This window comes from Pelobates fuscus, chromosome 9, assembly GCF_036172605.1.
Source record: "Pelobates fuscus isolate aPelFus1 chromosome 9, aPelFus1.pri, whole genome shotgun sequence".
Classification (NCBI taxonomy): domain Eukaryota; kingdom Metazoa; phylum Chordata; class Amphibia; order Anura; family Pelobatidae; genus Pelobates; species Pelobates fuscus.
Window position 1 is genome coordinate 102,189,703 of NC_086325.1, and position 72,089 is coordinate 102,261,791.

Consider the following 72,089-nt stretch of genomic DNA (forward strand, 5'->3'; position numbering starts at 1 on the left):
CAGACATACACAGCACCCACACACATACACAGCACCCACACACATACACAGCACCCACACACATACACAGCACCCACACACATACACAGCACCCACACACATACACAGCACCCACAGACATACACAGCACCCACAGACATACACAGCACCCACAGACATACACAGCACCCACACACATACAGCACCCACACACATACAGCACCCACACACATACAGCACCCACACACACACAGCACCCACACACACACAGCACCCACACACACACACAGCACCTACCCACATACAGCACCTACCCACATACAGCACCCACACACATACACAGCACCAACACACATTCAGCACCCACAGACATACACAGCACCAACACACATACAGCACCCACAGACATACACAGCACCTACACACATACAGCACCCACACACATACAGCACCCACACACATACAGCACCCACACACATACAGCACCCACACACATACAGCACCCACACACATACAGCACCCAAACACATACACAGCACATACACACATACAGCACCCACAGACATACACAGCACCCACACACATACACAGCACCCACACACATACACAGCACCCACACACATACACAGCACCCACACACATACACAGCACCAACACACATACACAGCACCAACACACATACACAGCACCCACAGACATACACAGCACCCACAGACATACACAGCACCCACACACATACAGCACCCACACACAGTACATTCACATCACCCTCACAAGCACGCACACACAAACACCCTCACCCACATAGTACACTACCAGCACCCTCACACAGCACACACACAGCTTTGTGTCTGTGTGTGTGTGTGTATATATATATATATATATATATATATATATATGCCGCGTGTGCTTGTGCTTTAGGGTGCACACCCACCTAATGCAATAGGCTGCGCACGCCTATGCTTGGAGGTGTGTGGTCCCTTTCTACAATCCACCTCTAGCGGCTGTTACTTGTAATCCTGCAAAGATTGCAGGATATTTAGCATCTCCACACACTGAATGGAGATGCTAAATACTTCCCATACAGATGCATTGACTTATTGCATCGCTATAAGGAGATGCTAATTGGTCGCATGCACATTAGCCTCTAACATGCTTCTCTATTGGGAAGCTTTGGATTGGCTGAAATCATCAATATTCTTGAACATTATCTCAGGCGGGGTAGCTGTAGTAAGACCAACGTACAGGGGAAATAAGATAAGTAAATCTTTTTTTCTCATTTCTTGGGTGGTGGGGATATACCAAATACGTTGTATAACACTATAGTTTTAGGGAATAAACAAAAAAATGTCCAGCATGATGATATCCCTTTATAGGTAAAACAGCACACTGGCTAATAAAGACACTCGAAAACGTCGAAACGTTGCTGTTTTGCCAATAAAGGGATGTCATCTTTTCACAATAAGGAGAGCTGGACCACTTCTTTATTTATTCTTTGATACTTATCCAGGAAGGCAGAGTCTGAGTCATTGCACCTTTAAGAAAAATAAATGTGAGTGCTCTCTCATACAATCTTTAAATTTGGATTCCAATATTGTTGAATAGGTAAGGCAGTGGCTGAGTCACAGGCAACAGAGGGTTGTAGTCATTGGAGTATATTCGAAGCAAGATCTACTTACCAGTGGGGTATATCAGGGATCTGTACTTGGACCCATTCTATTTAATATTTTTATTAGTGATATTGCAGTAAGTTATGTCGTTTTGGTGATTATACAAAAATTTGCAACAGGGTTGATTTTCCAGGAGGGATAAGCCAAATGGCAAATGATTTTGGTAAACTAGACAAAAAGGTCAGAGTTGTGGCAACTGACATTTAATGTGGATAAGTGCAAGATAATAAGGGCAGATTACAGAATATTTGATAGAGTCCTAACCTCAACATCTGAGGAAAGGGATTTAGGGGTGATTATTTCTGATGACTTAAAGGTAGGAAGACAATGTAATAGAGCAGCAGGAAATGCTAGCAGAATGCTTGGTTGTATAGGGAGAGGTATTAGCAGTAGAAAGAGGGAAGTGCTCATGCCATTGTACAAAACACTGGTGAGACCTCACTTGGAGTATTGTACGCAGTACTGGAGACCGTATCTTCAGAAGGATATTGATACCTTAGAGAGAGTTCAGAGAAGGGCTACTAAACTGGTTCATGGATTGCAGGATAAAACTTACCAGGAAAGGTTAAAGGATCTTAACATGTATAGCTTGGAGGAAAGACGAGACAGGGGGGATATGATAGAAACATTTAAATACATAAAGGGAATCAACACAGTAAAGGAGGAGACTATATTTAAACAAAGAAAAACTACCACAACAAGAGAACATAGTCTTAAATTAGAGAGGCAAATGTTTAAAAATAATTTCAGGAAGTATTCATTTACTGAGGGGGTAGTGGACGCATGGAATAGACTTTCAGCTGAAGTGGTAGAGGTTAACACAGTGAGGAGGTTTAAGCATGCATGGGATAGGCATAAGGCTATCCTAGACTTTAGATAAGGCCAGAGACTAATGAAAGTATTTATAAAATCAGGCAGACTAGATGGGCTAAATGGTTCTTATCTATGTTTCTATGTTAACTATTGAGCTAGGAATACATATTTGTATTCTTAATGCTATAGTCAGGGGCGTACCTAGAGCATTTGGCACCCGGGGCGGATCCTCCTTATGGCACCCCCCTTCCCCCCTTAAAATGTAAACAAACACCCACATTTTTTTACAATGAATGTAGCACTGAGCAGTGTTTGTGCATCTAAATGTAAGCATGCGTTTTTGTATGGAAAATGTGTGAGTGAATGTAGGGGTGTGTAGTGTTGGCGTTTGAATGCAGGCATGCATGTGTGTAGTGTTGGCAGTATAGGGCAGCTGTGTGGTTATATCAAAAACATGGTGATGTTTTAAAGGTGTGTTTGTTTGTAGTGTTGTTTGAATGCAGTGGTGTGCTTGTGTGTAGTGTTGGCAAAATGCTAAGATGTATGCACATATACACATACACAAATATATACACACAATCAGACAACACATTTGCATAGAATTCATACTAGCCACCCAGATTTCCTGTTCTGCGCTGGCTGACACCTCTAAACTTCGATCTTTGTTTAGCAGATAACTCCTCTATTTGATATCCCTATGTGAGATTGCCATATTTAGATCTAAAGAACACCCTAATTTGGCATATTTAAATATGGAAATCTCACATAAGAGAATTAATTTAGGGAATTATCTACTAAACTGCTAAAAGATCAAAATTTAAAAGCCTTTTACTTAATTTTAATCTTTCAGTTGTTTAGTAGATAACTCCCGTATTTGCTATCCTTATGTGGGATTGACATATTTAAGGACACCAAATAAGGGAGCTATCTACTAAACACATACACATTTATATACACACAGACTTGTACATCTGTGGTTGTGTGTGTATATAAATACACACACAATCCCAGACACACACCTAATCACAGACACACAATCACAATAAACACACACTTAACGACAGAGATACACACAATCACAGACACACACAAAAATCACATTCTTACACACATTTAGTAATTAAGATGTCCACCCAGCTTCCCTACCATGCTCTTGGATCTTCCCCATGGTGATTAACGGTTGCTGCTGGGCGCTCTTCCTGCACAGCTCACTTGTGCTCCCAGTAGTGATGACGATGCCATCTTATCCCAGCTGCCGGTTCACTGCAGGGCGCGCACTAACCTCACTGCCTCCCAGAATATATTTGTCCTTGTCCCTTGTGTAAAAAAAATTGTTTGTGACAGCGTATGTATGTGCATTGTGTGTGACTGCATATTTAATTTATGAATGTGAGCCTGTGTGTAATGTGTCTATGTGACAGTAAGGGAACAGTTGTATGTGCCTGGGTGGGTCGGAGTAGATTGGGGTCTGGGACTTTGTGTGTGATATTGCATGGGGGAATAGGGCAGGGAGGGTGAGGGTATAATGGCACGGAGGGTGGGGGATATAGGGCAGGGGGGTGGGGTTATAATGGCAGGGGGGTTATAGGGCGGGGGTATAGTAGTACCTTACCATTTAGGAGGGTGCAGGATCAGCAGGGTCTGTTTCACCATTTGGTGGCTGCTCTGGGGTTATAATGGCAGTGAGGTGGGGTATAGGGCAGGAGGGGTGGGAGTATAATGGCAGGGGGGTTATAATGGCAGTGAGGTGGGAGTATAGGGCAGGGGGTGTGGGAGTATAATGGCGGGGGGTATAGGGCAGGGGATGTTATAATGGCAGGGGGGTTATAATGGCAGGGGGGTTATAATGGCAGGGGGGGTTATAATGGCAGGGGGGATTATAATGGCAGGGAGGGTGGGGGTATAGGGCAGGAAGGGTGGTGGTATAATGGCAGGGGGGGTTATAATGGCAGGGGGGTTTTAATGGCAGGGAGGGTGGGGGTATAATGGCAGTGGGGGGTGGGGTATAGGGCAGGGAGGTTGGTGGTATAATGGCAGGGGGTATAGGGCAGGGGTGGTGGGGTATAGGGCAGGGAGGGTGGTGATATAATGGCAGGGGGTATAGGGCAGGGGGTATAGGGCACGGGGGTGGGGTATAGGGCAGGGAGGGTGGTGGTATTATGGCAGGGGGCATAGGGCAGAGAGGGTGGGGTATAGGGCAGGGGGGTATAGGGCAGGGAGGGTGGTGATATAATGGCAGGGGGGTATAGGGCAGGGAGGGTGGTGGTATTATGGCAGGGGGTACAGGGCAGGGGGGGTGATATAATGGCAGGGGGTACAGGGCAGGGAGGGGGGTTATAATGGCAGGGGGGGTGGTGATATAATGGCAGGGGGGGGTATAGGGCAGGGGGGGTGATATAATGGCAGTGGGGTACAGGGCAGGGAGGGGGGTTGTAATGGCAGGGGGGTGGTGATATAATGGCAGGGGGTAAAGGGCAGGGGGGGTGATATAATGGCAGGGGGGTACAGGGCAGGGAGGGGGGGTTATAATGGCAGGGGTGGTGGTGATATAATGGCAGGGGGGTATAGGGCGGGGGGTGATGTAATGGCAGGGGGGGTATAGGGCAGGGGGGTGATATAATGGCAGGGGGGGTATAGGGCAGGGGGGTGATATAATGGCAGGGGGGTTATAATGGCAATGGGGTATAGGGCAGGGAGGGTGGTGGTATAATGGGGGGAGGGGTATAATAGTTACTTACCATTTAGGAGGGTGCAGGGGCAGCAGCTCCTTCGAGGCAGGCAGCAGGTGCAGGGGATCTGTACAGAGTGACCGCGGGGGAGCAACCTGGCTCTGCGCCCCCTGCTGGTACACTCCGAAATAGCCTCCCTGCAGCTCAGTGTGTGTCAGAGCACAGGCTGGGAATCCCCTCCTTGTGCTCTGACTCACAAACTGAGCGCCAGTCTGCCGGAGCTGCGGGAGAGCAGGAGGTACAGAGCCTGGCACCCCCCTGCTGAGTGGCACCCGGGGCGGACCACCCCCCCCATTAGTACGCCACTGGCTATAGTGTTTCTTTTCATAACTGGCCTTATATGCAAGTCCCCATGCAAGGGGCACTCCCCCTGGACCTGAGAGTAAACCTCAGCAGAAACAAATACACAATTACATTGGCTCTCAGATCCAGGACACTCCCACACATAACTAGGTAAACCCTAATAGGAATTTAGAAGGTCCCGGGTGGTCCCTGGTTCATGCGGTTATTCAGTATTCAAATGTAAAAAAATAAAACAAAAGGGGAATACAATCTACCGAACAAAGAGGCGAAGGGGACAGAATATATATATATATATATATATATATATATATATACATATATATAGTGATATATACGTATATATTTATGTATATAGATATAAATATTATTTTGTTCTACATGTATTTTTATATAAATATATATATATATATATTAATATCACAATACAGTTAGAACGAAATAAAACACATCTATATATTTTTTAATATTTTATTTTTAATTATTTTTTATTTTATCTTTTTACGTATTTACATATTTTTTTAGTTATATATAAATATATATAACAATAATTATATATATATTTAATCAGTATCAGTCTACGTGTAATTTGATATTAATATATATATAATTATATATATATTAATATTAAAATACACCTAGACAGTGTATGTGTGTGTATGTATATGTGTATATATATATATACTTAGATCATATATATATAATATATATATATATGATCTAAGTATATATATATATATATTTTTACACTTATTTTAACTTTTTTTTATTTGATTTCAGCCAGCAAGGGGACTAACTGTCATTACAGTTAGTCCCCCTGCTGGCATTGCTGCAGCCAGCTATCCCGGCCATGTGATTGTGAGGTCCTCGCAAGGACCTCACTCTCACATGGCCCGGGGGGGCTGAAGAGGACGGAGGTGCTGCGGGGGGCTCCCTGGGAGTCTCCCCAACCGCGATCGCCAGCGTGGGTTCGCCGGCGATCGGGTAAGTAAAAAAAAACCGGAGGGCGTACAATTACGCCCGGCGTCGTTTAGAGCCGCTTTAAAAAGGACGTAATTGTACGCCCTCCGGTCTTAAGGGGTTAATGATATCATTGAATATTCTGTTTTTGTAAGAAAACATTGCAGCCTGTTTTTAAAAATATCTATAGAATCTGATAAGACAACCTCTTAGGTAGAGAATTCCAAATCTTTATAGTTTACTTTAAAGAACCCTTTCCTCTGCTGTAAGCAAAAAAGACTTTCTTCCAGTCTCAATGGGTGGCCTATTGTCTGTTGTATATTCCTGCTAATGAACAGGTAAGCATATGATGATTTGTGTTAACTCCTGTATATATTACTATCCAGTGGTGTATCCTGGTTTTGTGCTGCCCTAGGCAGGACAAAACTCAGGCGCCCCCCCCCCCCCCCCGAACCCTTCCACGCGCCACCCCCACCCAACCCTTCCACCCTGCCCCGCATTCTAAATACACACAAACACACATGCACTGACAGAAACACATACTCACTAACAGACACTCATTCACTAACAGGCAAACACACTCACACTCACTAACAGGCACACACTGACAGACAGGCACACACTGACAGACAGACACACACTGACAGACACACACACTGACAGACACACACTAACAGACAGACACACACTAAGAGACAGACACTAAGAGACAGACAGACACTAACAGACAGACACTAACAGACAGACACTAACAGACAGACACTAACAGACACACACTAACAGACACACACTAAGAGACACACACTAACAGACACACACTAACACTAAGAGACAGACACTAAGAGACAGACACTAAGAGACAGACAGTAACAGACACACACTAACACTAACAGACACAGACTAACAGACGCACACTAACAGACGCACACTAAGAGACGCACACTAAGAGACAGACACTAAGAGACAGACTAACAGACAGACACACACACTAAGAGACAGACACTAAGAGACAGTCTAACAGACAGACTAACAGACAGACACACACACTAAGAGACACACACACACTAACAGACACACACACTAGCAGACATACACACTCACTCACATTAACACTCACTTTTTTTATTTTATTTATTTAGCAACCCCCCCCAGCCTCCTTACTTTTATGAATGCTGGGGGGGGGGGTTTCTCCCTCTTCCTGGGGCTGTCGGTCGGGCTGCTGGGCTGGCTGTTAGGCGCGGGCGGCACTGGCGAGGGAGCACTTTCCCCCACTCAGCTCCCTCGCGCGCCGCCCGCAGAGTGAGGCTGGGAGGCGGAGCCAGAATATGACGTCATATTCCGGCTCCCAGCCTCACTCTGCGGGCGGCGCGCGAGGGAGCTGAGCAGAGAGCTCAGGGGAAAGTGCTCCCTCGCCAGTGCCGCCCTCGCCTAACAGCCAGCCCATCCAGCATGTCTGTTAGCCGCAAGGCTAACAAGACATTTGCCCTGGGCGTTTGGGGGCGGCTTTTTGTGCCGCCCCCTGGAAAATGCCGCCCAAGGCAAATGCCTTTTTTGCCTCGCGGCTAATATGCCCCTGGTACTATCACTATAGCTATCGTTGTTGTTGTAAACTAAAGTTTGGCAAAGCACCCAGTGCAAAAGGAACACAGCACCCAGACCACTTCAATTAGATGAAGTGGTTTGGGTGCCTAAAGTGTACCTTTAACAGTAATAATGTTTGCTCTTTTGTATGCTGGAGAACTGGCAGCCAATAAATATATTGAGATGATGGTCCCTGTAACGGATCGCCTGGCACCCCGACTTGGTACCTCCGTTAATGGATGCTCCTAGTGCTTCCTGAGGACTCCAAGCACTCTGGCAGACACCACAATCACCGAACCGATGCAGCATATGAACCTTCTCAAGCATAGGAATGCTGTAGACCATTGAATAGGAACCATACGAATAGGCTTGTACTCCTAGCAGTCAACTGGAACAGCATGCCATAAATCCTTCCCCCCAATAATGAGACGACACATCACTTTGAGGGTAAAACAGGAACTCTCGACTGGCTCATCCAGCCTGGCTTTTATTACACTAATCCACATACAGGCCACACCCAGGGGGAGGCATAAAATAACCAATCACATACATGGTTCAGCCCACACATCCCCTCCCCTCAGATAACATTAAACTCAATTATCCGGTACACTTTTTCAGCCAAGTTCTGGATGTACCCCAAAACCCGGGGGTACACCTTTAAATCCAGCATCGCTGGATAGCCCTTATTCAGGGGGACAACATATCCAAAATTCAAGTCATTCGGATGAACAGTTCGGGAGATATGGGGTTCCAAAGATTTGACCGACCGCATGGGTAAAGTATCCGAAAACAGTTCCATGCATTTTGGCCCTGCGGTCGGTCACAAACAAGGGAATGAAAACAGGCGAATTGCCTGTGTTATAGAGCCTGGAGAGGGTTTGAATGAATTCCCTTGTTTATGGGGTTCTTTCTACCGAACGGCGGGTCATTCGGTAGTTTCCATACGAATTTCTGGAAGTATGGAGGTCTCAGCGGTGTTTGCCTAGTCAAGTGTCCGATTTTAGTTCCAGACACTCGACGGCAAAACACCGCTGTTCGGTAGTTTAAGATGGCCGCCGCCACGTGTTTGTTTCCCGAATGGCGGCCACCCAGAGGACAAAGAATACATTACACTGATTGCCAATTACCCGTTTGCAACATTGTTGCAAACTGTAATTGGAGGCACACTTATTCCTGGGTGGTCTGGTTGTTCGGTAGTTTCACTCAATATAATAAATGGAGTGATTCTACCGAACAATCAGTGAATGCTGCATACATATCCCAGGTTAAACTTAATACACATATAATATTACAGGCAGTACACTAGAATATGTATCACAGTCTTAAAGGGACAGTAGTCCCAAAAGTCCCAATATGTCCATAGATGCTGTTAAAAGGGCCAGTAGCAGCAATATACAGTACAATATGCCCCAAATAACCCAGGGGCCATAGTCAGCAGGTAGGAGGCTAGCAAACAGGCTTCTCCAGGGCCCAGTGGCGAGGTTGGTTTCGCCACATTTCTCCCCTTTTCCAAACAGACTAACAGGGTACCTGACCTCTTGCCGGTCAGTGCCCTTGTTAGTCCAGCAGCCCACCCACAAAACAGAAACAGCAGTACAGCCCACCCACAATAAATGGTTACTACACCTGAGTAAGAGAAAAACTTGTCCAGGTCCAGGTGCCTCACCATGGCTGTGTGGGGGACTGGTAGGCTGTTTTGGTGGGTTGCTGAGTGGGCAGAGACCAGCGGTACTCTGCCCTGGTGCCAGCACTACTACGGGAGTAGTCTGGTTGGAGCCTGGTTGCTGGAGACCGACTGTCTCCCCTTTTGCTGCGCAGCTCTGCTGCTGGAGACCGACTGTCTCCCCTTTAGTTACACAGCTCTGCTGCTGGAGAAAGACTGTCTCCCCTTTGGCTAAACAGCCCTGTTGTGGGGGGGCAGGACCGACCGTCCCTACCCCCTGTGCTGGAAGTGCAGAGACCACGGTCCCATCTGCACAGGTGTGGGGCTTACAGTCTCCCCCTGGTACATTAAGCTGCCGCTGGGGAGAGGTGGTAACCAGCTCCTCTCCCATTAGAACACTCTGCCCATTGATGATCCGCCGCTGGGGAGAGGTGGTAACAATCTCCTCTCCCATGCCTACTTTCAGTCTTTGTGGAGGGAGACCGACTGTCTCTCCTCCCAATTCAGTGTCCTGCTGCTGGGGAATAGAGACTGGGCTCTCTATTCCCAAAAAATCACGCTGCTGCTGGGGGGTAGGACCAACTACCTCTGCCCCCTGTAACTCAGCCTTCCGCTGGGGAGGGAGGACGCTGCTCTCCTCTCCCTGCACTTCACACTGCCTTCCCGGCATATCACTCTGCTGCTGGGGGGTAGGACCAACTACCTCTGCCCCCTGTAACTCAGCCTGCCGCTGGGGAATGGGGACTGGGCTCCCAATTCCCTGCAATTCACACTGCCGCTGGGGAATGGAGACTGGGCTCCCAATTCCCAACAAATCACACTGCTGCTGGGGAGGGAGGACGGCCCCCTCAGCTCCCTGTAGCTTGGGCGCAGAGACCACGGTCCCATCTGCGCTGGTGTGGGGCTTACTGTCTCCCCTTGGTGTGCTAAGCTGCCGCTGGGGAGAGGGGGTAACAAACTCCTCTCCCTTACACACTTTCAGCCGCTGGGGAGCAGGGCTGACCCTCTGTACTCCCTGTAGGCAGGGCGCAGAGACCACGGTCCCATCTGCCCTGGTGAGGGGCTTACTGTCTCCCCTTGGTGAGCTGTGCTGCCGCTGGGGAGAGGGAATAACAAACTCCTCTCCCTTACACACCTTCAACCGTTGGGGAGAGGGGATAACAGGCTCCTCTCCCTGCACCGTAGACTGCCGCTGGGGAGCAAGAACGGCACCTTCAGCTCCCTGTAACGCACACTGCCGCTGGGGATCTGGGCCGACTGCCCAGCATCCCTGTAGGGCCGGTAGAGAAACCGCAGTCCCATCTCCACCTGCCATCTGTGGGTCTTCCCAGGACCAATCCGTGAGGCCCCTCAACATTTGTGAGTAAGGGCCACCTGCTTCCCCACCTGGCAACTCTGGCTGCTGCTGGGGATCTGGGCCGGCTGCCCAGCATCCCGGTGGAGTGACCTTGGTCCCATCTCTACCTGCCTGTTGTGGTTCCTCACAGGACCAGTCTATGAGGACCCCCACTTCGGGTTCCTCCCGCCGCCTCAGGGAAAGACGGCTAACCTCCTCGGATGCAGCCTCTACCCGGCTGCTGTAACGCTCCTGCTGCTGAGCATACTTCCTCTCTTTTGCCAACCGGAATTCTCGGTCCAGCCTTGTGTTTCGCTCGGCCATGACCTGGTTCCAGATCACCCGGCGTGTCTCCATGGGTATATCATCCCCATACTCGGCCACTCGCTGCCTCACCTCGGCCAGCCAATCATCTCCAGAGCCAGAACCTTCCATACTTGTCTGCTCCCAGGGGCGCTGCACGACTGCTAGCGTTGCCCTCAATTTGTAAATCCAAACGAACTGTGTCTCCGAGCTGCTTTACCTCACACTAGGACGCCATCCCACCGCTTGCCACCAATGTAACGGATCGCCTGGCACCCCGACTTGGTACCTCCGTTAATGGATGCTCCTAGTGCTTCCTGAGGACTCCAAGCACTCTGGCAGACACCACAATCACCGAACCGATGCAGCATATGAACCTTCTCAAGCATAGGAATGCTGTAGACCATTGAATAGGAACCATACGAATAGGCTTGTACTCCTAGCAGTCAACTGGAACAGCATGCCATAAATCCTTCCCCCCAATAATGAGACGACACATCACTTTGAGGGTAAAACAGGAACTCTCGACTGGCTCATCCAGCCTGGCTTTTATTACACTAATCCACATACAGGCCACACCCAGGGGGAGGCATAAAATAACCAATCACATACATGGTTCAGCCCACACATCCCCTCCCCTCAGATAACATTAAACTCAATTATCCGGTACACTTTTTCAGCCAAGTTCTGGATGTACCCCAAAACCCGGGGGTACACCTTTAAATCCAGCATCGCTGGATAGCCCTTATTCAGGGGGACAACATATCCAAAATTCAAGTCATTCGGATGAACAGTTCGGGAGATATGGGGTTCCAAAGATTTGACCGACCGCATGGGTAAAGTATCCGAAAACAGTTCCATGCATTTTGGCCCTGCGGTCGGTCACAAACAAGGGAATGAAAACAGGCGAATTGCCTGTGTTATAGAGCCTGGAGAGGGTTTGAATGAATTCCCTTGTTTATGGGGTTCTTTCTACCGAACGGCGGGTCATTCGGTAGTTTCCATACGAATTTCTGGAAGTATGGAGGTCTCAGCGGTGTTTGCCTAGTCAAGTGTCCGATTTTAGTTCCAGACACTCGACGGCAAAACACCGCTGTTCGGTAGTTTAAGATGGCCGCCGCCACGTGTTTGTTTCCCGAATGGCGGCCACCCAGAGGACAAAGAATACATTACACTGATTGCCAATTACCCGTTTGCAACATTGTTGCAAACTGTAATTGGAGGCACACTTATTCCTGGGTGGTCTGGTTGTTCGGTAGTTTCACTCAATATAATAAATGGAGTGATTCTACCGAACAATCAGTGAATGCTGCATACATATCCCAGGTTAAACTTAATACACATATAATATTACAGGCAGTACACTAGAATATGTATCACAGTCTTAAAGGGACAGTAGTCCCAAAAGTCCCAATATGTCCATAGATGCTGTTAAAAGGGCCAGTAGCAGCAATATACAGTACAATATGCCCCAAATAACCCAGGGGCCATAGTCAGCAGGTAGGAGGCTAGCAAACAGGCTTCTCCAGGGCCCAGTGGCGAGGTTGGTTTCGCCACAGTCCCCATGTAGTTATCCTCCATAGTAAGGACCAGAGAAATAGTTTGGTTGCTTGGCAATGCAAAATATTTTTATATAGCAAAATGTCTCTTATTCCCTGTCATGTCTTTTATGGCCCTCTTGCATCTCTTACAACTCTTTTTGTTTCTTACTACCTCTTATTTCCCTCTCTCCTCCTTTGTGATTCTTACTGCATTTTGTGTCTTAATGCCCTTTTTGCGTCTTACCCCTTTTTATGTTCTTACCTCTTTTATACAGGGAGTGCAGAATTATTAGGCAAGTTGTATTTTTGAGGATTAATTTTATTATTGAACAACAACCATGTTCTCAATGAACCCAAAAAACTCATTAATATCAAAGCTGAATATTTTTGGAAGTAGTTTTTAGTTTGTTTTTAGTTATAGCTATTTTAGGGGGATATCTGTGTGTGCAGGTGACTATTACTGTGCATAATTATTAGGCAACTTAACAAAAAACAAATATATACCCATTTCAATTATTTATTTTTACCAGTGAAACCAATATAACATCTCAACATTCACAAATATACATTTCTGACATTCAAAAACATAACAAAAACAAATCAGTGACCAATATAGCCACCTTTCTTTGCAAGGACACTCAAAAGCCTGCCATCCATGGATTCCGTCAGTGTTTTGATCTGTTCACCATCAACATTGCGTGCAGCAGCAACCACAGCCTCCCAGACACTGTTCAGAGAGGTGTACTGTTTTCCCTCCTTGTAAATCTCACATTTGATGATGGACCACAGGTTCTCAATGGGGTTCAGATCAGGTGAACAAGGAGGCCATGTCATTAGATTTTCTTCTTTCATACCATTTCTTGCCAGCCACGCTGTGGAGTACTTGGACGCGTGTGATGGAGCATTGTCCTGCATGAAAATCATGTTTTTCTTGAAGGATGCAGACTTCTTCCTGTACCACTGCTTGAAGAAGGTGTCTTCCAGAAACTGGCAGTAGGACTGGGAGTTGAGCTTGACTCCATCCTCAACCCGAAAAGGCCCCACAAGCTCATCTTTGATGATACCAGCCCAAACCAGTACTCCACCTCCACCTTGCTGGCGTCTGAGTCGGACTGGAGCTCTCTGCCCTTTACCAAACCAGCCACGGGCCCAGTGGCGTACACATGACCCATGGGGCCCCGGTGCGAAAATTGATCCATGGGCCCCCTATCCCCCGTGCTTACTCTGCGCGGGCCGGGGCCGCAACACATGGCGGCGGGCACCTGGTCGCAGTGCTGCGACCCCTGCGACCGCGGTATGTACGCCAGTGCATGCAGCTGCACACACACTTAAAGGACCACTACAGACACCCAGATCACATCAGCTCAATGAAGTGGTCTGGGTGTCAGGTCCATCTAGTTTTAACCCTGCAGCTGAAAACATAGCAGTTTCAGAGAAACTGCTATGTTTCACTGAGGGTTAATCCAGCCTCTAGTGACTGTCTCACTGAGAGCCGCTAGAGGCGCTTCCGCGATTCTAAGACACTGAACGTCCATAGGAAAGCATTGAGTAATGCTTTCCTATGGGCGGTTTGAATGCGTGTGCGGCTCTTGCCGCGCATGCGCATTCGGAGCTGAGAGACGGAGGGATCCCCAGCGCCATGGGAGTCCGGCGCTGGAGAAAGGTAAGTGCTGAAGACACACACACACTCTCACGAACAGACGCATACACACTAGCTAACAGACACACACATTTACTGACAGAGACACACTCAGCAACAGACATACATACACACTCACATAAAAACATACACTCTCACTGATAAACACTCACTAACAGACATCAAACAGACTAACACACACACACAAACACACTCAGTAACAGACACACACAGTAACACACTCACTGACACACACTCAACAGACACACTCACTGACACTCACTAGCAGACACACACTCTAACACACACACCAACACTCACACTAACACTCACACACACTAACACACCCAAACACACACTAACACTCACACACACACTAACACACACTAACACTCACACACACTATCACACTAACACTCACTATCACACAAACACTAACACTCACACACACACAAACACACACACAAACACACTATCACACACACACTAACACACACAAACACACACTATCACACACACACACAAACACTAACACTCACACACACACTATCACACACAAACACACACTATCACACACTAACACTCACACACACACTAACACACACAAACACACTATCACACTCACACACACACTAACACACACTAATACTCACACACACACACACTAACACTCACACATGTTTTTTTTTAAATGTAATCCCCCCAGCCTCCTTACCTTTTGGAGTGCTGAGGGGATTCCCTGGGGTCCAGTGGTGCTGCTGGGCTCCTGGGGGGGGCGGTCACCCGGCGGGCAGGCTGGCTGGCGCGCGAGGGAGCACTCTCCCCTGAGTGCTTCCTCTTCAGCTCCCTCGCGCGCCGCGTAGGGATGCCGGCGCCGGAAGATGACGTCATCTTCCGGCTCCGGTTTCAGTGCGGTGCGCGAGGGAGCTGAAGAGGAAGCACTCAGGGGAGAGTGCGCCATCGCGCTCCCGCAGGATCGGCCGTGGGGTGAAAGCAGGGCCAGCCTCGGGGGGCCCGGAGGTGGCCGGCTCTTGGGCCCCCCAGGAGAAGAGGCTGGCCCAGTGCGTACATACCGGATCGCAGGGGCGGCCGGGCCCCCTGGTGGGCCGGGCCCGGTCGCAGCCGCGACCCCTGCGACCCTGGTATGTACGCCACTGCACGGGCCCATCCATCTGGCCCATCAAGACTCACTCTCATTTCATCAGTCCATAAAACCTTAGAAAAATCAGTCTTGAGATATTTCTTGGCCCAGTCTTGACGTTTCAGCTTGTGTGTCTTGTTCAGTGGTGGTTGTCTTTCAGCCTTTCTTACCTTGGCCATGTCTCTGAGTATTGCACACCTTGTGCTTTTGGGCACTCCAGTGATGTTGCAGCTCTGAAATATGGCCAAACTGGTGGCAAGTGGCATCTTGGCAGCTGCACGCTTGACTTTTCTCAGTTCATGGGCAGTTATTTTGCGCCTTGGTTTCTCCACACGCTTCTTGCAACCCTGTTGACTATTTTGAATGAAACGCTTGATTGTTCGATGATCACGCTTCAGAAGCTTTGCAATTTTAAGAGTGCTGCATCCCTCTGCAAGATATCTCACTATTTTTGACTTTTCTGAGTCTGTCAAGTCCTTCTTTTGACCCATTTTGCCAAAGGAAAGGAAGTTGCCTAATAATTATGCACACCTGATATAGGGTGTTGATGTCATTAGACCACACCCCTTCTCATTACAGAGATGCACATCACCTAATATGCTGAATTGGTAGTAGGCTTTCGAGCCTATACAGCTTGGAGTAAGACAACATGCATAAAGAGGATGATGTGGTCAAAATACTCATTTGCCTAATAATTCTGCACTCCCTGTAGACTACTTACATTGAGGTACACCTGATACCATAACAACTACAGTGCACTGTGGAGATTGTGGTTCTTGTAGTGGTCCTTTAACCTCTTAAAGCGAGTTATAATTGGTCAATTTGCTATTGTATCACTGGGTAGGTACGTGTTTCACATATTTCCAAAATTCACTATGTTCACAGTTTTGGTAAAATAAAAATACGTTTGTTTTAAAATGAATACTAGTGCCTAATTGGAGACTTCAAATAATAATGAGATTAGATAAGCCTAAAAAAGGGAAGCATTTTCAATAAAAAAACAGAGAAGTAGGTGAAAAACAAGGCATTATTTGAAATTGGGGCATAGGTCACTAAGAGATAATGTGAAACAATATTAATTTGCAGTTATGGTCTCCTAATAAAGGTTAACTTACTACTACTTATGGTATGTAGAAAGTTATCCTAAAGAAAAAAAACAACAACAAATAAGCAAAATCAGTATTGGATTTAACAATGTGAAGACCAGATGGGTAGTTAGTACCTGTAATTTCAATCTATATTTTTATAAGATAAATACATGATGTGTCCATTACATAAATGCAGATCAGTGATTTTGAGCAGTTCTTCATCTATTAGCCTATGTTTATGTATAGGACATCCTTGGTAATGTGTAAAGATGAGTTCTCTCTCATTCTAAACAATGTACAGAGTAATGTTATCTATAACACTGCAAGCATTCTGTTCAGCATAGGGCTCTCTAAGGATGCCTAGTTATACATTGCAGTCTTCTCTGTTCTCAGACAGGTTTAACAGCTTTAGTCATACCTGAACCACATGTCATACCTGATTGGTTAGAGATAACAAAACAATATGCTTTCATTGGCCATACTCACCTGTCACTAATCACCTATCCTCCTCCCTAATCTACTCCTCCCCCTTCAGGTACAGGAAGGAGACCCTTCAAGTAGCATATATCCTACATTCTCTAGCGCAGGGTCCCCACTAAGCTTCTGAGGCATTTTTAAGCCCACCGTTCCAAAATAAAGGAAGGCTAGGTAATAGGGTCCAAATATGACCCTACAAGCCAGTCCCAGTGACAGTGCTGTGTACTCCCAGTTAAAACCTGTAAATATGACTGTGGAGGGTGTGGAGGACAGTGCTGTGTTTGAGGATATCAAACCTGCTATAAGGATGCTGGAAACACAAGCAGAGCTCAGTGAGGTAAGAAAATATCTAAAACTGTGGAGCACAATAGTGCATGGGGTGCGGGGGTTTATTTGTTTTTTTCTTTAAATTTGCTTTTTCTTGTAACTTGCTGTCAAAGCAGACGTCTTTGTAAGATTTCCAAGTTATTCCATGTTCTATTGCGTTCAAAGTTTCTATAACTTTTTAGTTTTTACAAATTTGCAAAGTATTTTTCTTTCTTTTTTTTTCCTGTTTTTTGGGTTCATTTAAAGTATTTTACACACAGACATATTTGTTATATTTAACTAGAGGACTGCCTGTTTTCATTTTAGAATATAATTTGAATGATTTATGTGGCCACAAATCATAATTACATCTGACGGAATGTTTCGTGTATTTGTGCAAAGCAGATATGTTTTTTTAATTGTGGAAATGCTAGACTAACACTTACCTGTTTACTGATTCTGGACTAACAAGTTATATCCATCATGATAAAAAGGGATTTACTCTGTCCCTTGAGGGATTAAAGTATTGTTCCCTCAATGGTGCAACAGCACAGCAATGAAACGGTTAAAAGAGGAGTCTTAAAAAGATTTCTCGTACGTTATAGCGGGCAGTTTCAGCTCAAGTGAAGAAAAAAAAATATCTGAATTTAACGATTACTAAACGGCACTTAGTATAGTGATAATTTAAAATTAACATACATATAAATATAAATATATTTCTAGACTAGACAGGTAGCTGTTGAAACAGGCAGGGATACATGGGGCTGAGGTATGTATGCTTAAACATGCCCCGTTTGTCACTGTGTGAACTGATCTATCAGTTTATCTATCTATATATCTGTATACTGTGGCTTTTAGTATCTCTTTATTTTTAAATTAGGCATTTTGGAGCCACAAGTTTCTTACTTTTTAAATATGATGAGTTATTCACTAATTCGTAGTGAATTGAAAGATACAGAAAATCTTAGCTAATTTGTTTTTTAGCTGGTTATATTCTCATGCCAATTAGTCCAACTGACTATTTTAAAAATAGACACATAGATTTATCTAGGTATATATTTTCCTTTACTTTATACATATATATATATATATATATGTCTACCTGTCATGTCATACAAAGCAGAGAGTAATAAAGAATATGGAACTCTTCTCCCAGAACGAAAAATGAGAAAATGTTATAGCCTACAGTTATACAACAGCTTGTGTTTCTGGTTACTAGTCCCTTGTGTACTGCTTGCCAGTTGGTGTTTTATAGATAATATCCCTACACGCACACAACACACATTTTAATATACGTTAACATACAGGTATATACCACAACTGTATTCTTGTACGAACACATACCCATTAAACACGGTTTAGGAGTACTGACATAAAGTAATATGCACTCACATTTATGCAGGGGAGTATAGGTATATGATTGTGTTATACACACTTAAACATGCACATGCTACATCACATATTGTGTCTCTTCAGTCTGCTTAAGGGAGGAATACCAATGTTCAAATTCCTTCTGTACAAGACAAGCCTCGGGACAAGATAAAGCATCTTAAAAGTGAACCAAGATAAAAATAGGCTTCTAAAGCTTACAATCTGACGGTCCTACCTGTTAGACAGGATTCTGAATGCGTACATTAGAGACGTACAACTCTGCCTGGGCATATATTTACTGCTCGGAAGCATACATACAAACACAACTTTCTGCTGTAAAGTGCATGGTAGTGTGACAAAGCTACGAATACACTGATAGAGAGATAACAATTTGCACAATGCATACAAATTGGCAAATTCGTCGACACAACCTAAAGTATCAGGCTACAGTTTACTATTTTCCTTTGCCAGATAAGTTGCCAGGAACTTTATTTTGAGTGTATAGTTATTTGAAACTGAATACCGAGAGACTTAAACATGTAAATATGGGTATTACTGCAAACTATATAGTACACCCCCTGTTAATTCTTACTGCAAACTAGCCAGGTATGGTTTTCATCAGCTAGGCATAAATGAATGCCACATTCAGACCCTTCTAGGCTTTAGTCTGAAAAAAACCCACGTAAATGTGCAAAGTCTGGTGATAATGGTAGGTTTGATGTGTAGACTCACAAGGCAAATCATGGGTTATGTAAGGTATACTTAGCACAACTTAAGGCATGGAAATTGCGTGTTGTGTAATCTTTAATATGCTTAGCCTCACTACTTTCCTTGGTAGTTTTGTTTTCTTTATAAATCAATTAAGTATTTTACGTTAGATAATCTTGTAGCATAGACTCAGCAACGTGGAGGTAGAGAGGCCTTCCAGAATGGCGAGATTATGACTTTAGTGTATCTCGGTTCCTACATGTTAGGCCCACCATAACCTATTGAACAGCTTTGTACATTTTTTATTTTTTATTTTTTTTTAATGGCATATGATAAAACTGTAGCATAATGTTTATTATATCTTCATATTTCAAAGATAGTCAGAAAACATGCTTGAGGCAGCTTATAGTGTGCAGGAGGACACGCACACGGGAGTGGCCAGTTAATCATTAAACCTCTTTCTATTGTAATATCACAATCTTACCTCATTCCATAAACCTGTATATTGAAGATAAAGGTTATTGCAGCAAAGCTAGTTTGAAGTATATATGTATGTTTGTGTCTATATAGGCAGATCTGTCCTCGTCACCTTATAATAAGCACAGGAGAACACATTCACACTTGTATTTGATATATTTTTATAAGAACATATCGTTTGGAACTTTATGAACAAAATGGCTGCAACAAGTCTGATTCGACAGTTAATATTTTTAGATTTTTGTAAAGTTTCAGAATTCTGCACTAAATAATTGGATATATAACATTGCATTCGAAATGTAGTTATTGGGTTTGGCACATGTACCATAGTTGTGTATTGCAATTTCTAAAGTTAGCATTTGTCTTCAGCTGTGTATTTAGCAGACTAGAGTTATTAATTACCTCTTGATAGACGAGTCACGGTGAAAATTATTTGACATGTTTTATGCTTGTAGGTATACTTATAATGGTTGTCAACATAAACACATCAAACATCAAAATGAAAGATTCAAAGAGAAGGTAGAGAACGAAAGGATAATGCATCATAAGGTGTAACAAAAGGAATCTTAAACAATATTACTATGCAGATCCTTTCAAAGACAGTGACAACCAATAACTAATTAGGTATTATGGGTTAGGTGTTTGCACTCAAGAGTTAAACAGTTAGGCAATATGCTAAATGACTAAGCACTATCATCACTGTTAATACATCCTGCTAGCCAGGCTTTCGATGATTACATGAAGACGTTAGTAAGGAAAGCCAGTGTGATTAGCTATAGAGTTAAATAGCCTAAGGGAGCATACCTGAGACATGATGTACTAGTTTCAGAATTGATCAATCTCATTACTGTCAGTTTCTGGAGCCTAATCCGAAAATCCTCTAAAATGTAATACAGAGTTCTACTGAATTCCAGCTATCGAATGTTCTGAATTAAAAGACATATAAGACAATTTAGCAAATTTATACAAACCGTAATATTCAGCACTAAATTTTGTAAGTCAGTGCTGAAATCATAGCATGTGTCCAGTTAGTGAATAAACGACTTAATGTCTACCCATTCATCTAGGAGGTGCTCGCTTATGGATTATCGGTAACACAGCAAGCTAGGGTCCAGGCTCAGACAGCCTGGACCCCTTTCTGAGGCTTGAACTTCGGCTCCAAGTGTGACCCACCCCTCTCCTGAACCAGCAAGGATATAAAAACATGAAATCATTCCCTGATGGTCCTCCAGGTTCTGGCACTATGTGAGGGAGCCAGAGCTCAGGTGCTGGGATTCCCAGCCTGCACTCTTACTTCCTCACAGAGCGCCAGACCTGAAGGCCTTTCTGCTGCACTGAAAGCCCATTGGATCACCAGCGCATCCACTGGACCAGCAGAGGTGTATTATTGACCCCCTTCTTGTACAGGAAGTAGGCAAGAGTGGAACAAATGTAATATAAAAAAATACAAGGCATTAAAATGTGGGGTGACTGTGTTTAACACCCACCATACAGTCACATCCCCACACACACTAAGCCTGCATACATTGTTACCACCTCCCTCAGCCGGCCACTGTCATTCACCATGTAACTTTGTCACACTCACCACCCCTCACCCTGTCACTATCACCCTCACTCTATCACACTCATCCCCAACTTTATAACATTTACAATCCTGCCACATTAACACAATAACAGTCACCCCTCAACTCTGGCCCATTCACACCCCCCAACTCTCACATTCACCCTCCAACTCTGTCACATTCATACCCCCCAACTCTCACACTCACCCTCCAACTCTGTCACATTCATACCCCCAACTCTCACATTCACCCTCCAACTCTGTCAAACTCACAGCCCTCAACTCTCACATCATCCTCCAACACTATCACTCCCACTCCCCAACCCTGCTACACTCACCACTCCAAGCCGGTCACACTCACCCCCTTCACCCTTTCAAACTCACCCCCTTCATCCCATACACTCATCACATAAACCTTGTCAAACTCACCCCTTCTCACCCTATCACATTCACCCCTGCAGATAGTGATCGTCATACAGTCACCCACACATGAAACACAGCCTCACCATAAACACAACACACAAAGACCACAAGCAGCACCCCTTACACACAACCCAAGCAACTACCCCACGCATAAGCTCCAATACACAGAGGTAATATAAAAACATAATAATAAAATGCATTACTGTGTGGGAAGATTGTGTTTAACTCAGTCTCCCCACATATAGTCACATCCACCTCACACACATAGCCCCCATACATGTCCCCCCTCATTCACCCTGCCACAGTCACTCACCATACAATCACCACCCTCACCCTGTAAAAATCACTCACTATCACACTCACCCCTAACCTTGTCACACTCACCACCCCCCACCCTGTCACAATCACTCTATCACACACATCTTTTTTACATTTACCATTCTGCCACATTAACACAGTAACAGTTACCCCTAAACTCTGTCACACTCACACACCCCAACTCCCACACTCATCCCCCAACACTATCACGCCCACCCCCGCACCCTGTCAAAGTCACCCCCCTCACCCTACACGCTCATCACCTAAGCCCTGTCACATTCGCGCCTTTCACCCTATCACATTCACCCCTGTAGATAGTGATTGTCATACACAGTCACCTCCCACACATGATACATAGCCTTTATCATACACACACAGAGACGACAAGCAGCACCCCTTACACACAATGCAAGCAACTACCCCACACATAAGCTCCAATACACAGAGATAATATAAAAAAAAAGGCATTATTGTGTTGGAAGATTGTGTTTAACACAGCCTCCCCACTTACTGTCACATCCACCTCACACACAGTCCCCATACATTTTCCCCCTCATTCATCCTGCCACAGTCACTCACCACCCAACCTTGTCACACTCACCACTCTGCCACACTAACACTGTAAAACTCACCCCTCATACATACTCTTCCAGACACTTAAACACACATTCAAACACAAGGAAACTCGGGCACTTACAAAGGTACACAGGACACAGTCACCGACACACTCAGATTTGCACACACACTTGCAGGCACATACACAGGTACACAATGCCAGGGACACAGACACACTCAGTCAGAAATACACACACACACACACACACACGTACATAATACTAGACATACACACACACACTCAGCCTTTTCATACAGATCACAACCTCCCACACACACACCACTTAGCCACTACACACATTCTCTCACACACACTGCCAGCAACAGAGCCCAGGGCTATAGGAAGGGGTTCCAATCTGTTAACCTTAATCCAGCCCTAATTATGGGTGACCCACTTGCTTCCTTGCTCCTCCCATTCTATAAAATCCATAGGTTTTGCTTAAATGTATGCCTCATTTAATAAAGACTGGGATACTAACTATGTTTCTCCTCATTAAAATCTTGAATAATAACACCAGCAAATGAAGTAAATAGATTTGTTTTACTAGAGATATTTCGTAGCAGCTATGTGTTACTAAGAGTCTGCAGTTGAACAATTACAAAAATGTAACACTGGGCCGTTAACAAATGCTATCTATACATTAGCACTAATATAGTGACGAGTTTGAACAATAGACAAATATCAAAGAACTGGTAAATATCAGGTGGAATAAGACAATCAAGTGCTGAATTCTTGAAAGAAGGGCTTACCTGTTTGTCTGATGGCCCATTTTTGTTAGGGACGATAAAGCTGATATCTGGAAACGAGACAAGCTGAGGCAAAGCCATAAGGCTAAGACAGAAGAAATCAATGAAGGCAATGTCACAATAAAAACGTTATCCTTAGCTCAGTCAGCAAATAATGGCCAAGTCCTGTGAGGTAGATTTACTGAGAAAATAGGCCTCTAGATACTAATTCAGATTCCATGTCATCAAATGTAGGACCTGTGGAGGCTGGAACAGGATTGTGCCATAGAGAAGCAGACTCTGAATCTTAGGTCCATGGAGGGGCTACCCCCATCCAGTGTAGCAAGGGAACCTATGGCTATTTGAACCAAAATAGTATGGTTCCCAGGGCAACTACTTTTTTTGAATCTCAGAGGTTCTCCAGATCAGACGAATGGAGAGTTATAGGAAGGAAGCATCAGCTGTTTCTGCCCACAGGCGACACTAAGTTTCTTGCCTTCCAAGATTGAACACACATTAGACTTGATTTCTGTCACTTCTTATACCATGAGTCCAAGGTTAGTTAAATTAAATGTAATATTGTCAGCCAACATCCCACGAAAGCGATCTTTTACGCTTAACAAAACTAGAAGTAATAGCTTACTCTGAGTACTGCTTACAAAAGCCAGCTTTAGTTGGAAACGTTCTTGGTTTGACAGATTTCTGGCCTTGTGATACAACCACTGAGAATCTGCCCGTCTTAGAACAAGAACAAGATACTTTTCGCAAGGCTCACCAAAAGAGTGCCAGACTTGCGCATGTGTTGACCATATGGGTTGACACTGATAGCCTGGACAGCATACAACATATCCTCCCAGAAAACATAGATGAGGGGCAGGATGAAAGATCAGCAAAAGGACCACAACCCCATCAAAAGATAAGAAATGATATAAGAAGGAAAAAACTAAGAGTTCCCCAATAAGTACATAACTCAGCGTACATTTGGCTTAAATTATGGCTGCTAAGTTTAACATCACCATTACCATATGGATTACAACAGTGTATAAAATATTTTGTATGACAAAGGGTATCCTATCCTAGGGAGTTGTTCTTCCCACGTCTGTGTACTGGGAATTATTAGTAGAGTGAGTCTAAATTATTTTGGGGCTACTAAAAGTGAGCCAAGGCAAGCTAAAACAAAAGCATTAATTTAAGAGTTCTTCTAAAAGAAACAACACTGTCCACCGCCAAAACGACTGGGGGAAAATGTATTAGGGAGGGTATTTATAGTTTTAATTTATTGTCCTAAATAAGCAAATTGGCAGAGCTAATTTTATGGTGATGCTGCCATATATTAGCCAGGTACAGCTTTTTATCATAACATTGACTGCCATTGCACCTAAATGGGTTAAAGGGCCCGCCTGCAACAGGATTAACGTGAATAAATAATACAATTTCTGATTAATGTATTAGTTCCACATGGAAAAAAAAATGTAACATAATGACATATAGGTGTCATTATTTTCAGGTCACTGGCAGCTTGTAAGGACTAGAATGTAAGCTTGGGAAAGAGTTTGTTATCCAACGAAAAACTAATCTAATGCTGTATAATCCAAGTAATATACAACTAGGGAGATATACAAGCAGGTTTATGACTTAAACCTTTTATGATTTCTGCATTTAGCAGGTGACTTGCGATCAAAGTTCATTCAGAGGCTCGTAAAGTGAATGCCAATGAACTAATAAACACATCACAGTACCAGATGATGTTTATCAATCTCCAGAATACCTAAGTCAACAAATGCAGCTGTTTTTAACGTTTAAAGGAAAACTCAACATTTTTTTTATTATTGTTTAAAATGTAAGATGACATAAATTTCTTTGCGTGTATTATTTTGTAAATCTCATGGGTAGATATCCCATTAGTTCTAGTTATACAAAGTGCTGTGGATCATCTCAGTCCTTATTGACTTCTATAAACATGTTTATTTAGTGGGACACTCTAATGCAAAGTGTGCCCTGGTGTCATCACACAGATAATCAAAGCATTTTTGAATGGTTTCACACTTACCCATCTCCTGGGCAACAGTGGTCCTGCAGCCTTTTAACATATCACTACTGCAGAATATTATTTTTCGCATAGGGTGATGATAAATTTTGTCCATGACACTGTTAGCTAAAGGGATACTATTACAAAGAAACTAGTCCTGCGCTCCAACTCCCATTACTCCTGGGCGGCAGCAATGACTTTAGTACACATCAGCCAAAATACATATAGTAAAAACCAAAGGAAAAAAAAAGTTACCTGCGCTCTTTCCACATCCCTATGTATTTTTTAAACAAATGGAGGTTTTTAGTTACCTCCAATGGCCATGAGAGGGTAAGCCCACCTGCCACATCAAGGCAGACGTCTTAGGTGGGTCCTAACTCTAACCATTTGCCTTGCTTCCTTGAGCTTCTGGCAAAAATATCTCTAATGAGACAGAAAGGGGTATTTTTTATATACATTCCTACACGCTATAATATAACGCTGTTTTCCTGTCACTATCGCTCCCACTGCCTCCCCTCTCCCTCAGTAAAGAAAAGGTTAAACACCCTTTATTTACTTACCTTATCCCATCGCTGATGTCCCTCAGTGCTGGGTGGTGGTTCCTCTTCCTCTGACGTCCTGCGACAAGTGGTCGATAAAGCGCATGTGCGGCAAACACCCTGCGCGTGTTAGACCTCCCCAAAGGGAAGCATTGAATCTATGCTTTCCTATGAGGAAAAATCTGATGCGGGAGGTCTTCATGCAGAGCGTGAGGACGTCGAGCATCAGATACAGGACCAATTCAGGAAGCCATCTAGTGGCCCTCTGCTAGACAGCCACTGTGGACAGACTTAGAGCTGCAATGTAAACAGTGCAGTTTCTATGGAACTGCAATATTTAACATTGCAGCACTAGCTGCAAAGGAGACACTGCACCCAGACCACTTCAATTAGCTGAAGTGGTCTGGGTGCTACAGTGTCCCTTAATGAGCAAAATGCGATTGTGATGCATGCTTTCCAAATTCAGCAAAACACATCAGCATTTAACGGTTTATCTCTTTAATACAGCATCAGCAGAGATGTTCGGGTATTCTACCGTGTTCATCTGGTTTTATTGCGTTGATTAACAGAGATTGAGACAATTTACAAGTTCTCTGATATGTTTTACTATACAGTACTATGATCATCACCATAAATTCTTCCTCACATTTATGGACACCTATTGAGAGAACTTTTTTTGGAATTAGATACAGTTTTGCAGATTGATCGTATCCCTCTCTGTTGGTCAATGTCAAAGGTTAATGAACCACAAATCCAGCATATTAAATAGAAAAAATGTACTATTGCTGAATCTTTACATCACTCCCTGTGCAGCAATTCTATTAATTAGCATTGCCTTTATTCTCTTCTTCACTACGGATCTCATCTTAATTAACAGCTATTTCCCAGTGTCTGTGTAAAAATATGTATAATACCTAATTTAATTTGGACAGACGTAGTTTCCAACATTGCCATATGTATTCATATAATTCTTGATTTTTCCAGTGTTAAGAATGCTAGATTTTTACTAATGCTCCCACTAAAACTTTCACTTAGTTATTCACATTTGCACACATAACAAAGAATCTAACAATAAAAAATATACATTTTGTTTGCATTTTTGTGTCTCATTATTTATCCATTCTCTATCATCTCTGTTCTAGTTGTATGTACTATCTTCCCAGAATGAGTTGTTTTGTAGTCTTTGTTTTCAATCATGTCTAGTATTTTACTTTATTTTATCCTGTGAGGTTTATCTATCTATACTTGCGATAAAATACTGATTCTACTATACATCCATTTTTTCTAAACTAACATGTTTGGCAAAGCAAAATGATAAAATAGTATTTTTAGTTTATGTGACCTCTAGTCATCAATAGCAGCTAGGTACAGTGGTAAATTATACAATTTTATCTAAACATGTGAGATGGAACTGGGTATCAGTCTCTGGGTTTCTACATTGCAGTCAGGGTTTTAAGATTAATTTCTTCTATAAATGTTAACTGTTTATCCATTGGTACAAGATTCACAGAATCATTCTTAAAATCATTATCGGGCAATTGGCATACCCGTTGGAGTATTTACAGTTGCTAATATAAATATTCCCCCCAATGTTTCCAAATTTGTTAAACTTTGAAAATAAAATTCAGTATACTGCAATTTTTACCATATGATTTACACAACATACCTACAATTTTAAATAGCAATGCACTGTATACATAGTAGTTTTTTTTTTTTTTTTACAGATTTCATATACCATATTGTAGCAATTTATTACTTTGGAAACAAGCTGACATTCATTTTACGACATTCAATTCCGGTTTGTCTCTCGCTATTATTCCATTACAGATGTGAAAAAAAGATTTATGCTCTCTCGTGTACAAATATCTTAATGCATTTCTCAATACTAACCTAAAACTTCAGGGACATTTCCATGGATTTCCACTGGTGAGAAACCTCACTGTTCATAATGTTTTTTATTTATCTATATTTAGGCATTTTTTGATCATTTACAACAAAAAAAGCAACAAAGGAAAAATATAATCCCACACACTGCCACAGAAGATTAGAAATGAAAATAAATACATTCTGATGTTAGCTTGTAGAAGTCACATATTGTCAGTTAATAAATGTTTTCAAGGTATTCAAGGTCACCCACAACAACTACAGCTTTACTGCAGGCATTTTCATGTAAACACTGCCTTTTCAGAGAAAAGGTAGTGTTTACATTGCTTCCTAGAGACATCTCTAGTGGCAGTCTCTCAGACTGCCCCTAGTGGTGCTTCCTGGGTCAGTGCTGCACAATGTCTCCATGCGCAATGCATCTCTATGAGGAGATGCTGATTGGCCAGTAAGGCCTTTGGCTCCGACACCCTTTTTAAGGTAGGTAAGAGGGGGAGGGAGGGTTAAATCGTGTTTCTAACAATATAGGGTCAGGAATAAATGTTTGTATTCCTGGCCCGATAGTTTTCCTTTAAAATTGTTTGTTTATGGTATTTAATTAAAATGTAACTTTTTTCTAGCCAAAGTTGGGACTTTTATATATGACTTTTTTCCATTTCCAAACAAAACAACATACATTTGCAGAGTTACTCGGTTTAGTTATCAGTTAGGAAAAGGGGGAAAAGGAGGGCAGAAGTGTGAGAAAGGAAAAGAAGGGAAATTTGGAGGGTAGAAGGGACAATGACTTGTGATGCCAGTCACATCACACAAACAATGGGCTATTAAGAGTCATCAACAGTAGCCTCTGCCTTGAGTCAGATAGTCTCATCATATAGTCAAGCCAGGGGCGCCAAGTGTTCACAAATTTGCAGAACAATCTAATAAAGCAGCAGTAAGCTCGTCTATGACTCTAATTTCCTCAATACACGCTAGCCATTGCTTAAAGGCACACTATAATCACCAAAAGAACTTGAGCTTAATGAGCAGTTTTGGTGTATAGATCATGCCCCTGCCGTCTCACTGCCCAGTTTCCTGTGATTTCATTAAGCTAAAGTTGTCTTTACGCCTATATAATCCCTTTAAAAGTCAGAGCTGTGCTTTTTCTCCAAAGGTCAGGGATCAGGGACTTAGCTGCTGTTAAGAGATGCCTAAATACATTATTTGGAAATTCAGACTTTTTTGTTTAAATACCATTTCACTGCGTTTCCTGGTGGATTCAAAACTGTTAAATTGCACTTTAAATTTCCAATGTTAACAAAACAAAATTATTTTTTTTCAGGCAACAAGAGCCGAAATGGACAAATATCTTTTGAGTCAAGTTCCACCTCTGCAGATTCTTTCAGATAAGAAGTACAGACGAGAAAGTGCTTCTGTTGTTGATGAATTCTTTGAATCAGAGAAACCTCTACAGGCCCCATATAGTGTGAACATCAATGTAATTTTGCCAGACACTGCTCATCTTCGTACCGGTCTCTATCGACCCAGCAAGAGTTTCAATGTTCTCCCACAAGTGAAGACAGAACCAGGTTGTGTATTCCTGCCGCCATGCTCTGCCTCTTTAACCCAGACTTTGCCTGACTTCACAAGTGTTTTCAGCATGCCTCACTCAGTGGCTGTAAACAACATTTTTATTAAGCAGGAGGAGCCTCAAGAGATTCCTCTTTCAACTTCCAGTTCCATTACAACTCATCCCTATCACATGTCTCTGCCCAACGATGCTTTAACTGTAGCCCAGTCCAATGGAGCCACCTCTGTAGTCAACTCAATCAGTGGGGTCACAATGACAACGGTCAATGGTGGTTCCTCTGCTTTACCTAACTCCGTAAGGATTAATCAGGTCAAGCAGTTCCAGGGATTAACTCAGGACGGTGTTCAAGTAACTGGACAAGTATATCATTCTCCAGGTGTCAGCCTCCCGCCATCCCCTCCAAATTCTCAGCCAGCAAGTCCTGAAAATCAGCCAGAGATGATTAACACAATATCACCTCCTCCACCGTACGACACAACATTTGGACTGAAACTAGTACAACCTTCACAACTCCACACTTTGTCCAGCCAAATGCTGCCTGTATTACCACAGGGACAAGTGGTCATGACAGTGCAAAAATACAATAGACGGAATAATCCAGAGTTAGAGAAAAGAAGGATTCATCACTGTGATTACCCAGGTAAGCAAAGTTGAACACAATGTATTTGCCTGATATTCCTGTTACTACCTATGGTGATATTGGCCATGCCCCATTGGCTTTTCCCTTGTGGTGGTTCACCTATTCTTAATTTGAAGTGGCACCTTTACGTTTTCCTTTCCTTATGCCTCTTGTATTTTAATGATTATACTCCCCCTTTGCTACTTGTTTTTATATTTATTATCTCTTCATCCTTGTACCCATCTTAATATTCTGGTGCCTCCATATTGTTTTCCTCTGTCCATGATGTCTACAGTTTGCCCTTCTGTGGTATTTTTCTCATTGATGGATTATGTGTAAATCAGTTTAGCAACTGGTGGAACTTTTCTTAAGCTCCATCCATTGCCAAACAATTTACAAAAACGCTGCCCCTCATAAAAGTTATACTTACTTCCTCTTATCTATATCTAAAAAACTAAGGCGAATAAAAAAAAAATAAAAACAAGGGAAAAGAGGGACAAAAAAGGATTCATTAAAAAAAAAAAGTAACAGTACCACTTAAAGCTATTAGTGTGACGAAGGGAGAACATTAATGTCACATGAGAGTAGCCACAAGTATACTTCTATATTTGTATGTACTAGCAGGAGTAATCTATTTTTGGGTTTTGTCTAATATGGGTTGACAGACATGTCCCATTGTTGTGCCCAATTTCATTCAACTGTCCATGCAGTGGTTTTAATAAATTGTGTTGTGAATATGTTCGTATATAAAACATCACTATCGAAATGGTGAGTTTTAAATGTTGGTCTTGGTATGGCAGTAATGTTGATTAACAATGGAGTCATTAAAAACAACAATGCAAAGTGGTGAAGTTAAAAGAGAACTGTCACTTTTCTTAGGATTTTCACGAGTATATTTACTTATCTCTTTATTTAACGCATATGTTTTTGTGAAGTGTGAACAATAAAATTAAATGCTAAAATTCACAGATCTTTATCCTGCAACGGAGTGCCTCCATTTTAGCCCTCTGTCAATCATTGTTATGACCTCTGTCCTTTGCACTTGGCAGTCAGCATATAGATAGCATAGAGAAAAGAGGAAAATAAGCAATGTTTCTATTTCTCCTTTTCATTTGCAAAGTTTGCCCTGGCTTTGCCTTGTCCGAACTGGATTATGATGTAATTTGCTAAATCTTTAATAAAAATGTAAAAGAAAAGGGAACATCTCATGAAAAAAGTAGTTTTTTTTAACAATAGTTAGAGATGATTTTTAGTGGTTTCTTCAGTGGTACAAAATGCAAAAGAGTGATGAGTTATCCTTTAAATTAAGGTAAGGTTAGGGTTGTGTGGGTATGTTAGCTCTGGAGGGGGGTCTGTAGTTTTAGGGGATTATAACAAGGTTTTGGAGTGTCTAGGGTTAAGGGGTTACTTCCTTCGAGATGCTGTTCTGTAACTTTCATGATTCAGCCTACATATCACCTTATTCTAATACTAATCTCCCTAAATACTCCCATACCTGCATCTTGAGGTACACTTCTGTACCTCACATAATTAAAGCACAGGCAACAGCAGTGTAACTAGATTTCTTTTACATTTGTCATTATAAAAAGTGCAGCAATGGAGACACTGCCTTATAATGCACTATCAATATAGGTTACTGTTACTTCCCAGGGTTTTTAATACAATGTTTACCTGTTCCTTATATTTAAAAGTTTGTATTTACTATTACTGTAAAACTGGGTGCCTCTATCTTGGCCTATCAGGCATTGTTGTAAATGCTGTCCTTGTAGGTTATTATAAAAAACGAAATAACTGTTAAACCTACCAGTCAGCATGGAGACCTTCCCATAACTTGCATGGAATATTCAATGACCAGGAGGGAATACCTATTCTGTTTATCCTCCTTTTAAACACTGTACGCACTGGCTGTGCAAGGACTGAACTAGACTGCAATGGCAATTGATAAGTCTTTAATTTTACATGTAATAGAAAGCAGTTTAATATAAAAACGGTTAACACGCGTTTTAGATCATTTTCAATGTTTTAAACCAGTGATATAATTTCCAGAGAAGGGCTTGATTACCTTTAAATTAATCTTTAATTTTTCTTTCCAAATGTTTTTTCTTTTATTGTATCACTTTATTCTCTTTCTTAAATGGACACAATAGTCAGGACAACCTTAGCTTAAAAAAATAGTTTTGGTGTATAGATCATGCCCCTGCAGTCTGACGGCTCAATTCTCTGCTATTCAGGAGTTAAATCACTTTGTTTATACAGCCCTAGTCACACCTCCCTACATGTGACTTACACAGCCTTCCTAAACACTTCCTCTACAGAGTCATTTAATTTTTACACTTCCTTTATTGCAATTTCTGTTTCATTTAGAATTTCTTATATCCTGCTCTGTTAATAGCTTGCCAGACCCTGCAGGAGCCTCCTGTATGTAATGAAAGTTCAATTTACAGAGCAGGAGATAAAAATTGTTACATCTGATTGAAAATTAAACCATTTTGTCTTCATAGAGACTGTTTCAGTCACAGCCAGGGGAGGTGTGGATAGGGCTGTATAAGCAGAAAAAAAGTAATTTATCTCATTAGTGGCAAATTAAGCTGTGAAACTTCGAAATTGAGCTGTGAAACTTTCGAAGACATGATCTATACACAAAAAACGCTTTATTAAGCTAACATTGTTTTGGTAACTATAGTATGCCTTTAACCCCTTAAGGACACATGACGTGTGTGACACGTCATGATTCCCTTTTATTCCAGAAGTTTGGTCCTTAAGGGGTTAAAGTGATTTTACAATTGGAGGGTAGTATATATGTAAGATGTATGTAGTCCATGCAAACCATACATCTATAAAATGTTATAACATACCACTTGCAGTCCTTAAAATATTATACATATGTCTGTGTATAGTACGTTCACTATTCTAAGGAATTGTATTGCATGGTGAATTAATTAGATTAACCTTCTGTTTTGTTATTCTTACTCAGGCTGCATAAAAGTCTACACTAAAAGTTCACATCTCAAGGCACATCAAAGGACACACACAGGTAAAAACATTTTATTCTTAAACTTATAGTCTAGTGATAAGAAAAAACATTGCAATGGGAAAATATTTATCATCTTGCAGAGATACCGATGTGTGAGAGCACCATGTGCCTTCAGTCTGTTGTATAGCAGACGTCCATTACAGTCCATAGGTTCTGAGTGTTCTATAATATTCATACATATGTCTGCTTTACCTTCCTACAACCTCTACTGATACACATGGTATCGGACAAAGTGCTGGATTTGATTGCCTGCAATAAATGTACACCAGTTTTATCTTGCAGACAACAAAGGATCATATATTATAAGCTAGATTTACTAGTGCCGAGAATCAATGTGTAAGTACGTCATTAGTCTGTGTGTGCATCTAGAGGTACACAAGGGGAAGGTTCTGTATTAGTGGTATACAAGGGGAATATTCTGTATTGGTGTTATACAAAGGGCAAGTTCTGTATAAGTGGTATACAAGGGACAAGTTCTGTATTAGTGGTATACAAGGGGCAAGGTCTGTATTAGTGCATGGGTTGGAAGAGACAGAGGCTGATGTGCTAACAGGTGCTGTGAAGACATCTTTGTATTTAAACCATTTGAAAAAAATGGTTTAACCCAGAAGATAAGATAGCACCCCAGAACCTTAAAGCCAATAACTCCATTGACATGAAGTTATTATGGGGCCTGGAGCTGTCCTTTAATTAATTTATAATTTAATGAATAAAACAATCATACCATGCAACTTGCAAGTCAAACAGTCCTAAAATATTAAACAAACTCTCTTTCCCAATGCTAAGAACCTCTTTAATAGAGGTTGCAGTAATTTTGGTGAACCTAAATTTTTATGTTAAGCTAACCCCATACACTAAATAAATAAACTACTTCTATATCACACCCTCACACAGGAAGACATTAGCATCGAAAAAAGTGACACAATAAGATTATACCCGTGTCCAAAGTACTTGTTCAGTCAGACACTGGATGATATTGTTGGACATTGGCGCAGATACAGTGACGGTTAATGTGATGTGAGAATAAATACGTAAGCATAATTGCAAATCTCATCAAGCTTATCAAGTACTGAGCGAGCAGGTTTGAAATCTTAATCTTTTATGAAATACAGTTCTGTAGTGCTAGAGGAGAAGCATACCCATGGCAGTCCGCTTACATAGATAATAAGAATACAGTTTACAGTATTCATAACATGGCTAAACCATGATGAGAGTTGCTTTAATTTCCCTCTCCCTTGCTGTAAAAAAAACCCAACTAAAATGTTTGATTACTGTGACCTACACGTAATCATTAAGCTTCTCAAGCACTAAATTATACTGCTCTGTTCTTGAAATCCTGCGATATAAAGAGATACAGGGGGCAACCAGTCCACATACTAACCTGGTTCTTGTGTATTGTATAAATTGGCCCCCAGCAACACCCCATGTATGCATGTCCAGGTGAGTACAGCCCCCTGGTTTCATATACACATATTATCCTGGACTCTTTTCCTGTATTTCATTGAGCTGTAGGAGTAATATGGAGCAATGATTCACCAACATCTGATTCCCGCTTTATTTTTATGTCATAAGATGCAGACTGTTAAATTAAGATCCTTGTAAATATACTCAGCCCCAGTGTACCCGTGTCATAACAATATTCAATGCAAAAGGATCTGCAAGCTACGTTTACACCTATTGGTCTAATTCCCTTTACTATACCCATCGTACCATGGAAATATTAGTGACCTTGCCTTCTCCAAATGGTCAGTGTCAAGGTTGTGACACTATTGACACTATTAGTGCTTTGTCCTTTCCCTACATGCAATAGCAGGGTGTTTATAATCTACCAGGTATAAAGTCTGATACTTAAAAAATGTACCACTTGGATTTTCTGAGACAATCAACAGCTCATCCTTGAAAATCAGCCGCTGCCAGCCAGCTAGAATCCATTCTTTATTCTTTTTATGGTAGTGACTAGTGATTGGTTGCATAATTGGACCTTTGAAAAAGGTACTGTAAGTTCCTTCCTCTGCAAATAAAACACTGCAGATGTGTAACTGCAAATTATCATGCTTACTTAGTGATGGTAGTGAAATGGGTAGCATTGTGCATCGGAAGGTTGATGCTGGGACTGCTGGCCAAAAAGAGTAAATGTTGCATTCTGCAAATAGGATGCATAAGAAGCAATCGAAAAGTCTTGAGATTGAATGAAAGGTCAGCGAGGAAAAGCTTTATAAAGGTATCATGGTTGACGAGTTGCAATATTAGGGTTAATAACTATCGAGAATACGTAATAATATGAATGAGTAATGCTATGAATATGAAGACTGAAAACAAAATTGGGGTAGATGTGAAATTCTCAAATGTTGTTAAGAAATGGAAGACAGTAAAGGTAGGATGGAAATGGCACAACAAATTAAATTTGTCATGATACATCATATATGTTTAACTGCCATTGTCCTTTCAATTGGTCTTATATATTTTTTGCTCTTTAGCAACTGTCTTTAATAAATCATGGTTGTTTTTTGTGTGTGTTAGACTCTCTTTAGAATATGTAGCGGTAAATGTAATTACATGTGCAGTAGGAACACGTCAGATACATTGAAATCTTAAGTGTTACTATTAAATTTAACATCAAGAATCCAAGATCTACTACCTCACTCGTCAAGTGAAAAGAAATATTTTGGACTGCTTAAAGGGGGTAGACTTGTCTTGGTGCTGTTCATTGTTTGGAGTAGTCCTTCCGTGGTGTTCTGAGTCCTGTGCCAGCTCTCACACAATGGACGCTGTCCCTCCCTTGATTCAATACCCATTGTTTTGAGGCTGGTTCTGACCTCCCTACATGCTGGCAGACAATGGTTTGGCTGCCCCCTCTCTCTTGCATATAATACAAGTAGGGAGGGGAACATTCCTTAATTTTAACCCATAATGAGATTACATTCAAGTTGTGAAAATGAAATGACACATATCTTGAAATGTTCTAAATTTAAAGAAAATCAGTGGGGAAAATGACTGCATATTTTTTTTTTTTTTAATTCTTTATTTTTATTGTGCTTAGAATAACAAAACACGCTCGCATTGCCACAATAGCAAGTACAGGCCGAAGGAATAAACAAGGATATCAATAATCATGGCAATCAGTATCAGCACCTTTTTTTTTTAAACAAGAGGGGTCAGGCTAGGCAGAACAATCTGTAACTTTACAAGGCAAATATTGGTAGCTTAGACTTTCAGTTTGTGAGAGTTGTGTTGCATATTAATTAATTTAACAGTGTTTAAACTAGACTGTGGGCGTCACAGATTATGCACAGACTGCATATTTTTTAAAGCATTTAACAGATAATAAAAAATCTTGCCTTCCAAATTCCAGCATCTGCACAGCTTAGAAAAGCTGACTGCAGTTTCAGGCAACCCCTACCGTGCAAAGATGAACTTCCGCCAACCAGGAGCCTCTCATTCTCGTCTATGTGGTCTGATCTTAGTGTTAGGGTATGCTAAGGATTCATTTTGGGTTATGGTTAACCCCTTAAGGACCAAACTTCTGGAATAAAAGGGAATCATGACATGTCACACATGTCATGTGTCCTAAAGGGGTTAAGGATAGAGTTAAGGTTACGTGAAGGGTTAGGGTGGGTATACGGTTAGTGTAAGTATAGAAGTAGGGCTGGTAAAGCATTAGTGGGGGTTGGTATATGGTTAGCGTTAATTATCAGAAATTAATTTAGAGGCATTTAGCAATCAGGACTGATTGAGTATAAGCTCATTTGACCAGGGCCTTCTCCACCTCTAAAGATCAGCTTTTTATAATTGTAAAACTGTTGCTAAAAATGTTCGCTCTGCATAAATGCTTATAATAACAATCTTATTCCATAAACTCTGTTGTAGTGGACCTTTAATGTTGTCAATGTTTGGTATCTGGCTATGACAGATGGAACGAAAGAACTGGCTACATATAGATTTTAGTATATACTTAAAGGAACACTCTGAGCACCATCGCCACTTAAACAGTTTGACTACTCTGGAAGGGCGCCATCAAACTCTTGGCACCATAATCACTACAGCAAGCTTTAGTGGTTACGTTGCTTGGGATATTCTTTTAAAGGCACATGAATTGCATGCAGACCAATTATACCAAATTAACGGACTGGATGCAGTGGCCCTGTTGACTTAAGATGCAGTATTCTGAAATAAGTATTTTAGGCTACTGTTAACTTTTTTCCATTGTGTATTATTTATTTTGTTTAATGGTGTTGAAGTCCACAGTGTGCTTAAATATAAGTGTACACTGTATAGTTGTATGTGTCTAAATATATACATATGCATAGTACATATATATGCCATTGTTACACTGGGTGTGTCTGCTCAAATATTAGCAGTAATTGATGAATGCTTGAGAAAAAGAAAATCAACTCGGCTGAGGGAATTCTTGCATTTGCTGCACAAATATTTGTTTTTCTTAAGTTGTGGTAGGAGAATGAGTATGTAAGAGTCTGCACGTACACCAAGTCTGAAAAAAGAAAATGTAGGGATTTTCTATACTAATCCATTACCACATTACAACACTAACATATTTATTTCTTTTTTTTTTAACATTGTACTTAATTTGCAATATAAAGATTGCAGAATCGGTCATTGTACCTATAAACTAAACTAACAAAATAAACATATATAGTGGGAGAGATCTTAAAGGAATACTATTGGGTCAGGAATACATGTATTCCTGACCGTATAGTGTTAAAATACTATTTAGCTCGCCGGCCGCCTCTGGCCCCCTTAGGGTGAAAACTCACCTTATTTCTAGCACCACGTGCGTCTGCCGGTGCTGGCCCTGCCCCCAATCCGCCTTCTTGGTTGACATCATCAAAACTAAATTGGAAAAGCATTGGATTAGCTGAGATGTTCAATTCTAATGATCTCAGCCAAGGAGGCGGGTCAGGGGGGGCAGAGCTAAATTTGGCCACTGGCCAATTAGCATCTCTTCTTGTCTGAGTGACTGCCACTGGGGGTGTCCCTTGGCAGTAATGTAAAGTGTTTACATAAAAAGGCCTGCAGGAACAGACTATACTCACCAGAACAACTACCTTAAGCTGTAGTTTTTCTGGCGACTATAGTGTCCCTTTAAGGCACGAGCAGAACATGCTGATGTGTTATTTTAATTAATGAGATACTGATGATTTGAATGTCCATTTAAAAATGAAGTAAAAAAAAAAAGTTAAAATTAAGGCATGAAACACAAACTAGGAAACAAAGAGGCAAAATAAAAGAGAAAGGGTTAGAGTCACCTTTAGGGGTAATGAGGGGAAGCATGGTGATAATGAAAACATGAAACAGAAGTGAAGCTGAGACACTTGGGAATGTATAGTGTTTTCTAGAGCTGAAAGGGTTATGTTTTAGTTTCTATTTTTGTGAAGTCATTCCAGAACATTGTTATTGTTGGAGTAATTACAGTAATTGTATTAATTGTCAACATTTCTTTATTCTGGCAGGCGAGAAGCCATATAAATGTGCCTGGGAGGGCTGTGATTGGCGCTTTGCCCGTTCCGATGAGCTGACAAGGCACTACCGCAAACACACAGGTGCCAAGCCCTTTAAGTGTGGTGCCTGTGGGCGCTGCTTCTCTCGCTCTGACCACCTAGCACTGCACATGAAGAGACACCAAAACTAGGCTTGAAGCCATGGATATTGCCAACAAGGCAGCTTACTGTGCACATGCTCAAAGACTATTCAAGAACCTTTTCCTGTCAAAGGACAATGGTGGCTAAAAGTCAGTGAGGACATAGAAGATGTGTGGGTTCTTCAAAAAAGATTAACATTTCATTATAGATCAAAGAAAGATAAAGGAAACAAGTCCATAACATTTAAATTGTAAATAAATGATTCTCAAATGTTCCATTTTGAAGACTTAGACGATGCCTTTCTTTTATAATAGTTACAATTGTCTTCCATCCATAAACGACTCTTCTTCTGCGTTTGGAACATTAGAAGATTTATTTCAAATTATTTGATCGTTTTTATTTGTATTTTTACAACAAATGAGAACTGTTTAAATTTTTTATTGGGCTTTTTTTCCCCAAAGAACATCAAGCTTTTCTCCAGTGATGTGGATGAAGGGAAAAATTACCGGACGAGTGGAAATGTTTCACTAAAAGTATAATGTTGTAAATAAGGAGTTCCTGGTTGTCTTCCTTCCAAAGGTCTTGCTGGGAATCTAACACACTGTCTTAACATATATTGTAAATAAAGAGAATTTGCTTTCCAATGGGAAAAATATTCTTTAAACATTGAGATTTTTTTTTTTTACAAAGGTTATTATTCAGGATGAGATCAGCTCTAGCTAATATCACAAAATAATATGTGCTACATTTAACATGTACAACCAAGCAAAAAGTAGAAAACACCCAGAATACGTTAAAATATATATAAAAGAAATTAAACAACCTGAAATCAGGTAATGTATCCGTGAATATGATCTGTATGAAAGAATCAAAAAGCTGACATAGCGTAATACAGTATTAAATGGAGTGTATAATAAATGTGGTAATGGATACACTCACAAACAAAAGTGAAATCAGGCTTCTCACCCTCTGAGGGGTAATGTGATGTATGATGAATATGAGCTTGAACTATCATCCAATGGAATATATGTAAATAAAGGAAATCAGATTTAGTGAAGTTTGTTATAAAAATACAAAATCACATTTATTGGTCGCACTTGCACATAAGAATCTTAAGAAGAGCTTGTCTCCATATAACATGGAACTCCTAAACAGCGTAGTTGGAAATCCAAAAGGAATACCAGGAGCAGATATATGAAGGCAGCCAAATACAAATACATAGTAAAATATGGAATAAAACATAAATCAAAAGTCCATATTTGTATTTGGCTGCCTTCATTGTATATTCTTTAGGTGTTTGTGAGGTACACCTGGGATCACTTCCAGTTATACGTTTTTTACTCTATATCTTTAGTGTGTATACTTTTTTCTGTTTGTACATTTGACATATAGTTCACTGGGCAATTGTTGTCTAACAACTGCTGTACAAGATATATATAAATATAAGGAATGTATAGAAAATGTCTCACATAAGCCAAATGTGTCAATTTTATCGTGTACTTGCCGTTATAAAGTATATTTCCGATTATTGTCTGCACAATGAACAAATGATTTCCTTAAGTCAAACTCAGAAGAACAAATGCCATAGTAAGGGAAATCAGCCTCATTATGGTAGATATCAAATGAATCCTGGAATTAGTGTTTATGTGCCAAATTACTCCAATACCAAGAATACTAAGTGCTTTATTTACAGTCACGTTTTGTAAGATTCTGAAGTGACTTCTGAATTTTTATTTAACAGCAAAAATTAAAAGCATAACATATTGAACCTCCACATTTATACTTTTTCTTATTATGGTTTAGAAGTTATTTGCCTATATCAAACAAATAGTCTACATGTATACACATAATGGCCACATATCGCATAGGGATGTAGCAGCCATGATAGATTTGTGATGTTATCAGTTAAATGGCATCATATAGCTTTGGAATGAATACGTCTTACATAACCATAACCTAAAAGTCATAGAGAACTCAAATTCAGGTCCTAGATGTTTCCCGGAATATTTCTTATATCAGCTATATATCCATACCTCGTTTACCACTAATATATGTCTCAGTACATTTGCATACCAGTTTATTGTTTTCTCACACATTTCAAGCCTTTTAAATCTGAAGATTGTCTATGTGCCCCCATTTATCTTTACGGTCACATGTTTACTTTTGCAAAAGCTTGTGGGTTTTCTTTTCACTTGTGCTTCAGCAAAAGTTTGATTTGGGGCAGAAAAATACAAGGCAGCCATTGACCCAACTGTCCAATATAACAACATTAGATTACTTAGATTAATCTATGCCTCAGCACTTAACAAGGTGTCATTTTGATTTATGTTATCCAGTTTGTTGTTATGGGTTTAAAACCACATTGTAGATCTGCAGACTGTATTTGTCCCAATCATTCTGCACTTCCTGGATGACTAATTTCTTTATTTATAACTCTTCACTACACTAATTAAATGTTAGCTCTTTTTAGAGTCACGGTTTAAATTGTTCATAATTTATGCATGTATAATGTATGTATATTCCAAAGTAAGTCATTCAGTAAATATCCAGACCCCACACCTTTCAGTATGTCAATATACTTACACGGGTGATTATGTTCTATCACTGTGTTAATGGCACTTACGGATATGCCATATATGGTCTGACGGCAAAGGCATTTAAATAATTTCTGTACTGTACTTCAAATGATGGAAAGGCTGCAAGTTTAAAACTCATCTTTAAAAATTAAGGATCACTCAGGCCGCACTGTGGACCAGTGCTACCTGCCAAGCTGCTGGTAGTTGCAAAGTACAATTCTCCTATGTTAAACAGCCATGTCATTTAAAATGCTGTAGCTCTATTACTAATGCTTTTATATATAACTCATCCCGTTTGGAATATCCTCCTTCTGTACCATGATGAACACCTAATGTTTTGTGTTTTTGTTTTTTACAGTTATTAAAAGGGATGTTGTACATTTTTATAAGAAAATAAGATTGAATAAATATGTGAATTTTTTTTTCTTTGCGTTATTTATTTTCAGCACTTTTAAAAACTGACAGGTATTAATAATTTTGTCGTTGCATGCCACTCATGAACATTCAAAATCAAATTGCACCCGACTCAAGGAATCTCATAAGGTGTCTGATATGTTTCATCTTGGCACAATGGAAAAATGCTAAGTAAAAGGTACCCTTTAATTGCAAATGGTAGCATGAGGAAAATCGGGAAAACTCTGGATGTCGTGCTGTATAATTCATGGATATTACAATCATGAAATAAAATACATACATTCTTTACTAAGCTGATAGACAGTGGACATTTGTGTCAGTAATGAAAGAGGACTGCTTGATAATCTACGTGAGAACCAGTGCCAATGTCAACTCATTCACAATCACATTTTTCCAATGGTTGCAACAGAATTCATTGTTGTGTTTAAGGCCAGTAAACAAAGATGCTTTAGCTCATGCAATAAACACAAAAACTAGACCTTGAACATGTGAAAAAGCAATTTGGTTTATAGAGTCAAATTTCACTCTGTTGTTGGAGTGCAGTATTAGAATCCACGATCTCCGCTGGTATAACAAGGCAATATCCCCAATCCTCCCAATAACCGGACGAAACACAGTTTGGGAGTCAACTAACTGCTTTATTCACAGACTTCCATATTTATGCAGTTCCCCATACAAGGGGTTTCTGTACAGATGTTACAGGGGTTTTCTCCCATCAGGCAGTATAATTATCCCAACCTGCATTGCTCAAAATCGATATTTTACACATTATTCATAGCTTTTATACGAACGACGGTTCGGTAGATAGCTGGGGGTCTGCGGTCACATTTAGTGAGAATACCGCTCAGATCCCAGCTGAATTAACCGAACGCCGCACAAAATATCTTTAACCATCGAGTTCGGTTTGAAACTACCGAACACCGATGGGGAACGTAATGTGATGAGAGCGGGACTCCTGAACGCTCTGGAAGTCCAGCGGTGTTCGTATCTTCGAGTAGCCGTTTTCAGTTCCAGGCACTCGACGACCGAACACCGCTGCAGAGACAAAGGATCCAAGATGGCCGACCGCCGCATGGTCGGTAGTCGAACGGCGGCCACCTAGGAGAGCCTTTAATTACCGATTGCAACATTGTTCGTTTGACGAACAGCCCGGATAGCCGTTGTTCGCCAAACAAAGTACTTGCATGCTGGTAGCTTATGGCTGCCAACATGCAAACTACCATAGTACATTACACATACGGCAAAATATACATAACACACAATACAGCCTACAGACAACCTTTCTACATATTGTCCAGAAGTGGCTAGGTTTGCCACAATGCTCCCCCAGAACCAAGCCGGCATACACAGTCTGATCCCAACGGATCGGCTTGGGGATGTCCGGGGGAGTACTCACAGATCACTTTTCAAGTTCAGTTTGTCTAGATAACCCGTCGGCGTTACCGTTTTGTTTCCCTGGGCGGTAATGTATGGTAAAGTCGAAGGGCTGTAGCGCCAAACTCCAGCGCAACAGCCTAGCATTGTCCCCCGCCACATGGTTCAGCCACACCAACGGGTTGTGATCTGTGAGTAAGGAAAAAGGTTGTCCATACAAATACGGCTGCAGCTTTTTGAGGGCCCACACCAAGGCCAGGCATTCTTTTTCGATGGCGGCGTAGCTTACTTCACGGGGTAACAACTTTCGGCTCAAGTAAGCTACGGGGTGTTCTCCGCCATCTGCTCCAACTTGGCTCAGCACTGCCCCCAAACATCGAAGCGTCTGTGTGAACAAGAAATCTTTTAGTTGGATCGGGTGCAGCGAGTACAGGAGCGTTAGTTAGAGCAGTCTTTAGCTGTTGAAATGCCCGATCACACTCTGGAGCCCAAGTAACCAGTCGGGGAAGGTTTTTACGTGTCAGGTCGGTCAGGGGTTTGGCTAGGGCACTATAATTGGGCACGAACTTTCGGTAGTACCCTGCTGTCCCTAGAAAGGCCAGTACTTGGGTCTTGGTCCTAGGGGTGGGCCACTTGGCAACAGCTTCAATTTTGGCCGGTTCGGGTTTCTGGTGCCCGCTCCCCACCCGGTGACCTAAATACTGCACCTCTGCCATCCCGATATGGCACTTACTAGGTTTCAGGGTCAGCCCTGCCTCTCCTATACGGTCAATAACTGCTCCTATATGCCGGAGGTGTTCTGACCAGCTCTGGCTATATATGGCAATATCGTCCAGGTATGCGCATGCATACACCTGGAACCCGTCCAGTAGCCGATCTACCATCCTTTGAAAGGTCGCCGGAGCGTTTTTCATCCCGAAAGGCATGACCCGAAATTGGTACAGGCCAAACGGGGTGACAAACGCCGACTTGGGGATGGCGTCATCGGCTAGCGGAATTTGCCAGTATCCCTTACATAAGTCTATGGTCGTAAGATACTGCCCCCTAGCCATTTTATCTAGCAACTCGTCTATCCGGGGCATCGGATAGGCATCAGACACCGTTTTGTCATTTAGCCTCCGGTAGTCAACGCAGAAGCGTGTGGTGCCGTCTTTCTTGGGCACCAAGACTACCGGCGATGCCCAGGGGCTGTCTGATGGTTCGATAACCCCTAGTTGCAACATCTCGTCAATTTCTGCCTTCATATGTGCCTTGACTGCTTCCGGGACACGATATGGGGTCTGCCGCATAGGTAGCTGTCCTGGGGTTTCCACTCGGTGAGTGGCCAGCGGAGTGTACCCGGGTAAGTTGGAGAAGATAGCCCCTTTAGCTATGATCAACTCCTGTACCTGGGCACGCTCTGAAGGGCTTAGCCGCTCCCCCAGTTGAACACCCTTGGAGGGCTCCATCAGGGGCCAATCACATAGGTAGTGTCGCATCGCTGCTCTACTACCTAGTATGGGCCTTGCCAGATGGCCTGCAGCTTGTCTGTGCGGACAGGTTTTAAAATTAAAACTTTCTGCCCCACTTGAAAGCTGCGGTCCCTGGCTCCCCTATCGTACCAGCGGCGCTGGCGTTGTTGGGCCGCCTGGAGGTTGGTGCGTACAGCCTGGGTCAATGCCTCCAGTCGGTCCCTGAACTCCAGCACGTACGATACAATGGGGTTACCATCGGGGCTACTCTCCCCCTCCCAATGTTCTCTAATGAGGTTCAATGGCCCCCGCACCCACCTCCCAAATAACAATTCGAAGGGGGAAAAGCCTGTCGACTCTTGGGATACCTCCCTATAGGCGAAAAGTAGGTGGGGTAGGTAACGCTCCCAGTCCTTATGAGTCTCGCCAAATGTACGGAGCATCTGTTTTAGTGTCCCATTAAATCTCTCACATAACCCATTGGATTGGGGATGGTAAGCTGAGTTAACTATGGGTTTAATACCACATACCCTCCAAAGTTGTTGGGTCACCTCGGCGGTGAACTGGGTGCCCCTATCCGATATTATCTCTTGGGGAAACCCTACCCGGGAAAATATTTTGATTAATGCTTCAGCTACCGTCTCTGCATGGATGTTGGAGAGGGCAATGGCCTCGGGGTACCGAGTGGCGTAGTCCACTACAGTTAAAATGTACCTCTTCCCGGAGGGACTGGGCTTGGGTAGAGGCCCTACGATATCCACAGCTACTCTGCTAAAGGGTTCCTCAATAATGGGTAATGGGCATAGTTTAGCCTTATGTCGGTCACCTCGTTTGCCTACTCGTTGGCATACGTCACAGGAGGTGCAATATTGTCTTACATCCTTAGAGATCCCAGGCCAGAAAAAGGCGTGGGTCAATCTGTAGCGGGTGCGTGTCATTCCCAGGTGACCTTACAGGGGAATGTCATGAGCTATCCTAAGCAGCTCCTGCCTATACTTCTGGGGTACTACTAGCTGCTTAGTGGTCACAGTGACTGCTCCGCCTACCCCCCGCTCTGCTATACGGTACAATAACCCTTTCTCCCAGATGTACCGCTCCCCCTCTAAACCCGCCTGATGAGTGTTAGCCTGATGAGTGTCACTTTATCCCGGTACACCTGCAGCGTGGGGTCAGCTTTTACCTCTGCCTCAAATTGGATGGGGGTGTCCCAGGTCATACATGTCAAGGGTTTGTCATGGTCTCTTACCTGAGCCTCGGTGTGAGCTGGTGGGGCCGTGGTGCGTGCCTGCTGCCGGGTGGTTACTGGGTGGGCCTCCTGATGTGGGGCCTGAGGTACAAAAGCAGATGTCATCTGACCCAAGTCATTTCCCAGTACCACATCCGCTGGTAGGTTTTGCATCAAGCCTACCTCTACCATACCCTCCCCCGCACCCCAATCCAAATGAATCTTAGCAGTGGGTAATCGATATACTGCTCCCCCCGCCACTCGGACTGCCACAGATCCACCAGTGTGTGCTGTATCGGGAACCAAATGGGGAACAATCAGGGTTAAGGTAGCTCCCGAATCCCGAAGTCCCTGGACTTCCTTCACCTCTACGGTCACTAGCTGGCGGTGATGCTGCCGGTTATCCGTGGCTCGGACCGACATCACCTCATGTAGTATCCCCAGGGGTTCCTCGGCTTAGGCACTCAACACTTCCTGAACGGCTGGCTCTATTTGGTAATGGTGAGCAGCCGCCCTTGGGGCCAGGTTCTGTCTGACCTGGTTCCAAGCTTGTCTGCTCCGACTTTGGGTGCACTCACGTGCCATGTGTCCCCACTGCTTGCAGGTGTGGCATTGTATATTCGCCCGTCCATTGTATCGTGAGGGGGGTGTTGTATTCCCTGGTGCAGGGCAAAAGAAGTCGCTGTGGGGTTGGTTGGTTGTAGCGGACTGGGTTGTCCCGTGGGTCGGGCGTACGTTTTATGCAGTAGTCCATGGTGTTTCAAAATGCTGATCTGCTAATCTGGCTGCTTCGGTTAGGGTGAGAGGTTTCCGAGGTTTCCATCAGGAGATAAATAGCCAGCTATGCATCTTCAAGTTCCTCTTCAAGCTCCCTGTGCTGGACCACTGCTCCCCACCTTCCTGACAAAGCTAACCATCAATCCGTTCACTTTAGCTCGGCACCGACCAACCGCAGTGGAGCCAAGGAACTATTTCTGACCAGTCCAGCTGCACTCAGGGACCCTTGCCCTAATACGATTAATATCCTGCTTCATCCGCTTAACCAAGAGACGCTGCGGGATAAGCCCCGAGGTCATTACCTCCTGCGTGTAAGACCAGCAGATCCGTCCTCCTACCCCCCGCTACCATCCTGAACACCTCACTGCCAACCTCTTGCCACACGTAGCCCCTGTAGCTAAACCAGAGAAACCTCATCCGGTCCTCAGGAAGGCCCAGCTTCTGACCTCGAGAATGAGCTGCAGCTCTCCTCTTGTCCCAGAATATGAAGGAATGGCCCACGATCCAAGCCACTTGACCTATGGTAACAAGAGAAACATGTCAGCCTAGGCCAGCTGACCCCCAAGCCAGTCCTCACACCAGTTTGTTAAGACTAACGTAAGACTGGAACCGAACCGATTCTCATCTACCAATCTTTTTTACGAGCTCGCCCCCCAAACCTAACCTCGTTGCCTCTGTTGTGGCCCCTATCCTGAATGAGTGCATCCCAAACCGGCTCGGCTGGAGTCCCAGCCTGTTGAGCCCCATCTAAAAGACCCTGAGAAACTGAAATCGGGAAAGCGAGAAACCGTCAACGTGCACCAAGAACGAGCCGAGACAAGTATCTAGTAGTACTAGCCACCAGGCACAAGGGGGATGCCAGAAAAGCATGTAGCACCACATCGACACCTTTTTCCTTGACATCAGTCTTAGACCGGGTAAGATAGATTACCACCTGCGCGGCCTCCACCCGAACATCCGGGAGCAGTATCCCCTCCGACTCGCCCGGTTAGCGCTGACCATCTTCCGATCTGGAAAGCGCTGAAAAAGGCCAGCAAGAATGCCACTTCAAACAAACATGCTTCGTAACCGTCATAGCAGATGTCCTTTAGGGAAAACACTAACTTCTCAAAAAGTGCAATGGAAACCAGTCTCCTGGGTTTTGTTCCCCTTCCGTAAACCTTTGAGCGCTTGTCTTATCACAAAATGTTTAGTAAAGTCTACCCACCCCCGCAGCTTAAACCAAAATGCCAGCGCAGCAATGTGCCTATCCACCACCGCCGGGGAGGAACCCCTGCTAAGCAATCGGAATGTGTACCAAAGCAAAGCATCCAGCCCAGCACTACCTGCCATGTCCCCATGTCTCCTTCCGAAATCGGGACCACTGCAAATGAGACAGAGCATCAGCCACCACATTCAAATACCCTGGTATGTGTCACGCACAGAATACCACATTGAGGGACATGCAGAGCAAAACAAACTTCCGCAACAGATGCACCACTGGCACCGAAGTGGCTGGCATATTATTTACCACATACACCACAGCCATATTATCCATATAGAACACCACCTTCCTATCGCTCAGGAGTGCACCCCAAAGTGACAAGGCGACCACCAACAGGAACAGTTCCAGGAAAGCCAGATTCCGCGCCAGTGGACAAGCCAGCCAGGCTGCAGGCCAGGGCGCTATGCACCATCGCCCCCCGAAGTACGCTCCGAAACCCATGCTGCCCGAGGCGTCTGTATACAGCTCCAGCTCAGCTGCCAACACCGCCTCCCGCCGAAAGAACACTGTGCCATTGAAGTGCTCCAGGAAAGTGTCCCATACTTCCAGGTCAGCCCTCATGGACGAGGACACCCGCACAAAGTGGTGCAGCAGTCGCACCCCCGCCGTAGCCCTGGAAAGGCTCTGACTGAATATCCACCCCATCGGAACGACTCGACAAGCGAAATTGAGCATTCCCGACAAGTGATTGCAGCTCCTTCAATGTGACCTTCCATGACCGCCGCCACTGCCTCTCGAAGCCCCATGAGTTTTGCTATGGGAAGACGGTACTCCCCCTGCTGGGAGTCAATTTCCAGCCTGAGGAAGCTTAAACATGTGGTCGGGCCCTCTGTTTTTTCCTCTGCCAGCGGTACTTCAAACGTGCTAGCCACCCACTCGATTGTCCTCAGTAAGTAGCTGCAAGTTGGGAAATCCGCCAGGCCCACACAAAGTAAATCGTTCAGATAGTGCACCACCGCCCGACTCCCAGATTCCCGCTTCACCACCCATTTCAGAAATGAGCTGAACTTTTCAAAGTACGAGCAAGAAATGGAACTACACATGACAAAGGTCAACAAAGAACCACCCCTCGAAGAAGCAACCCAGCAGGTGATGGCTCGCCGGGTGAACGGGTAACAACCGAAACACTGCCCCGATATCCACCTTGGCCAACAATGGCCCCCGCTCGGCCCTCTTAACCAACTCGACCGCCTGGTCAAATGATGTGTAAGAGACCGAGCATCGCTCCCTAGCAATGTCATCGTCATCGTTGACGGACACCCCCTTAGGGTGAGATAAGTGATGGGTAAGGCAGTACTTCCCAGCCTCCTTTTAGGGGACCACCCCCAAAGGTGACAGCCACAGGTTGGACAACGGGGTGACATCAAATGGTCCCGAAATCCTACCCAGCTGGACCCCCTTAACCCCTTAAGGACACATGACATGTGTGACATGTCATGATTCCCTTTTATTCCAGAAGTTTGGTCCTTAAGGGGTTAAACAGTTTTTCCTGAACCACGTCCAGAAAACCTCCCACTGACTTCAGATTACAATAATTCCATGTAGCCTTCATGTTCCGGAATGTGATGACGAAACCTTCCCGGAAACCCGCGCTCAGTAACTTTGCATCCTCCCTATTACCATAGAGGCTTAGCCACAACTGCATCGCGGCAAGGATCACTGGGGTTCTGCCCCAGGATAGCGGGTGCTGTCCCAAGCAGGGCTACACCGCTGCCAGACCCCCCCTTTTCCCTTCTGAAAACACCGGTGGACTCTGTTCCCACCCCTGCAGCCAAAGCACTCGGAGCTACAAACTCCATTCCTGTTGAAGTACCTAAAGTAAAAAGTTCAGAGGATGGGCCTTCTGGAATCAAAATACTTACCACCTGCACCCGGATCTTCAAAGACAATGCCGACTCTCCAGCGGTACCAGAAGCTAGTACTATGGGGCTCCTTACCATGAAGGAACCCCTCTCTGGGGACTAACATCGAGGGATGTTATTCCATGGATGGGGACTCTGTCAGTGAGGAATACTACCACAACAAAGAGCCTGTTCACGCCTGGAGGGCATTCTTAAAGGGGGGGTACTATCACGGTTCTCACTGTGAAATCCAGACAGCCAGATGTGCAGGGCCAGTGCAAGGATTTTTGCCGCCCTAGGCAAAAACAAATTTGCTGCCCCCCCCATATGTCCTGCCCACCATGTGACATTACAATGCCCCACCCATATGCTCTGCCATATGGGCCAACGCCAGTCTTCACAAAGGGTCTTTTATCTGAAAAGACAGTGTGTTTACATTAAAAAGCCTACAGGCACAGGCTATAGACACCAGAACCACTACATTATGCTGTAGTGCTTCTGGTGACTATAGTATCCATTTAATTTGAGGTAAATTAGAGATTAGTGCCACTAATAATATATTGGATTGCCTACTTACCACCAGATGAGGACAAGAGGCTGATGATGGGCTCAGTCTGGCTCCACTGGTCTGGTGTAGAAGAGGATCTCTGGAGACTGTTTTTAACAGTGCTCACAAACATTAACGAACAGGAAGCAGCTCCATTTTTTAGGGCCCCTTACACAGCTCAAGGTCTGGGCCCCCAGGGGGCATACGCCTACAATGCCCACCCATAAATCCACCTACATGGCCCATCCATGAGTTGGGGATGTTTTATGTGTGCAATTTGTGTAAGGGATGTAGTGTGTTTATAGGGGATGTAGTGTGTGTTTGCATGTAAGGAATGCATTGTATGTTTCTGTGTGTGTGTGTGTGTAAGGGGTGCAAGGTTTGTTTCTGTGTATGTAATTGAATGCAGTGTGTGTCTGTAAGGGGGGCATTAATTATGTAAGAGAACGTAAGGGATGCATCGTGTGTTTCGGGTGTGTCTGTGTGTGAGTAGGAATGCATTGTATGTTTCTGTGTGTGTGTGGGGGGGATGCATTGTGTATGTGTGTAGTGTAAAAGAGAGGGTTTGTGGGGTAGGATAGGGACTGAGAGGGCTCTTTATTTTTTAAAAAAAATTCATAGTGCTCTCCCCTCCGGTCAATTATTGATTTCCCCTTCCTTTCTGTCTCTCCGTGTTCTCCCCTTCTGTCACTTAGTGCTCTCCCTTGGCCCCCTGTCCCTCTGCAGTCCCCCCTTGGTGGTCTTCTCACTCCCCCTCCCCCCCTTAGTGGTCCTCCCTCTACCAAACCCCTTAGTAGACCTTCCCCTACTCCCCCCACCCCCTTAGTGGTAATCCCCCCCCCCCTTAGTGGTCCTTACCCTCCTCCCCTCTCCTTAGTAGTCCTCCCTCCTTACCCCCTTTTGGTGGTCCTTCCCCCCCTTAGTGGTCCTCCCTCTCCCAAACCCCTAGTGGACCTCCCCTCCTCCTTCCTCAGTGGTCCTTACCTCCCCACCCCCGTTCCCCCTGTGTTCCTTCACCCCCCTCCCCCAGTGGTCCTGACTCACCCCTCCCCAAGTGGTCCTTACCCTCCCCCAGTGGTCCTTATCCCCCCTAGTGGTCCTTATACCCCCCCTTTCCCCCCTAGTGGTCCTTATCCCCCCTCCCTCCCTCCCCTAGTGTTCATTCCTCCCCCCTCCCCTAGTGGTCCTTACCCTCCCCTCCCCTAGTGGTCCTTATCCCCCCTCGTGGTCCTTACCCCCCACCAGTGGTCCTTACCCACCCCCAGTGGTCCTTATCCCCCCCTAGTGGTCCTTATACCCCCCTTTCCCTCCTAGTGGTCCTTATCCCCCCCTCCCTCCCTCCCCTATTGGTCCTTACCCTCCCCTCCTGCCCATGTAGCGTGGCCGGGCGGCGCGGAACGCGGGACAGGAACCTTTGTGAGCACTTCCTGTCAGTCCACCGGCGGCCGGGTACAGGAAGCAGAGGTTCCTGTCCCGCGTTCCATGCCGCCCGGCCACGCTACATGGAGAGACCGGCAGGAGGGAGCGCTCTGCGCTTCCCTCCTGCCGGTCATTCAAACCCGGCCACCCTCCATGCAGCAGTGCTGCGCCGCCTGAGGCTTGTAAAAGCGCTCAGGCGGCGCAGCATGATGAGTCACACCGGGCACATCGATCCGGCGCCCCCTGCTAAGTTGCGCCCTAGGCGTCTGCCTAGGTCGCCTTACAGGTAGCACCGGCTCTGCAGATGTGGTCACCCCAGAAATGCCCAACAGGGGATTTGAGTTCCTGCCTCGGAGACACTTCTGGACTTTAATTATAAACTTATTTTCCTGACATTGCTTGCAGCACTATGGGGCTGGACTTCACCAGTGGCTCCTACCTGTCCATCTAAGTTCACCTGAGGCAGATCACTCATTAGCTGGGCAAAAAACACTGCCTTTTCCTGAGAACATTGTCAGTTCGTTGTTTCATGTTTCTTGTTTCCTGTTGCTTGAAGACTGACTTGGCTTGTGACCCCTGCTTCTGGATCTTCGTTATTGCCTGTTCACTGCCTGCCCTGACCTTTGGAACCGTGTCTGACTACTCTTCTGTATTTGCCCTTGTCTGTTTCCTCGTACCCGATTACTGTTCCTGCCTAAGCCCCCATGCACAGATTCACAGCCCAGGTAGCTTCCTTTCTGGTTACCGTGGGCTGTGTTTACCTGCAAGGGTGAGCACAAATCTCTGCCTTCCAGACTCCGAACTAAGGTAAGCCATGACAGGCAGGTCTATTTGGTCCCATCGCATACCAGGATTAGCCGCAAGTCGCTGATGGAATTTCTCATCGTATTTCCACCATGCCATGCCCCCATATGTCCTATACGCCTCCCAGATCCCATCCAGGTAGCAAAACAAGGAACAGCAAATCCACGTGGACCTTTCACCAATAATGCTGGCGAGGAGACAAAACGCCCACAGCCAATTCCCGAAGGACTTTGGTATCTTGCAATACCTATTCTTCTTCTCCTCCTCCTCCGTATTTGCATCTATTTTGTCCTCTTCCTTGAGGTCAATATAGTACTCCAGAGGCAACAGGGCAAAAACCTCCACAAACTTACCCTTCAATATTCCCTCCTTAATGTCCTGTTTAAAATGCACACCCAGGGGGCTTGCAAACGAGACGTAAGCAATCTGCTGCGCCACATCAGGAATGCCGCCCGCGAGCTCCGCCCGTTCACTCACAGCGTCGACTGACACTGCCGCCCTGACACCCTCAGCTACCATCCCTACCAAGCCCAGAGCCCCCGCCCCGGCACCCTCAGCTACCGTCCCTACCGAGCCCAGAGCTACCGACCAAGCACCCTCACGTCCCTCCCGGCACCCACACCTCTCGCGCATCTGACTTATGAGTACCCCCCTGTCCCCAAGAGTCAATAAGGTGTTGTAAAGAAGACAGTAAGCCAAGTGAACGTGCATTGGTAGACTCACCAACCAAGCTCTCCACCTGCAAAGGTCCTGGGGCTGCTCCTTGAGGACCCACGGAATCATACGGAGAAATGATCAAACTCTTCACTCTAATCAGGGGAACCCTCCGATGCTGGACGCCTCCTTGGGGGGACTGGCTTGAGGACCTGGAACAAGAAGGAGAATTCCTGGTCACATTGCACTGTTCCATACTCACCCTCGCTGTACCTCCCAGGGATCGCCGGACCGAAGCCCTGGCATCCCGCCTGCAGTCGTGGCCATGGCAGTCGTACAGGGACCTGGAAGCCCTGCTAGCCCTCCCTCTGGGGCTACAACTATGACTGCGCACGTGACTAGGCCTGCGCTGCGCCCCCCGCAGGGTTGTAACTGAGCACCCCTCAAAGGAGCCGCTGGTCTCCGATGTCAACCTAGAGATGTAGTCGCCACCCCTGGATGCTCTTCTTCTCGACTCTGATGAGCTGTCATCCCTGACAGCCAAAGGACTCCCTCCCTGCCCCTCCTCGTTTCTAGGGAACCTGTTACACCGAGACCTACGCCCGGTCAAGTGTGAACGTCGCCGGCCCCAGGGCTCGTGCCCCACGAAGCATAACCCCTGTGGTCCGCCTGCCCGCTGTGGTCAGCTGTAACATCCAAGGTGTGAGCCCGGTGGCCCATCTGCTTCCTGGACACCTGAACAGCGCTACCCGAAGCCCTGGTAACACGCCCCCATGGATGCTGTCACTGGCACATGCCCCGCATCATCGTCATCAACGTTCCGTGGATTGCGAGCCAGAGATGCAGGTTGGGCGTGGACACTCATCTGAATCAGGACAGCCCTTCCCACACCTGAGAATGCTGCCATACCAGGAGTACCCCCCCCCAAGTACCCCAGGGGGCTTCGCGGTCTTTCTGTGCTCACTCCTTGCTGCATCCCCCTTCTGCAATAGGCCTGCCGTGTTCCCCCCAGCGGACATCCCCAAGGACCCCCTGCCACTGGCTGCCAGGTGCCCCTGCTCAGGGTTAATGACACCCCCCAAACCAGAGGGGCCCACTGCCTGCCTCACCCCTGGGGAACCGGAGTGCATCATGGGTAAAGCCCTAGAACGCCTGCTCCCACTCCCAACAGTGCCCCCTGTGGTGGAGGGGCCTGCTGCTAACTCACCAGGGCCAGTACTTCCCTGAGGGCTGCTTGTCCCTTCAAGGACCCGGCGCCATCCAGACCTGGGACTCTCTTCCCGTCCGCCAGGCAGATCATCACCAGGGGGCCCCATCGCCGCTGAAACTCCCAGGCCCTGCCTGCCTCCCTCCCCGTGGGAGCCTGCTCTCCAAGCGCGGCACCCATTGGACCGGGTGTCGTCCTGCCTTGGGGTGATGGGACTTGCGGTCCGTGAGCACGCTGCCTGGGTTCCTTCACGGAGGGCGGAGTCACCGACGCCCGCCTCACGCACGGTTGAGACAACTCACAACTAGCTCCAGCCAGGCCCGCCAATCCTGCGGGAGTCTTCCCCATCTCCAGCCCCGGGCTTAGGCGTTGCGGTGACTCCTCCGCGGCCATCTTGCTCTGCCACTGGCATCATCGCCGCCAGCCACTTCTGCAGCCACTCCGTCCTTCTGCTCCATGCGGCCTCCAGAACGCAGACCAGCAGATCCTCCACAGACCGCTCAGCCATCCTAAAAGACAAAGAAAAGCTTACCAGGCCCAATCACAGCACAACAAGCGTGCACCAACTCTGCAAGGTAAGAAATTTGAATGAGGGATCCAAAATGGCTGACCCTTTATATCAGCCAACCCAAAAAACACTAACCCACCAATCCCCACTATTGCTCACAACCCTAGCCCTCCTCCTGTCAGGGCCCTATTCCCTAAACTGCACTTTCTCCATGGGCATTGGGCTTCATAATTAAATGCATACATGTTTTATTGTTTTTGTTGGGTATGTGATCACTTCTAAACAAATTCCCATGTCTTCCCCCACAAACCATGACTTAACATCATTAAATGGGATGTTCATCATTAAAGGCAAAGTCTGAAGTAAATTTTCACCTTTGCCCATCAAAGAAATAGAAGGTTTTATTCATCTTGAATGGTGTAATTTTCTACTGCACACAGTTTAGCAGTTGTATGCCATCATATCGAGAAGGACTAAAACTGTTTAGCATCTTTACATTGACAGTATCAATACAATCTCTGATTGCTTTGATCAACAGCCTATGTAGCTGTAAGGCCTCCACTGCTGTCTATTAGCACTATTGTACAGCACTGCAGAATATTGGCTCTTATAAATAACTAATACAAATACCATTATATCTTGTAGCCATGTTATATGCATATGCTATACTGAATGGGACTTCAGATCCTGCTGTGCAACTCTCTGTCGTTTAAGTAAAATGACTTAGCGTGCTGGAATGTAAACACTGATTATTGCTCTCACAGCATACGCCCAAAAATCATGTCTCGATTTGCTGTATGACACCTAGCCAACTTCCAGAGTTGCATAAAATTAAAGTGCAACTGATTTTTATGTATATTTCCATGAGTACCATTACTTGTTTGTAGAACATTCTACAGCTGTATAAATATAGGCAGGGTTATATTCACTAAACTCTGAGTTTGTGCACATTAAATCTGAACGCACAAATTAAGGCAAAAATAGCCCAGTTGTTATATTGACTGAGTTGGAGAATTTTTCCAGATCAGCTATTTTTGCCTCAAATATTCCATTGAGATTTAATTTGTTTAAATTAGCAGTCTTATTTAATTGCATTCACTTATGCTTTTACCAGAACAAGTCTCATTTTGTTATAACCCCAAGAAAAATGTATTTTATGATAACAATTTTGTAACTAGTGACAAGGTTTGATGTCGAACAGTTATACCTCTTGATAAATTCAGTTAGAATATAAGAATTAACTTTTTTTTTTATTATTCTACCCCCTGCAGCATGCATACATACCTTTGTATCTAGGTAGTTTTGGGAACCTAATCAATTATTTAGCACACAGAATGTGCAATCAAATTGTAATAATTTAGCCTGCGTCAGCAGCAAAATAATAGCTATAATTCTCTTTATGTGGTATTTCATCTCTATGAAGGTCAGCAGGTAATTCACATGTGCAAATCATCTTTAATTGGTTCTATCTGCTATGCACATAAAAGGCAGTCTGACTAATGCTTAAAGGATAGAATGTTGTCTTTTTTGTATATTATCAACAGTCATCGATCTGCCTGTCATGGCATTCTGCCTGTCAAGTGATAATCAGTTGCAGATCATGGGAGAGTTTGTCTTGTCTTCTTCATCTACAGCATGGACAAAGTTGCAGGTAGCTGTTTTGGCAGATTGGCCAAAGCTCTCTCTATAGGGAGTTGAGTAATCTTTAGACCAAAGTGCCATTTTAGTCTTATTTCCATGAAAGAACCTGCTAAAGAGGACTCTGAGGACTGGCTCTTTAACTGGTGTTTCTGTAGCTCATCAGTGCATACTAGATGATTTATCCAGATGGCGTACGGGGTGTATATTGGCTTATTTGTGCACTTTATGACAGTGACATATTCCATATGCCACATGAGTAATATAACTTCAGCAAAGAATCTGTGACGTTTTGAGGTTAATTGCAAAGTATTTACAAAGCATTCCAGATGTTCAGGCCCTGGGCAGATAGCTCAGCTAAGCGGACAAAGGCACATGTATGAGTGTGGGGATAGATGCGTGTGATTGGTTCTGCATGAATGTGTGGGTGAGTTTAGTGGGGGGTGCTCTTACCTCAGTGCCACTTGGGATTCGGACCAGCAAACAGCTTCCTGTCCTCCTGCTCTTGTTTGTCCTGGGCCTGTTGGTTTACCAGCTTGAGGGATGGAGGTTGAGGCTATTCTGGCTTCCCTCAGAGCTGCTGCAGCGTTGGATGGTGGCTGGCAATTCCGTGCCCGAGGAGTAGTGTCAGGGGACAGCCTAACCAGCAGGGCTCCAGACATGCGGCCTACTACTGCAGGACGGCATCCCCTACACAGCCTGCCCGGCCACCGGCGGTGGATCACAGGCCAGGGGCGGTGGACGGCGGGCGGCACCTTCCCAACGGTGGGCAGCCGCCCAGTGGCCTTCCAGGTCTTCCCGCGGCTGGGCCCAGGGCCCCTTTGGTGAGTAGGCCCGTGAGGGCCGCGCGGGGCACCGCTGTACCGCCGTTTAGGGTTGGAGGGGGGGGTCCTCCAGTGTGTCGGGAGCCTCCTCTGCTGGTGAGGAAGACTCCCGCGGGTCTGTCTCCCCTGTCCCACCTCCTGTTTCCTTCCCCCCCTCTGGTCTCTGGGCTTCCTTGGTCTTCTAGGGGGTTCAGCTTACCCCTGGAAGGGTCCACTGTTTTCTCTTCTTCTCCCTCCGGTCCCTCTGCCCCCCTCCCCATCCCTGCTGGGTTTCCCACCCCTCTTTCTGTTTTTCCCCTCTCTGCCTTCTCTGGGTCCCCTCTGTCCTCCCCCGCCTCTACTCTCACTGGGCCCCTCTCCACCCTGCTGGTCACTTACCTCGGCCACCTCCTGTGGGACGTGGGCTCACCTCCTCTCCACTGCTCTTTTCTCAGGACCTGGCTGCTGTTACTGGAGCTGACCAGCAGGTGGCACCTGGAATACCTGTGAGGTCCTCAGTGGATGCTGGAATTCCTGTCACTTTGCCTCCACCTTCTGTGATAGCAGTGCCGAGGTTGGAACGCCAGGCTGCAACGGGTAAGTGCGGTGTTCCCTCCTCTTCTAGTACTTCAGGTCCCGAGCTGGGGGGTTCCTTTCAGGTCTTTGTGGGTCTTTAGATCAGTGGGAGCAGGGGGCGGCAGTTACCGGGGACACCTTTATGGATGGTCAGCTTCCATCGGTTTGGTCCTCAGCAGGGACATTTTAGCCGCGAGGCAAACAAGGCATTTGCCTTGGGTGGCATTTTCCAGGGGGCAGCAAAAAAAGCCGCCCCCAAATGCCCAGGGCAAATGTCTTGTTAGCCTTGCGGCTAACTGACAAGCCGGCCGGGCGTGCGAGCTGCTGAGCGGTGATGGCGAGGGAGCACTTTCCCTGAGCTGTCTGCTCAGATCCCTCGCGCGCCGCAGAGTGAGTCTGGGAGCCGGAATATGACGTCATATTCCGACTCCCGGCATCGCTCTGCTGCCCGCGAGGGAGCTGAGCAGAGTGCTCAGAGGAAAGTGATCCCTCGCCAGCTGCCCCCCAGCGCCGCCCAGCAGCCCAGCAGCCACTGGACCCCCAGGGAAAGGGAGGGGCGGGGGTTAAATAAAAAAAGATATGTGTTAAGGTGAGTGAGTGTGTGTGTCTGTTAGTGTGTGTGTCTGTTAGTGTGTGTGTCTGTTAGTGAGTGTGTCAGTGAGTGAGTGTGTGTGTCTGTTAGTGAGTGTGTCTGTTAATGTGTGTGTGTGTCTGACTGTGTGTGTCTGTTAGTGTGTGTGTCTGACTGAGTGTGTGTGTGTGTGTGTGCCTGTTAGTGAGTGTGTGTTTGTCTGTTAGTGAGTGTGAGTGTGTCTGTTAGTGTGTGTGTTTGTTAGCGAGTGTGTATTTCTGTTAGCTAGCGTATGCGTATCTGTCAGTGAAGGTGTGTGTGTGTATTTAGAAGGCGGGGCGGGGGGAAGGGTTGGGTGGGGGTGGCGCGGGGGAGTGGGGCGTCTGAGTTTTGTCCTGCCTAGGGCAGCAAAAAAACAGGATACACCACTGGTCCTCAGCCCAGCACCCTCCTGCGGTTCAGTCCTCGGGGCCCCCTGGGTCCTTGTCCTTGGTGGGTAGTAGTCCATTGCCTTCAGCGACCCCAGGTCCCCCTTTTCCCACGGTGTCCTGCACTGTTGCCAGCGCAGGCGACGCTTCTCTCGAGGTGGGTGTTGTTCTGCTATCAGGACACTATATGGAACCCATGTTGCACATATGGGGGGCTGGGTTGGTGGAGGTACGACGAACAGTTTCGTCAGCGGCTGGCAGTGCATCCCTCGCTGTCCTGGGACTAGATGGATATAGGCCTCTGGCTCTTGATTATGACCCGTCCAGCCCCCCAGCAGGGTGCTTTTTCATCCTTTCTTGGGGGGGGGGCAGTGGTTGCACATTCTCCTCCTCATCGGCACCCAGCCAGAAGCCGTGCTGTTGTTGGAAGTTCAACGACAGTCACTGTAAGTGGGGGTCCTCGTGCCGGTTTAAGCATGACTGCTCCGGTTGCTGTGGTGCCCATCCCATCTCCCGCTGTTTCAAGCAGGGCAAAACTGGCGAAAAAGAGGACATGGGGGCTAAGGGCGATGACTCCAGCAGTCGTAAACATGATGCCCCCGTGGGTCAACCTTTATGAATCGTAAGGTGGCATGGATCTTATTGGAGGGGTTTGAGCAGGGTTTTTTGGATCCCCTTCTCGGAGTGCCTTCCCTCGCTCTCAGTTCGGAACCTTCGGTCTGTGTGGGAATTCCCTCAGGTAGTTCGGGAAAACCTGGATAAGGAAGTCTCCTTGGGCCGGATGGCTGGCCCCTTTTCTACTCCCCCTATGTCTAATCTGCGGTTTTCTCCTTTGGGTGTGGTGCCTAAGAAGGAACACGGTAAATATTGCCTGATTCACCATTTGTCGTCCTCCTGGGGGATCGGTAAATGATGACATTTCGGCCGAACTCTGCCGGCTTTCCTACGCATCCTTGATGCGGCTGTTCACATGGTGCGGGCTGCAGGCCCAGGGGGCACCACATCTTCCCGCGGCTGGGCCCAGGGCCCCATTGGTGAGTAGGCCCGTGAGTGCCGCGCGGGGCACCGCTGTACCGCCGTTTGGGGCTGGAGAGGGGGTCCTCCAGTGTGTCGGGAGCCTCCTCTTCTGGTGAGGAAGACTCCCGCGGGTCTGTCTCCCCTGTCCCCCCTCCTGTTTCCTTCCCCCCCTCTGGTCTCTGGGCTTCCTTGGTCTTCCAGGGGGTTCAGCTTACCCCTGGAAGGGTCCACTGGTTTCTCTTCTTCTCCCTCCATCCCTGCTGGGTTTCCCACCCCTCTTTCTGTTTTTCCCCCCTCTGGCCATCTCTCTGCCTTCTCTGGGTCCCCGCTGTCCTCCCCCGCCTCTACTCTCACTGGGCCCGTCTCCCCCCTGCTGGTCACTTACCTTGGCCACCTCCTGTGGGGCGTGGGCTCACCTCCTCTCCACTGCTCTTTTCTCAGGACCTGGCTGCTGTTACTGGAGCTGACCAGCAGGTGGCACCTGGAATCCTCAGTGGATGCTGGAATTCCTGTCACTGTGCCTCAACCTTCTGTGACAGCAGTGCCGAGGTTGGAACGCCAGGCTGCAACGGGTAAGTGCGGTGTTCCCTCCTCTTCTAGTACTTCAGGTCCCGAGCTGGGGGGTTCCTCTCAGGTCTTTGTGGGTTTTTAGATCAGTGAGAGCGGGGGGCGGCAGTTAGCGGGGACACCTTTATGGATGGTCAGCTTCCGTCGGTTTGGTCCTCAGCAGGGACATTTTAGCCGCGAGGCAAACAAGGCATTTATTTGCCTTGGGTGGCATTTTCCAGGGGGCGGCAAAAAAAGCCGCCCCCAAATGCCCAGGGCAAATGTCTTGTTAGCCTTGCGGCTAACTGACAAGCCGGCCGGGCGTGCGAGCTGCTGGGCGGTGCTGGCGAGGGAGCACTTTTCCCTGAGCTGCTGCTCAGATCCCTCGCACGCCGCAGAGTGAGTCTGGGAGCTGGAATATGACGTCATATTCCAACTCCCAGCATCACTCTGCGGCGCGCGAGGGAGCTGAGCAGAGTGCTCAGAGGAAAGTGCTCCCTCGCCAGCTGCCCCCCAGAGCCACCCGCCCAGCAGCCCAGCAGCCCAGCAGCCCTTCGGTCTGTGTGGGAATTCCCTCAGGTAGTTCGGGAAAACCTGGATAAGGAAGTCTCCTTGGGCCAGATGGCTGGCCCCTTTTCTACTCCCCCTATGTCTAATCTGCGGGTTTCTCCTTTGGGTGTGGTGCCTAAGGGGGGGATCGGTAAATGATGACATTTCGGCCGTACTCTGCCGGGTTTCCAGGTAGTGGTACGCTTGTTGCAGCACTTGTTCCTGCACTATTTGGGGCTTAATGTGTCTTGTAGGGCTGTACATATTCCGCGGGTTTGCAATATAATGGCCGATGCTCTCATTTGCAGTGGGACGTGTTTCGGGCAGTGGCTCTGCAGGCCGAATTGGAGGGCGTCCCGTGCCCAGTGGAGATGTGGTCGCTAGGTCTGGCAGACTGATGGAGTTAGTCCGTGGGTTGGTCTCAGCGGCCACATGGGCCCGCTATAATAAGGTGTGGAGGGAATGGGACGGGTGGGAGCAGTCCCTTGGGGGTTTTCAGGACTCGCCCGCTCGCCTGCAGGGTCTGATACGTCTCTTAGGGGCGTGGGAGGCTGCTGGGTTGTCCCCCTTTGCGATGTTCAAGTTGCGGGGTTGGGAAGACGCTACCAAAGCATTTATAGTCCGCCACGTCCTTAAGGGTTTGTGGCGGAGGTGTCCTCGCGGGTCTCGAGGCGTCCTGTCTCAGGTGCTCTATTGGCCTGTCTGTGCAATTCCTTACCTAAGGTTTGCCATTCTGAGTTTGAGGCCCGTCTCTTTCGGCTGGCTTTTTCCCTGTCGTAGGACCTATGCAGATTGGGGAGCTGGTGTGCCTTAGTAGTCAGCAGGTGTGGGGGTGCTGTTTGGTGATGTTGCTTGCACAGAGGATCAGATTTCCTTCAGGATTCGCCGCTCGAAGACTGATGTCTTTGGGAGAGGTAAGTGGGTCCAACTGGGGGCTGTGCCGGGTTCTGGCATTTGTCCCGTTTTTTCCTTCGGTGAGTGTTGTTCCTTACGCCCAGCTTCTCCGGACATCCCCCTTTTGGTGCATGAGGATGGTAGCTTTCTCTCTCACTTCCAATTTATTAGGTTCTTCCGCTTGGGGCTCGAATGTCTGGGTATTGATAGCATGGAGTTGAGGGGGCACTCATTTCGTATAGGGGCGGCCACTGAGGCATGCCAGCACAGGTTGTCCAAAGAATCCTGATGTGGGAATCGGGGGGGTTATATTTCTTATGTTTGCCCCGGCTTGTCTCCTGAGTTGATTTCTCTCCGCAGATCTGGTTCCCCCCAGGATTTAGATCATGGGACACTCCTATGTCTATTGGGCCAGGCAGCGTGCGGCGGTCCGGCCTGGAGGCAAGTGGTTGGGTTTGAGCCTTCCGAAATGGAGGTTCGGTGGTTTGGTACAAGAGGCATGAGGTGGGTGCGCCTCCTCCCTGACTTGGTTCAGTTGTCCCACCTCCTGGGGGTTCTGAGTGTCCTGGTGATCCATCTGGGGGGGAATGACCTGGGTTCGGTGCCTATATGGGACTTGGTGTCGGCCGTTAAACGTGACTTGGCACGCATTTTAGTTCTATTTCCTGATGTACGCCTGGTTTGGTCAGAGGTAATTGCTCGTAATTTCTGGCAGCGCGTTCGGAACCAGAGTGCCATGGAGCGCTGCTGCCGAAAATTGAATAGGAGGGTTTCTAGGTTTTTCTTGGGGGTTCGGGGGATTCCGGTTCACCATAGGGTTTTTGAGCGAGATGCGGCCAATCTATTTTGAGGGGATGGGGTGCACTTGACAGAGGTCAGGCTCGTCCTCTTTAATCTCGCTCTGCAGGAAGCTGTGGAACAGGCCATGGGTGGTCTTGGTGGGGTCCCCCGTGATTTTAGGCGTAAAACAGCGGGGTTGTGGCTGGGTATGTCCTTGCCAATTAAGTTTGAGGTGGCTAGGTTAATTATGTGGAATGTAGTGAGCACGTTTTCAGGTCTCAACCTCCCCTGCTCTAATGGGTTAACCTTAGGTTACCTGTTATGTCGTGCCCACCAAGCGTGGAAAAGGTCGGCTAGTGGTAAGCATTGGAAGGAAAAGGAGTTTATGCCGAGGGGGGAGGTGAGAGGAAGTGGTACAAGTTTATTGGCAAGGACGGTTGGGTTACACTGTATGACACTATGTGTTAAGTCATATGTTAAGTTATGGTTATTTATGTTTTGACGTTTTGGTTATATCAAAGAGAATTGAATATTAAAATACACATACCATTAAAATTATAGACTGGTCATTTCTTTGTCAGTGGGCAAACGTTCAAAATCAGTCGGGGATCAAATACTTTTTTCCCTTACTGTACCTACTGACGCTATTCACAGTTCTATTTTACATTACTATTTTTTTTCTTCTCTGCTAAATCACATAGATTGTGCTTCTGCTGTCTTTTCTCCCTTACTATATCAAAAGTACAGTATTCAAGACATTTCATGATATATCCATACCTTTCTATTGTATCTACACTATTGTGAATTGTCTAAACAATCTAGTTTGTTATGCTTTGCACTACAAAAATAAAGAATGTAAAAAAAAAAAAATCACAGCTAGGAAACCTATATTAAAGAGGTTCTGAGGGAACTGAAAGTATCATTCTCAAAATTGTTACTGCTTGTACTTCAGATACTTATCATATGTTTCTGCCTAACTCCACACATCAAATTGTAAATATTTTCTCCCTGAAAAAATAACCTTGGAATGAGGATATGAGCCAAGAACAACCTGTCCCCACCAAAATTCCACACCTGAGTATGAGGTAATATCTCAGTAGATTTAAAACAAAACAAAAAACTGTTTCTGCCTTCCAGTAAACAGTACTTTAACAGAGTTTAATGAAGAAACAGCCTAACAAAAAGTATAAATATATTCAGATTGTCTCATTTGTTCCTTTATACCTTTACCATTTACTGTGATCCGCCAATATTCTCTGTGAGAAGCATTGACTCCAATTCTGCTCATAGAGAAGCAATAGGGACACACTAGGATGTTTTTATTTTTTTGAGCAAAAGTGAAAACTATTGTCAATTGTAGGTTAATTTCAATATAAAGGCCAAAGTAACCAAGCTGCAAATTGCAATTTTTCCAGTTCAACTATTTTGGCCTTACATTTGAAATTTACTTTGGATTCCCTACTTTGGATTCCCTATTTCTTACCTTAGTAAATAACTCTGCAAGTGTCTGCAAATCTGGGGTCACACTACAACAGAAAAAATACCTGGTACCCAACTGATGTCTCAGAAATTAGAAAATTTTAGGGACTAACCCTAGTAATGCATATTGTTAAAAAGCCAATTATCAAGTCCTACTGGCACAACCACTTAATCCTGGCTACCCCTCTTTTCACCATGTTTCTCTAGAAATTACTCATTTTTTCAAAGCTCTACAAAATTTTCGTCTCTTATCTTATTCCTGTCTGACAAATTTTCTCCAAATTATATCCAACACCAAAACTTATCTATTGACAAATCTAGTAAATCTAATACAGGTAGATTGATTTTTTTAAGCAATATATCCCTTTAAAGTGGTCATGATATGGCATTAAATAGTATACATTATACAAATCAACTATTTACACACATGGCATTTCGTATTTATGAAGTAAAGGATAGCCATCTTGACCCACCAGGATGCTCTAAATTTGTGGGTACAAATGGCAAAATCGTTTTGGATCTGCTTCTTCCCTGGTTAAATAAAAGTTATCATCTATGAGTTGATAATTATTATACTAGTATTGATTTATAAATAAAAAAAAAAAAACATGTCCTAAGCTCAAACTCCCATTACTCCTGGGCGGCAGCAACGACCATAGTACACATCAGCCCCCATACATACAATAAACACCAAAGAAAAAAGTTACCTGCACTCTTCCCAAATCCCTATGCATATTTAAACAAATGGAGCTTATTTGGTTTCTCCAATGGCCATGAGAGAGTTTAGTCCACCTCTCCGGAGAGGTTTGCCTTGACGTGGCAGGTGGGCCATTGGAGAAACTAAATCACCTCCATTTGTTTAAATATGCATAGGGATTTGGGAAGAGGACGGGTAACTCTTTTCTTTGGTTTTTATAGTATTGATTTATGTAAACCTAGCGTGTGTTTCAGTGCGTAAAACATACAAAAGTATGCTGAATAGTGGTAGAAACAGTAAAGGCTTGTAGCCCATGGAACAGCCCAGCCAGGGAATGGGCCTTGACAGGGCCAGGAGTTAGGCATGGGAAGAGTTAAGTGGGAAGGTTAGCTAATGTTAGTTGTCTGTCAAGCTTGTGTGGGTTTTCTGTTTTGTTTTCCAGATGAATTCGATTGAAGAGTTCCTGGCTGGAGTGCGTGCTGTAGTGAGAGATCGTGGTTTTGCATGGCTGCAGGAGAGGATTGGGGAAGCAGGGCCAACCACAGCCACCGCAGAGGTTCCAGGGCGCTGGCCAGCTTGGAAGCGTGGCCCCCACAACACCTAAGTCCCAGTGAGGTGCCAGCTCATTGCCACAGGAGAAGCCCATCGATGGCTGCCTTGTGGGGGGGACGGGGGGGGCGGTGAGCCAGGGATTGGACCAAAGGGTTTGTGTCAGACACAACGGCCTGCGGTGGCAGATCCTCCCGCTGCAGGCCAGGAGCAGGTGTTCGCGTAGCCGCGTGTTGCGGCCAGGAGAGAGCCCGCCTGCAAGTCTCACAGGAGGATGGCTGGCTCCTTGGTACTCCGTGGTACTTGGTATTATTATTTACAGATCACTGGGAGTGCCATGGGGACCTGGTTTGTCCCCAGTTATGCCAACATCTACATGAGAAGAAGGCAGGAGCTAATGGTTTGGTCAAGGCATGACTGTGGAGAAGACCTGGTCCTCTGGCGACGTGACATAGATGACGTACTTATTATTTGGTGTGGATCACAAAGTTATTTTGGTGATTTCACTCAATATTTTAACCAGAACAAATACAATTTAAAATTCACATCAGAATGGAACAAAGAGAGAATTGACTTTCTAGATGGGTCTCTTACTAATAATGGACCTAATGGGTACTCTAAATGTTTTTTCAAAAAAACAGATGGCAAAAGTTTCGTGCACAGACAAAGCTTCCACTACGACCCATGGCTCCGTGGAATTGCCAGAAGTCAATTCACGCGAGTCCGTCATAATTGCACGAGTTTTACAGATTTCCAACAACAAGCCTATGTAGTTAAAAATAAACTTCACCTCACACCCTACCCCCCACACCCAACAACATCGACTAAGATGCAACACTAAACTACTACAACAGATACACCACGCAACCGTAGGAGACCAGACCCAAACCTTCCCGGCTACGTCGCCAGACAGAGAACTACCCTACCCTCGACCAAGTTCTGTACCCCTCTCCCCAATCCCCAGAGCTACAACAGAAACTGTCATAACAGCGACTAAAGGCCACATAAAAGACTGATATCTAAAGCACCTGAAGCAGACAAGAGGTGGTGACGTAACACCGACGATAGAACATACGACTACGATATACAAACTCTTTAACCCTACCCCCACCTCCGAGTTATTCTACCTATTTACCTCCCCCCCCGACGAAACCTAGACACCGCATCCAAGCGCCTTCAAAGGTACATACGATAATGGCAATCAAATCAAAAAGAAAATAAATACCCACGGCGGGCAAGGTTATATGAGCCCACAGAAAAGGCTTCTGCGCAAGCCAACTGTATGATACCAAAAATCGATGCACATGCTACTAACCAAACCTTCCTTTCTGTCATACCGCTTAAGCAACCACAAAAGCATGGACTTCTGCGCAAGCCATCCTAAGTTTTCTTCTGCATACCTGTTGATATACAAATTAAGGTTTGGAAAAGAGTACATATTAACTGAAATTGTTTGTCAATAAGTACCCCGTTCAGATAGACTCGGGCTTACAACTACAATAACATTGATATGGCATAAGGTATGGCATAATCTTTCCCACCAACAGTGACTTTATCCTATGCATTGTCTTTACCCACTATTTAAAACGCCTGACAATTTCGGTCATGCTCATTCATAGTTTAATCTTTATTTTATAAAAAATGTGTGCACTGTTATCGACATAACATGTTATGTACTGTTATTCACGGGTTCTCTGCAACTATTGTGGTTCAGAAAACCGAAATGTTATTTCATGCACTCACAAAAATAAAGAATTTATAAAAAAAAAATAAAAAAAATAAACTTCTCTCCAAAGGGTACAATAAAAACCACTTGGAGAAAGAAATAAGAAGAGTCTCAGTTTTCGATAGAAACGTTCTACTTATAGATAAACAAAAAAGAACAAATTGTAAGAATAATTGATAAAAAATTTGAACATGCGTTTATAACTAAATTTAACATTGATCATCATAAAATTAAAAGAGCCCTATTAAAACACTGGCCTATTTTAAGAGAGGATACAATCTTAGGCCCTTTCCTTTCCCACCATCCTATAATTTTCAAGAAGAATACAAATTTAAAAAACGCCCTGGCCCCTAGTTTTAGCATTAAACCTAATAAGAAAATCCACATAAGACAAACACTATCTGGTTTTAGAGGTTGCTTGGATTGCAAAGCCTGTAAAACAACAGCCCAAACAACAGGAATCCAAAGGGATTTCTCCAGTACGGTACCCGATCAAGGATATAAGATTAAGGAAGCTATTGACTGCCACACGGACTATGTGGTATATCTACTACATGTCCGTGTGGCAAACAATATGTGGGAAAAACTAAAAGAAAACTAGAAATTAGGATTCTTGAACATCTTAATAATATTAGAAAAAGATTAACTAACCATACAGTCTCCACACATTGCAACAGTTGTCCTTCATTCAACTGGAAAAAGCTGAGTTTTATCGGCATTAAACATATTAAGTAGACTTGGGCATTTCAGAAATTTTCGTTTCGTACGAATGTATTCGTACGAAAAATAAAGTAGTTTAGTCAGAACCGAAATTCGTCAATTCTTCTATTCGTTTTCGTACGATATTCGTTAGTATTTTCGTTTCGGATAAACTTGTTCGTTCATTCGGCTTGTTCATTTAATTGAACCAAATGAATTCATTCATAACACTATGTTCCCTAATCCCTAAATACCGAATAGCTTCAACCGAACTCAGTAAAACCATTCGTTTCAAATGTTGTACATTTCTCTAACAACATGGCATTGAATGCTGTATTTCGTAATTTCGTTTAATTTACGCCTAAAACTCCCGAATGTTCAAATGTACGAACGCTGCCATTCGCATGAAAATGAATTGGCTCTATTAGTAAACTACCGAACACCACTTACTATAGTCATTCGCATGGCGAATGACATTGCAAATGCAATGCATTGCTTTGCTTTTGCTTAGTTTTTCTTTTCAACTTGTATTTTATTGAGATTTTCAGTAGGGGGGTACAGAAGGGAAGAAGGAGGAAAAAAGGGGAACATACATTTCTCTAACAACATGGCATTGAATGCTGTATTTCGTAATTTCGTTTAATTTACGCCTAAAACTCCCGAATGTTCAAATGTACGAACGCTGCCATTCGCATGAAAATGAATTGGCTCTATTAGTAAACTACCGAACACCACTTACTATAGTCATTCGCATGGCGAATGACATTGCAAATGCAATGCATTGCTTTGCTTTTGCTTAGTTTTTTTTTTTCAACTTGTATTTTATCTAGATTTTCAGTAGGGGGGTACAGAAGGGAAGAAGGAGGAAAAAAGGGGAACATACATTTCTCTAACAACATGGCATTGATTGAATGCTGTATTTCATAATTTCGTTTAATTTACGCCTAAAACTCCCGAATGTTCAAATGTACGAACGCTGCCATTCGCTTGAAAATGAATTGGCTCTATTAGTAAACTACCGAACACCACTTACTATAGTCATTCGCATGGCGAATGACATTGCAAATGCAATGCATTGCTTTGCTTTTGCTTAGTTTTTTTTTTTTTCAACTTGTATTTTATCTAGATTTTCAGTAGGGGGGTACAGAAGGGAAGAAGGAGGAAAAAAGGGGAACATACATCAAATATATAATCCAGTACAGCATATACATCCAGTGTGATTGCGCAAGGAAACATATTCACAAAAACATAAGTTTACGGCTTTAGGTTCACAAGATCCTACCCTGTCAACTTTGTAATGGTTACAGATTATAAATTAGTTACACAACATGAGTGACTACATATATACCATGGAGGACACCATAGACATTTAGATGATCAGAGGATTATGTGGTTAGGTGGTGAGATGGGTGGACGAAGATTAGTACAACTTTTGGAAGCGTTATGCGTTCAGGAAATAGAGACCGGTAACGGCCGGGGATGATATTCTGGTGTTTGCCGTCATCAACACTACGGCATATACTGAGTTAAGTTACTGAATTAAGCTCTACTAACTCTGTGTCGTTGGTTATATTATATTCTTTCAATATTGATTGTTAATGATTGTTAATAACCTGCATCAGTAATGCTTCATTGCTTAGCATAGGGATACCTTCTTACATCTTACTGTGTCAATAGGTCATCTAGTTCAACTATAGGGGTGCACTGTCTAGGTTTTTTTGGCTTCAGACATGAGTCATGCTTCCCTGACAGGTGGTACTGGCAACACAGTATCATTTTAGCAGAGAGTGGGAAAGTAGGAGCCAATTAAATGGGCCTTTACATACTGCCAGACAAAACTGTAAAAAATAAAAGTATCAACTCAAGGCAGTCCTTCAATGCAAAATCTATCCAGATTTTCTATAGGCCAGCCATTCAGCCATTTTGGAGCTCAGCCAGCCCACTACCCTGTGTCAGCCATTTTAGGCACTTTTATTGGGACCTTGCCAGAAGTGGTCATGTCCTCCTCCAGCTCCTCAAGTGATCCAGCCATGGATATAGTGGAGGGGGGCATTGGCCCTTCTGGCCAAGATGAAGGAGAAGCAAGTGGGAGAAGCAAGAAGAAGCAGAGACAGCCTAGAATGTTAAAAGCAGTATGTCCTGGGAGGAAGAGTAAATATGCTGACAGCTTTGGTGCAGAGGAGAATAAAGTACTGGTAAACAAGCTTTGCCAGTACTACCAATGTATGTTTGGGGGAGCAGCCAAAAATACTTCAAGAGCAACAAAAAACAAAATGTGGAGGAAGATTGCGGCAGCGTTGAACACTGTTGGAGGGAACAACCGCACTGAATACGTGGTGAAGAAACGGTAAGTGCACTTATATTCCTAAAAAATAATTTTCTTTGTGCCATGTTTTTTAAAACTTTTTTTTTCCTCCATGTGCTTTTGCTACACCCCCACCCCCACCAGTGGCAGCTATGCTTTTAAGTCTTTTAAAAGTGAGGGTTGGGTCACTTAAGCACATAGAGGGAAAAAAACATGAAAATGTTAGTACTCAGTCAGTGCAGGGATAATGGGAATGGTAGTACTTAAGTCAGTGCAGGGATAATGAGAATGACAGCACACAAAGTACTACCATTCTCATTATCCCTGCACTGACTGAGTACTACCATCCTCATTATCCCTGCACTGACAGTCAGACTCAGCATACATCAAACATAAACACTTACAAAAATCAGCCAAATCCCTCCAGTGGATCAAAAGTTAGCTGGAGGTCCCTTTATGACCGACCGCAAGCACAATTTCCTGCCCAAAACAGTTCCATAGATTTGGGCTGTGCGGTCGGTCAATTTCATGCAGAAAAACGACTAAGTCCCATTTCGAACGGGACTTAGTCTCTGCAGCTAAAAGTTCCGTATGGGAGAAGGTAAGGGTCAGCGGTGTTCGTGTATTTGCGCATCCGATTTTAGTTCCACAGAATCTTTAGCATACACCGCTGACCGCGTTCGACTGAACAAAGATGGCCGCCGCCACGTGTTCGGCTGCCGAATGGCGGCCACCCAGCGGTCGGCAATTAACCTGCAGTAACCTCACAGCCTGGGAGGTAAATTGCCTGCACACTTCCAGTTCTGGGTGGTCCGCCTGTGTAATACTTGGTTCAGTAAGCCCTATTTACTGAACCAAGTGGGAGAGAGCCAGGGGCAAGTTATTTTACAGGTCTGGGGACATAGTCTTAAAGGGACATTGTTCACCAAAGTCACCATATGTCCCCCAGACGGTTCTTAAAGGGCCATACACACCCAATAAAAGTCCATACGTTTTCAGGGGCACAATCTTCCAGAGGCCATAGTCATGAGGAAGGAGGCTGGCAAATAGGCTTCTACACAATCCAGGGAAGCAGGGCAATTTATCATTTAAAGGGCCAGTTACAAATAGCAATTTGTAACAGTAGTACTTAGTGCAGGGATAATGAGAATGACAGCACACAACGTACTACCATTCTCATTATCCCTGCACTGACAGTCAGTGCATGGATAATGAGAATGAAGGAACACAAAGTACTATCATTCTCATTATCCCTGCACTGACAGTCAGTGCATGGATAATGAAAATGGTAGTACTCAGTCAGTGCAGGGATAATGGGAATGGTAGTACTTAGTCAGTGCAGGGATAATGAGAATTGCAGCACACAAAGTACTACCATTCTCATTATCCCTGCACTGACTGAGTACTACCATCCTCATTATCCCTGCACTGACTGAGTACTACCATCCTCATTATCCCTGCACTGACAGTCAGTGCAGGAATAAATGAGAATGACAGAACGCAGTCAGTGCAGGGATAATGAGAATGACAGCACACAAAGTACTACCATTCTCATTACCCCTGCACTGACAGTCAGTGCAGGGATAATGAAAATGGTAGTACTCACTCAGTCAGTGCAGGGATAATGGGAATGGTAGTACTTAGTCAGTGCAGGGATAATGAGAATTACAGCACACAAAGTACTACCATTCTCATTATCCCTGCACTGACTAAGTACTACCATTCTCATTATCCCTGCACTGACTAAGTACTACCATCCTCATTATCCCTGCACTGACAG

The 72,089-nt window shown here is 44.8% G+C and overlaps 1 protein-coding gene across 1 annotated transcript; it reads left to right on the forward strand.

Annotated features, from left to right (window-relative positions):
• The first annotated feature begins 17,283 nt into the window (after positions 1–17,283).
• LOC134572924 (Krueppel-like factor 5) lies at positions 17,284–39,644 on the forward strand. Its single transcript, XM_063432235.1, has 4 exons — positions 17,284–17,557; positions 29,493–30,381; positions 33,335–33,394; positions 38,863–39,644. Exons 1-4 carry the CDS (start codon positions 17,408–17,410, stop codon positions 39,039–39,041), a joined length of 1,278 nt encoding a protein of 425 aa, XP_063288305.1. The 5' UTR covers positions 17,284–17,407; the 3' UTR covers positions 39,042–39,644.
• The last annotated feature ends 32,445 nt before the right edge of the window (positions 39,645–72,089 follow it).

Excerpts from the sequence above, each read along its gene's own strand:
- LOC134572924 (XM_063432235.1), top strand. The coding sequence starts at position 17,408 with ATGACCCTACAAGCCAGTCCCAGTGACAGTGCTGTGTACTCCCAGTTA. Across the intron at positions 17,558-29,492 it reads CACAAGCAGAGCTCAGTGAG|GCAACAAGAGCCGAAATGGA; the intron begins GTAAGAAAATAT and ends ATTTTTTTTCAG. Across the intron at positions 30,382-33,334 it reads TCATCACTGTGATTACCCAG|GCTGCATAAAAGTCTACACT; the intron begins GTAAGCAAAGTT and ends ATTCTTACTCAG.